Source organism: Gigantopelta aegis, chromosome 1, assembly GCF_016097555.1.
Source record: "Gigantopelta aegis isolate Gae_Host chromosome 1, Gae_host_genome, whole genome shotgun sequence".
NCBI classification, from domain to species: Eukaryota; Metazoa; Mollusca; class Gastropoda; order Neomphalida; family Peltospiridae; genus Gigantopelta; species Gigantopelta aegis.
In genome coordinates, this window is record NC_054699.1 from 22693527 (window position 1) to 22765615 (window position 72089).

At 38.5% G+C, this 72089-nt stretch overlaps 3 protein-coding genes across 4 annotated transcripts in view; all 3 read right to left on the minus strand.

Annotated features, from left to right (window-relative positions):
* Positions 1-2047: 2047 nt before the first annotated feature.
* Positions 2048-25338, minus strand: LOC121372268 (cell division cycle protein 20 homolog). The gene is made up of 11 exons (XM_041498561.1): positions 25250-25338; positions 19454-19577; positions 18447-18600; positions 17552-17742; positions 15892-16020; positions 14970-15160; positions 9357-9451; positions 7236-7461; positions 6806-6931; positions 5765-5882; positions 2048-4034 (listed from the first exon to the last, which is right to left on the minus strand). Exons 2-11 carry the CDS (start codon positions 19575-19577, stop codon positions 3847-3849), a joined length of 1542 nt encoding a protein of 513 aa, XP_041354495.1. The 5' UTR covers positions 25250-25338; the 3' UTR covers positions 2048-3846.
* A 10197-nt stretch (positions 25339-35535) lies between these two features.
* Positions 35536-45484, minus strand: LOC121372278 (aurora kinase B-like). The gene is made up of 2 exons (XM_041498572.1): positions 45118-45484; positions 35536-37448 (listed from the first exon to the last, which is right to left on the minus strand). Exons 1-2 carry the CDS (start codon positions 45431-45433, stop codon positions 36490-36492), a joined length of 1275 nt encoding a protein of 424 aa, XP_041354506.1. The 5' UTR covers positions 45434-45484; the 3' UTR covers positions 35536-36489.
* Positions 45485-49751: 4267 nt separating this feature from the next.
* Positions 49752-72089, minus strand: part of LOC121372287 (glutamate carboxypeptidase 2-like) — a 73707-nt gene continuing 51369 nt past the window's right edge. Inside the window, exons 5-13 of one of the 2 annotated variants that reach the window (XR_005957914.1) lie at positions 69038-69187; positions 67426-67518; positions 66593-66798; positions 64947-65078; positions 63911-64093; positions 61449-61668; positions 59723-59885; positions 54919-56957; positions 49752-49992 (exon numbers count right to left, since the gene is read on the minus strand). Coding sequence is in view for 1 of the 2 variants with exons in the window: in XM_041498582.1 (XP_041354516.1) it covers positions 56792-56957; positions 59723-59885; positions 61449-61668; positions 63911-64093; positions 64947-65078; positions 66593-66798; positions 67426-67518; positions 69038-69187 (1313 nt within the window). In the remaining variant the exon portion in view is untranslated. Of the gene's footprint in view, positions 49993-53920; positions 56958-59722; positions 59886-61448; positions 61669-63910; positions 64094-64946; positions 65079-66592; positions 66799-67425; positions 67519-69037; positions 69188-72089 lie in introns of those variants that run through there. The other variant, XM_041498582.1, reaches the window with a different exon arrangement.

Here is a 72089-nt window from a genome sequence, read left to right on the forward strand (position 1 = left end):
TATTACATTATCCATCAATGCATTGATAGTTTGTCGTTATTTGCAATGAAAAGTTGTTTTTACGCTTTCATTGTGTCAATATATATAAATAAAAGTAAATCTATGACATGTGACCCCCTCCTCCCTACTAGATATTGTGCCCCACTGCCAGATTGTACGAGGATGTGGAGCCTACATGTCAGTGAACCTATAGGCCTATGTCCCAATGGACTGTCATACAGCAGGCCCGTAGGAGCCGGGGGGGTTGGGGTGTTAGGGGGAACTCAGCCCCCACCCCCTCCCCTTTTTTGCAGTTTTTATTTCGGAACTTTAAAATGTCTTATAATGCTAATACGGAAACCTGAAAATCCGTCCTACGGGCCTGTACAGTGACTATGTTATGGTTTTCCTAAGGATAAATCAATTAAAAAAGAAATGTTATTTCCTAATTGTGCATAAGCCATTAATGGATGCCACATTCTCGTCATTGGATCACAAGACTCCTATGAAGATTATTTGCATAGCAAAGTGTCTTATTTACCAAGGAGGCGGTACCAATCTAATTAGATTGGAGGCGGGACGTAGCCCAGCCCAGTGGTAAAGCGCCCGCTTCATGCGCGGTCGGTCTGGTATCGATCTTTGTCGGTGGGCTCATTTATGATTAGGCGATTTCTCGTTCCAGCCAATGCACTACGACTGGTAGGTACATCAAAGGCCGTGGTATGTATTATCATGTCTTGTGGCATGGTGCATATAAAAGATCCCTTGCTAATAATGAAAAATGAAGCGGGTTTCCTCTCTAAGACTGTCAAAATTACCAAATGTTTGACGTCCAATAGCCGATTATTAATAAATCAATGTACTCTAGTGGTGTCGTTAAACAAAACAAACTTTTATTTACCAAGAGTTTGATGTTACAGAATGTGTGTGCGTGTTGCTACATAATACAAGTTCTGACGTCAACAATGGCTGGAATGGGTCTGCATGATGTACCAGACTTGAGCCACCGACGAGGATTGATCAAGTGAGCATTGTACAACTCGGCTACATCCTGCCTGGGTTGCGAGACTGATCGCCCGTAAATGATTTTTTTGTTCTATCCCAATCTGTACCCCATGACGGGTACATCAAAGGACATGGTATGTACTGTCCTATCTATGGAAAAATGCATATAAGACCTCTTGCTGTTTTATCATGACATATGGCAGCAGTGGGTTTCCTGTTTTATTGACAAAATGGTATTCCTTTTGTTTTCTCCATCCCAACCAGTGCCTCATAACTGTTTTGGTACATCAAAGGTCATGATATGTATTGTCCTGTCTATGGGAAAATACACACAAAAAATTCATTTTTTACCTTTCGGTAAGATTAACAAGCATTCTGAGAGTACTGCTAAAGCAATATGTGTCCTCTACTGATCCCAAAATGTTTTAGTATCTCCTAAATTCAAGGGCCATAACTGGAAAAAAAAGGGTAAATCCCCATGAAAGTCAAACTTGATCTGTAACAGTACATAATAAAGCTATATACAAATTTCAGTTCAATATTTTAAGGCATTGTGAAGAAAACATCTGGAACACTGTATGTGGGACGGACGGACGGATGGACAGATGAAACCATAGTCTTCTCCAGTTGGACTGGTAGGTGACTAATAACCAACCATGTCAGACACCAAACAGCCAAAGTTTAAAATATCCTGGTGTTGTTAAACAAATATTCCTGTACCTCATAACTGCATGGTACATCAAACGTCATGGCATGTACGGTCCTGTCATGAGAAAAAAAAAAAAAATCCTTATCTACTAAGTCATACTCTAAAATCTGCCAAGATATGGTTAATATTTCTTTTAGTTGCAACATAGTCAGACATGGGGATTAATTCATACATAGATGATGTAGAGAGGAGGGGCGATGTGTTCAAGTTTTGCCCCAACAATTTCGACAAATCTATTGCCGAAATATCTATCTTTTGCCAGCAAGGGGAGAGGGAATGGCACAGGGTGATTCAACTCATCTACCCATAAATGTCAGTATTCTAGATGAACAAAAATAATCGGATAAACAGCAAAAAAATTATTACTGAAATATTTTATTTTACTATATACAAAAAAGATATACAATATATAAATCTATACAATTTGCAAAAAGACAAAAACCTGACATAATTAATACTGTATTACAAAATGTAAATTTTGAGCGTAATAATGCCTGCTTTCCATTAAAGTTGATTCCGTGTGTATGTTTGTTACCGTTTCCATATGTACGCATTTCTGTATGTGGTAATTCAGTGCCCAGAAAAAAGTCAATGAGTGATTTTGGAGTGAAGGTAGGAGTAATCCACTTTTGAAAATGCAGATATGGAAATGTGCGGCACAGCGTTAATGGAAAGTAGGCTTACTGTGGAACACAGATATCAGGTGTGGATCTAGGTTTTTAAAACGGTAGGCCTCATAACCTAATAACATCAATGTGATGTGCATGTAGTTTGGTGGCACTGAGAAACCACACTAGATACCTTATACAAATGTAAATTAATTACTTAACACCAAAATATGCGGGCTACTCAGCTAAATCTGTGCAGGGTTCTATTTTTATAAAGTAATGTTAGTGCTAAAATCATCTTAAAGTTTGAAAGTAGAACTTAGTAACTTATGGTCAGTTTTGTGCTAAGATCGCTACATAAAACCAGTTATACCAGGCATACATTTACAACAAGTGTTTGGCATCTATTTCATGAAGAAAATTACATAATTAAGAAAAATGAAGCATTTTAAGGACAAAAGAAAATTAAATGTGTGTATTTCAAACAATATTTTTTGTACTATAATAATAAGAATTGTGGTTTAGTCGTAGATTTGGCATCAATTTCACAAAGAAAATTACATCATTAAGGAAAATGGAGCATTTTAAGGACAAAAGAAAATGAAATATGTGCGTTTCCAACTATATTTCTTGTACTATAATAGGTAATAAGAATTGTAGTTTAGTCATAGATTTACGTTTATGTGCAAGACTAGGCTTACAATGTTTGTGAAATTGGGCCTGTACTGTCATTAAGATCAGAGCCCTGTTTTACGCTAAGATCACCTTATGTGCCTAACTGTGTTATGCACTTAAAGTGATTCTAATTCTAAGATTGCTTTGTACAATGGAGCCCCATTTACTATTTGTTTAGAGGCCATCAGTGGTTAAATTTCATTTGGACAAAAAAAATTTAAAATACCATATCCACATTGAAAAGCACCAAAATTCGGGCATGGAAATCGATTCTGTTCCAACAACTTGGGCTTCCATTTTATGAAATTTTATGATTCTTGTCTCCACAAATAGAAAAGAACAAATTCTAAAAAATAAAGTCCAATCCTCACCTATCAATATATAAAAAAAAATCTCTTAGAAATTATGATCAGTGAGTGCTCTTAGGAAACTTAAGAAAAACAATTTGCTGTATAAATAAAATAACCAATGTGAAAAGAATGTCCATGAATCATGAAAATGCACTGTAGGATAAGGGTCACTTTCCATTAACGCGATTTCACACGTGAGTTTATTGATATAGTCCTTATACGTGGGCATTCAGCTCGCTGGGAAAAACGTCGTTAGATACATGATTGCTTTCTGTGTGGCATCGTCATAACGTACAGTGTTTACTAGCGGCTTATAAGTACACTTCAATGACATGAAATTTTGCATAGTAACCCGCTTGCGAAAATGCAGATTTGGAAATTTGTGCAGAATCGCATTAATGGAAAGCACGCCTAAAATGAGAAAGACTGACTGTTCAATGACACATAAGCACAAACAAAAATCCTGGCCTTTGTGTACAAAGAAGAAAGACTGATGTATAAATAGCATTTCACTGCCAGTCTATCGGATTCCTCTCTGCGTTATGCTCAGACTTGATACGTCCTTTGAGCTTGGTTTTGTTGACGTTGATTTCTTCTCTCTGTCCACTACAAAACACTTCCACAAACGGATTGTTTCGTCCGCGGCGGCACTCGCCACAGTAGTGCCATCTGGTGACATACAAAGGGAGAGAATGCGCGACGCATGACCTGCAAGAAAGGACGACAAATTCAGACATTTCTCAACAGGAGAGAATTAGTTTCAATATATAACCAAATGCCCGAAGAAGACACAAGATAAACACCGCAGAACGATACTATATATGTCACAGCCCTTGCAATTTGTGTTAACAAAGGCGATGTAAAAGATGAGTAAATTTGATTAACATCAGCATTTATTTTGCCATTGTAAAAGTTTATTGTGTTTAACGCCACGACTGGAGCACATTGATTAATTAATCATCGGCTATTGGATGTCAAACATTTGGTAATTCTGACAAGTAGTCATCCGAGGAAACCCGCTACATTTTTCCTAATGGAGCAAGGGATGTTTTTTTTATGCACTTTCTCACAGACAGGAAAGCACATACCACAGCCTTTAATCAGTTGTGGTGCATTGGTTGGAACGAGAAAAAACCCAATCAGTTGAATGGATCCATCGAGGTGATTCGATCATGTGACGCAGGTACCTCAAACAAGCACTCAACCGACTTGGGTAACTGCCATTGTAAATTGAGCGAAGAGTTGGTTACATAGCTGTTTAAAAATATATGCCAAGGCAAAGTGTATTTTAACTACTTTTACCTCAGCATTTTAGTTTTTGGATTTTGTGATTTGCATATCCATTAAAACAGCCAGTTCTTTGTCAATATGGATATGCAAATAGATTCAAACTGACAACATGTGCTAACCTGAGAGTTACCCTTATTGATTTTGCAATACAGGTTTATAAATAATGGGTTGAAACTGGCTAAAATTACTAAAACCAACTCCTGTATGGACAACAATGGTTGCTAGTCACCCTTACTGATTTTGCAATACAGGTTTATAAATAATGGGTGGAAACTGGCTAAAATTATATAAAAAAATCCTGTATGGACAACAATGGTTGCCATAGCAGTATTTCGACCAGTGAAGTTATCCGAATGTAATTATTGGGTTATTCAGGATATATCACATGAAAAATCACTAAGTAGTGGATATAGGCTGTCAAACCTATGGTAACCGTAACATTCGGTGATAGGCTACAGCATGGGTTCTTTTATATGCACCATCCTGCAGACAGGATAGTACATACCACAGCCTTTGTTATACCAGTTGTGGAGCACTGGCTGGAACAAAAAATACCCCAATGGGCCCACCGACAGGAATCGATCCTAGATTGATCGCGCATTAGGTGAGCACTGTACCACTGAGCAATGTCCCACCCCATGTCAAAAGAAAACCGATAATTAGCATGTAACCCTTTATTGAATATATCCCACAGCTCTTTACACGGTTTCACATAATTATACAATTTTTATTTTAAATGGAAATAATCATATTGATGTACTATTGATAATAATAAACTCATATAAAAATGTATTATTAAGTATTAAACATATACCAACTCTCTTAACATTTCTTGCAAATCATCTTGTAAATAAAAATGTTTCTCTACTATATTATTTTCAAATTGCATAGGTTTTTTGTTACAGGGATGAAGGGAACAGTTATGGTTAGGCAATTGTACATGTAGTTCTGCATTTAGTCTCTGTGTATTGCAGTATCGATTACTAGTAACAATTCAGATGAAACTCTTTACCTTGGCTCTTCTAGCTTTTTGTCTTCACCCCTATATAAAAATTATATTTAGTTTGAAAGTAATTGGTTAAAAGAAAAATCCTTTTCCATTTTAATTATAACTTTAAAAAGATGTCATAGGACTATAAATGACCTACCTGTGAGATCTGTTATTTTCTTCATGTGAGGATATTTCCAAATTGACAGCTGGTTTTTCGTATAGCCATGTCCAGATATCAGCTCCTTGTGTTCCTTAGACCACAGGATAGAGCAAACCTACAATTATAACATTGAAATATTAATAAAAAATTTAATTTACCCTGTAACCGTGTAACTTTATGATGCCCAAGAAAATTATTTAAAATTTGGTCAACACTAAAGATATTAAAAAAAAAAAAAATACAGTGAAAAAAATTGGCTTTTAAATATGAAATAAATCTCCACTATCTCTGGTATATTACAAACATGATAGTTTCGAAGATAAAGAGACAAAATAAGAAAGAAATGTTTTATTTAACGACGCATTCAACACATTTTATTTACGGTTATATGGTGTCAGACATATGGATACGGACCACACAGATTTTGAGAGGAAACCTGCTGTCGCCACTACATGGGCTACTCTTTCTGATTAGCAGCAAGGGACCTTTTATTTGCACTTCCCACAGGCAGGATAGTACAAACCATGGCCTTTGTTGAACCAGTTATGGATCACTGGTCGGTGCAAGTGGTTTACACCTACCCATTGAGCCTTGCGGAGCACTCACTCAGGGTTCGGAGTCAGTATCTGGATTAAAAATCCCATGCCTCGACTGGGATCCGAACCCAGTACCTACCAACCTGTAGACCGATGGCCTAACCACGACGCCACCGAGTCCGGTAGACAAAATAAGAGTACGGAAGAATATTTGTGTGTTTACAACCTGCAAATTATGAGATGAGCTTAGTTTACTCTGTGTATCTTTTACAATAAATTTGAAATCCACCACAGGACTCTAATGTAAGAATTTGCAACAAATAAACACAAAATTAAAAACCAAAAATAATTCTTTCAACCTATGGTAATAAGTCTTATCCTGAGGTAAAATATCTGTCATTGGTAAATCTCCTGATCAACAGCAATTCATATCGCACTTTCGACCAATTGTCGCCAGTGTTGCCATTAAGTTTGAGCCCGGCACCATCGGTCGTGTTTCTACCTGAGAGTTTGTGTCTACAGCAGTGAGACATGTTCCGTTGGAGGTGTTCCAGAACCGGATGTGACGATCAGCTGTTCCGCCACCACTGGCCAGCAGTGTCGGTTGCCATGGACACCACGCTAGTGCCTGTAACACAACAAGCCATAAGACAGAGAATAAGTGAATGTATATGAATGGAGTATATTAATGTATTTGAAACTTTTCTTTCCTTTAACAACACCTTTAGAGCACATTGATTTGTTAATCATCGGCTATTGGATGTCAAATATTTGGTAAGTTTGACATATAGTCCTAGAGAGGAAACCAGAGAGGATAGGCACATACCACGGCCTTTGATATACCAGTCACGGTGGACTGACTGGAATGAGAAACAGCCCATTGGGCCCACGGATGGGGATCAATCCCTAAAACGACTGTGTGTCAGGCTTACCTTGACAGCTGCCTGGTGCTGCGTGAAGGAGTAGAGAGGCTGGTCGCAGTCTCCAAGGTGATTGTCCCACAGGTTGAGGAGATTGTCGTTTCCGCCGCTAGCCAGGAATCGTCCGCACGGTGACCAGCTCAGACCGCACACCTCCTGAGTGTGGTGGTCTAGAGTACCCACGTGGTGAGTCGCAACACGCACGTCGTGGTGGTGAATCTTCCCAGACCTCGATCCACTGATGGCAAAGGAAAGGAATGTTTGTTTAACGACACCGTAGCCCATTTTAAGCCACGAATGGCTATTTGATGCATAACCAAGCTTTCTGCCAGAAAATAATTTGAGGGTATGTGATAAGTGCCCCATCTATGTGGTTACGGGTTTGAAATCATTTAAAACTGGACACTGCATTTCATGTACTTTGTTACATTGTAAACAGGAGTTCTCTTCCAGCAGTTCTCTTACTATAATCTGACACCCTATAGCTGATGGGTATTTTTGTGCTGGCGTGTCATTCAAACATTCATTGATTCATTCTTACCATAATCTTTCTAAACATCCTAAAATATATCCATTCATTTCTAAGATTTTAGGGTATGTAATTTTACCCTCGGTACCCTCTGGCAAAACCCCTACTAGACATTTGATCGATAGAGGAAGGATGGAAGGAAGTTTTATTTAACAATGCACTCAACACATTTTATTTATGGTTATATGGCGTCAGACATATGGTTAAGGACCACACAAATATTGAGAGAGGAAACCCGCTGTCGCCACCTAATTGGCTACTCTTTTCGATTAGCAGGAAGGGATCTTTTATATGCACCATCCCACAGATAGGATAGTGCATACCACAGCCTTTGGTATACCAGTTGTGGAGCACTGGCTGGAATGAGAAATAGCCCAATGGATGAAAATTGATCATGTATCAGGCGAGTGCTATACCACTGAGCTACGTCCCACCCCACTGATTGGGAAGTGAAAAAATCACTGTAATTAACATCAATATTACAAAGCCTCTGAAAACTGTGAGAAGGATTGCTTTGTTCACCAGGCACTTGTGCAAGTCTAGTTTTGCTTAACCCAAGTTAAATTAAATTTACGACATCATATACACGGTTTAACAGGTTATTCAAATCGATATGGGTTTTATTGCTATTTATTTAGTATAACCCGTAAATGGTTTATGAAAACAATCAATTCTGATAGGCCTATGTTACTAACATCTATTTAAACAATTTTTACCAGTATTTGGACACACACCAAAATCAACATATTTATAATTTTGTTTTCTACTGAAAATCCAATATTAAAAATAAACATTTGTAGGTCACACACCCCTCATTTAATTAACAAGTACTGTTTATAATGGCAGTGAGAATGAAATAAACACATCATAAATCTTAATGATGAAAAGAATAAGAAGAACTGGCAAGCATAAAATATTGAGATTTGAGGTATGGATTTTCTCAATCAAGATGACACACCACAGCTTTTGATATACATGCTGTATGGTTCAGGTTGGAACAAGAAGCTCCAACGAGTCCATTGGGGGTGGGGGTTGATCCAAACCCCATAGCTTCTTACACAAACACACCCCAACATTAAAAACACATCAACCATCGAGTGTCAAACAAAAATAAATGACGATCAACATCAATATAAAAATTCTAAAAAGACAATATCAAATCCAACAAATAGTCTTCAAAAAGCAAAAAGATTCTAGAAACAATGTATGCAACAGTGGTAAACAAACCAATATAACAAAAAACTAAAAGTATATTTGAAAACATTATCACAGATGCTTATATAGAACTCATTAAAACTTTTATAATGTCTCTGCATGTCACAGATTAAAAGTTTAAAAACTCCTGGAGGAGACAACTCTAGACACATCATGCACTGTAATTTTTAAAAGTTATTTACCCACCAAGATAAATTCTAACCAATCTGAACAACAGAATATTTAGTACTCGGATGTTGCCTTCACAAGACGTAAGAGTTTTAAGAGGAGGAGGCAACTCTAGATGCATGTACTAGCATAACCTCAAGTTGTGTCATGTGATTTGCATCCCATCAAACACTTGTTCCACTCCACCATGATATACAGAATAGCTAACGTTCAGAAGTTACCTGGACAAAACGTGAGAGTTCCAAGAGAAAGATGCAACTCTAGCTGCATGACCTGACATAACTCTAAGTTGTTTCTCCTGACCCGCATCCCATATCTGCAAAACAAACACAAGACAAAAGATGTAATAAAAAAGTAACATCATAACATGCACTAATGTATGTAAACATTACATCAGCATTATATACTCTTCAAAAGAAGAAATGCAAAACCACATTGTCGTAACATTTGGAGAATTGATTTAATTATTGAATGGTGAGTCCGATAATTACCAAATGTTGCAGGATTGTTCACAATTCACTCTAGTCCATTGTCAGTAAGTGATAGGACACACCACCAAGGTCAAGGTCATCTGGAGTCAATACCGGGTGTGGCCTCCGCGTGTGTTGATAACTGCCTGCCCATTGAAGCAACCAGAGTACGGATGACGTCCCGGGGGATGGTGGCCCACTCGGCCTGCAAGGCTGCTGCCAGCTCGGGCAGGGTCTGGGGCTGTGGTTGTCGCTGTCGGTCCAACTCGTCCCATAGATGCTCAATTGGGTTCAAATCCGGTGATATCGATGGCCAAGGAAGGACATTAATGTTGTTGTTCTGTAGGAAAGCCGTTGTGAGACGTGCTGTGTGAGGCCTGGCGTTGTCATGTTGGAACACTGCGTTGGCATTGGCCATAACTGGAACGATGTGTGGCCGGAGGATCTGGTCAATGTAGCCCTGTGCATTCAGGTTGCCCTGCACGTGGACCAGGTCAGTTCTGCCAGTGTGTGAGATGGCTGCCCACACCATGACACTACCCCCGCCGAATCTGTCCACTTTCTGCACAAACAGTTTGCCGCATAACGTTCACCACGACGCCTATACATGCGACATCTTCCATCATGACGTCGGAGCAGAAATCGGGACTCGTCACTGAACCACACCTGTCTCCATCGCAGTTGAGGCCATTGTCGATGAATCTGGCACCACTGCAGTCGGAGTCGACGGTGTTGTGGTGTTAAGATGACACCTCGAACTGGACGTCTGGCACGAATTCCTACCTCACGTAGGCGGTTCCGTACGGTCTGGTCGGATATCCTGCGCAAACCTGGTATTGCTGCGGCTGTGGAGGTGGCAGTAGTCAATCGTTCCCGAAGGTGGCGTACCCCGGATGTAGCGGTCCTGCCCGGGGGTAGTGACCCGTGGTCGACCGGATCTAGGGAGGTCACGTGTTGATCCATGTTGCTGGTAACGGTCCCACAGTCTGGAGATGGTGCTTGGGGACACATGGAATGCCCTGGCAACGGCCGTTCTGGATTCGCCTGCGTCTAGTCGGCCGATGGCATTGTTTCTCTGCGGTTCACTGAGACGTGGCATGTCCTGGATTGTCAACTGTCGGCCAGATACAGAGGCCAGGCAAGCGAACACCCTGCACTTTTATACTGTCGGTGTTCATGTTGCACGTGCAGACAACGCACGTGCAGTGGTGACATGGTTTGCACGTGGACAGCGTTTTTGCGAATATTCACATTTTGGAACTTTATTGTACAGTAGCTGCGTTTTATCGAATGTAACCGTGGGAATGTGTTTGGGACATGCAATGACCTTATATTCACAAAGCATGAACCGGTAGGAAACATAAAATCGGAGTTATAACCCATTTTTACCCTTTTGCGTTTCTTTTTTTGAAGAGTATATGTATGTGAAAATAGCTTCCACACCTCATGAAAAATATTCCTTAATAACACAATGGCAGTTGGCAAAAACTTAATTGCTTTATGTCCTAGAAGACGCCCGTGGCTAGTGGTTTTTAAGTTTGGGCTAGTGAGAACGGCAAAACCACTAGCCCGCAGGGCTAGTGGTTTCCACCCCTCTCCTTATCGCTCGATCGTGGGTTTTTTGTGTTTTTTTGTTGTTCTCTCGGCTGAAATTTCTTTTAATAAATTTGATTGTGACGTTTGTCATCGAATAATATCAACAACGCAATCAGTATATAATGATAATCCACTTGAACTCGGTCTGCAAACTGCAGTAACATGCTATCTCTACATCGCCACAGTTACAGCATGCATTGTTTACTTTTCCCTTTCAAGTTTCTGGCACAGGAAATAAGTTTAATGACATGCGTGTTTTGATTGGTTGGACACGTCACGTGGTAGTTAATCTCGCACATATGAACTTGGAAATCTCGCACTTAAGAACTTGGAAATGACCAATTGCGACGACAGGTTAATCTCAATCAAGTAAACCCTGGTCATGCTTTGAATTTCAGTGTTTGTTTTATTTACCTGTTGTTTTCTAATTTTAAACTTCGCTGACATGTGGTTATCGGCAATCAGGAAAACAATTTACTTTAATGGTAACGCACATGCAATGACTCTGCTTGACCTATTTGTGTATCGGTCTGGATAATGCGTCACAGCTGCCGATACAAGATGATACCTTTTTTGTTCATCAATTAACAACGGATTAGATGTCGCCGTTATATTCTTTTGATATCGGTCTGACACGGGATAATGCCCTGTATTTGAGCAATTGGCATCACCGTTCCTGGCGACATAAATAGTAGGGCCGTAAATGTATAACCCACTACCGAATACACTGAACCATCTATTACCGTGTGTCACACTGTCGTACCCTCATTTAAATTTAATTATTTTGATAGTGGGTTTAGATATCAACCATGAGTTTGCTCAATTATTTTTCCCCTGGGGGAGGGCAAACGCGAAAACGCGAATGACGATGGATCACACTTGACAAAAAACCAAACGTACAACACGACAAAAAACTGAAAGTTACAACATGATTTAAGTGTTTGTTTTATTTTACTGTTATACTCGTAAATGTGTAATGTTACAAAATATTGTATAAAAATCCAGTTATAATTGATCAGGAATTTGGGCTAGTGCTTTATCTTGGTGGGCTAGTGGTTTTCACAAACCCATTAGCCCTGTGGCTAGTGACTTTTCAAAATATTTGTCATACTCTGCGAAATAGGTGACATAGTTGCAATCTAATATCTGGAATATGTGTTAGTGTTAATGTTTTTTACACTACTTGTGTGTAGAGAAAATGTGGGGGGAAATCTATTAATTAATGTATAACAAATTATTGTAGTTGTTAACGAAGTGGTTCGGACTTTAATTCATCTATATATACAGAAATTACAAATGCAAAGTTTGTTTTATTTACCAACACCACTAGAACACATCGATTGATTAATCAACGGCTATTAGATATCAACCATTTGGTTAATTTGACTTATAGTCTTAGAGGGATAACCCGCTACATATTTCCATTAGTAGCAAGGAATCTTTTATATGGACCAACCCAAAGAGAGGATAGCACATACCATGGCCTTGTTATATCCTGCACTGGCTAGAAAGAAAAATAAGCGAATGGACCTACTGATGGGGATCAATCCTAGACTTTACCACTGGGCTACAGGGCTAGCTCTGGGCATGCAAAACAAAAATGCCAAATTTTCTATTAAACTAAAAAAATTGCAGAAATTGAATTTTTTTTTTTTTTAAATTTAATTATTACATGAAATAATTTTGCCAAATTAAAATAAAATTTGCCAACTGCTTTCAATATTTGTAATTGGTGAATTTAACTAGGGCCAGAGCTAGCCCTGGCCGCTACGTCCCGCCCTACAGATGAAAGGCCACAGTCAAATGTATACATGTTTTCCTCACCCATACTCGCTTCCACACAAGTTATCCACCGTCCGCCAAATTTGATTGCATTGCAGACAAGCGTTAATGTGCAGAAGTGTGAATGGATAGGTCTGTTTGCATCTACTGATTTCAATGCAATCGAATTTGATGGATGTGTGCAGAAGAGAATTTTTTTAAAAATTAATTCACTGCAGATCGGCGTTAATGCGGATGGATAGGTTTGTTTGCATCTACTGATTTCAATGCAATCGAATTTGATGGATGTGTGTGGAAGCAGAAAAATAAATTTATTGATTGCAGACAAATGTAAATGTGTGCAAGTGTGGATGGATAGGTCTGTTTGCATCTACTGATTTCAATGCAATCGAATTTGATGGATGTGTGTGGAAGCAAAAAATAAATTTATTGATTGCAGACAAATGTAAATGTGCGGAAGTGTGGATGGATAGGTCTGTTTGCATCTACTGATTTCAATGCAATTGAATTTGATGGATGTGTGCAGAAGCAAAAAATAAATAAATTGATTGCAGACAAGTGTAAATGTGTTGAAGTGGGGATGGATAGGTCTGTTTGCATCGATCCCCATCGGTGAGCCGATTGGGCTATTTCTCGTCCCAGCCAATGCACCACGACTGGTATATCAAAGGTTGTGGTATGTACCACCCTATCTGTGGGATGGTGCATATAAAAGATCCCTTGCTGTTAATCGAAAAGAGTAGCCCATTGAGTGGCGACAGCGGGTTTCCTTTCTCAATACCTGTGTGGCCCGTAACCATATGTCTGATGCCATATAACCGTAAATTAAATGTGTTGAGTGCATCGGTAAATAAAACATTTCCTTCCTTCCTTCCTTCCCAATCGGTTCCCCCTGACTGGTACATCAAAGGGATGTACATATACTATAAAACATTTCTTTCTTTCTTTCTACTGATTTCAATGCAATCAAATTTGATGGATGTGTGCGGAAGGAAATTGTTTTTTTAGAATTGATTGATTGAGACAAGTGTAAATGTGCAGAAGTGGGGATGAATAGGTCTGTTTGCACCAACTGATTTCAATGGAATCGAATTTGATGTGCGCTGAAGGAATTTTTTAAAAATAAATTGATTGATTGCAAACAAGTGTAAATATGTGGAAGTGAGGATGGATAGGTCTGTTTGCATCTACTGATTTCAATGCAATCGAATTTGATGGAAGTGTGCGGAAGAACTTTTTTTTTTAAATTGATTGATTGCAGACAAGTGTAAATGTGCGGAAGTGGGGATGAATAGGTCTGTTCGCATCAACTGATTTCAATGGAATCGAATTTGATGGATGTGCGCTGAAGGAATTTTTTTAAAAATAAACTGATTGATTGCAAACAAGTGTAAATGTGTGGAAGTGTGGATGGATAGGTCTGTTTGCATCTACTAATAACAATGCAATCGAATTTGATGGAAGTGTGCGGAAGAGAAAAAAACAACTGATTGCAGACAAGTGTAAATGTGCGGAAGTGTGGATGGATAGGTTTGTTTGCATCTACTGATTTCAATGCAATTGAATTTGATGGATGTGTGTGGAAGCAAAAAATAAATTTATTGATTGCAGACAAATGTAAATGTGCGGAAGTGTGGATCGATAGGTCTGTTTGCATCTAATGATTTCAATGCAATTGAATTTGATAGATGTGTGCGGAAGGAAAAACAAAATTGATTGATTGCAGGTCTGTTTGCATCTACTGATTTCAATGCAATCGAATTTGATGGATGTGTGCAGAAGCAAAAAATAAATAAATTGACTGCAGACAAGTGTAAATGTGTGGAACTGGGGATGGATAGGTCTGTTTGCATCTACTGATTTCAATGCAATTGAATTTGATGGATGTGTGAGAAAGCAAAAAAGAAAGAAAGAAAAGACACCCCCCAAGAATAAAATCTGACTGCACAACCTAAATGTAGGGAAATAGTGAGTACATCTTCATACCTGCACTGAGCCGTCTTGAGCTCCGACGGCAAGGATCGATCCCTCTTTAACCCACGCCACACTTGTCACCGGCTGATCATTCAGATCCAACAGCTGGGCGATCGACTCAGTCTGTGCATTCCACAGATAGACTGCCGACCCGAGCGCCACTGCCAGCTGGTTGTGGGCGGACCAGTCGAGTAAGTTCAAATCTGAACATGATAAAACATATCATAAATATTACACAATCTTCAATGTCTATAGTCCATCATTCTATAAACATGATTTTTGTAAATCATTTCAGTTTGGTTTGACGTAAAAAGAAAAGCAATTAACTCGATGGGCTAGTGGATTTAAAAATAATTTTAAAAAAAACCCTGCTAGCTCATGATAATTTTTTCCTCCATTGAAGTTTGTTTGATAAATATTGGGGTTAGGTTCCCAGAAACATTGTTTTTCAGCCTGATATAAAGTTTGTTGTATTTGATCAGAAATTTGGGCTAGTGCTTTATTTTGGTGGGCCAGTGGAATTTACAAACCCACTAGCCCTAGTGAGGTTGGGGGCATCCAGAACTCGGTCAGCCTAACACATACACACACTACTAGTAGTAGTTTACCAACAATAGTCATCCAGGTTAGGGGAGTCCAGCACCCGGTCATTCGGTCAGTCTAACACATACACTACTAGTAGTACAGCTTACTAACAATAGTCATCCAGGAGATTGGGGGCGTTCAGCACTCGGTCAGCCTAACACACACACTACTAGTAGTAGTTTACCAACAATAGTCATCCAGGTTAGGGGCGTCCAGCACCCGGTCATTCGGTCAGTCTAACACATACACTACTAGTAGTACAGCTTACTAACAATAGTCATCCAGGAGATTGGGGGCGTCCAGCACTCGGTCAGCCTAACACACACTACTAGTAGTACAGCTTACTAACAATAGTCATCCAGGAGGTTGGGGGCGTCCAGCACCCGGTCAGCGTTGTTGGGAATATATCGAGACATCTTCGCTCCCGTTGTTTGAATCTTTGTCGTACTATACAGCACCATCAAGTTGTTCAAGTGTCCTGAATTTAAAATAAACATAATGCTTTCAATACTGTGTACTATTAAAATATATTGGCATATATATTCATAATCTCATAATAGCAGGACGGGGTGGGTTGCCAGAGGGTAACTAAAATCTTGGCAATTAATGGCTATATAGCCTGTGTGACATGATCTTTTTAGATAAATCAAAGTAAAGGAACTGCTGTTCAAACTATTTCGAAGTATATAAAATACAGGATCAAATTCCTAAATATTATAAACTCATATCCTAGTAATGTGGTCTGTTTTATGTTTATTATGTACTGTAGGAGACTGTTCTATCCAGAGTTGGTGTCTATGTTCTTTTTTATATATGCACTTACTGGGACAAGCAAAAATCCATTTATGCTGGATGGAAGGCAAGTATGAAAATTCAGATTTTTGTAGACATCTGAATCCTGAATATTTGCAGTAGTCTTACATGTATGAAAAATGAAATAAATATACAGAACTTCACATACGTTGTTTTCGCTTCCTATTTATTGCACAAGTTTATTTTGCACAAGAATATATACCACGAGACCGCATACCAAGAGAAAACAATATATGTGAAGTTCTATATTTATTACATACCTTCTTTTATGTTTTACAAAAACACTTTTTCATTTAACGTCATAACAACACTTTGTTAAATCTACGATCAAAACTCCTTTCATGGAGTTGCTTTAACGTTAAGAATCATGCTCTGTGCCAGCTTTGTGTAATGATTCAAATATGCTGTGACGTAATTTGTAAATCATATATGACGTTAACTGCAATAAAAATGAAACGGGAATTCCCAAATTAAAAGTTCTGGTCCATGATACAAAATAAATTTATCACAGTGTTTCAAAATGTCTTTATCACTATAGTAAGATTGAATAGGTATGTTAAAAAGTTGGTTTACATCATAGTAAATTTAAATATGCTTAACCAACATGCGAACAGAATGACAGTCAAAATGAAGTATTGTTCCATGCAATGGAGACATATAAAACAATTACACTGACTTCTCTCTCAGTGACTAATAACTTTAAACCATTAACCCCAGTGCTAGACAAACAGCCCAGAAAGCAAGACAAACGTTTATTTCAAAAAGGGACTCGAAGACAACTTATTTTCTATCATGTTTTCTCAAGCAAAAATGATTTCACCCTGATATCTTGGGCTCTAGCTCATTTCTTAAATGTCCAACATGGAAGAAGTTTGTTTTGGTTTAATAACACGAGCACCTGGATTAATTAATCATCAGCTACTGGATGTCAAACATTTGGTAATTCTGACATACGGTCTAAGAGAGGAAACCTGCTATATTTTTCCAAAGTAGCAAGGGATCTTTTATATGCACCATCCCACAGGTAGGAAAGCACATACCATGGCCTTTGATGTACCAGTTGTGGTGCACTGGCTGGAGTTAGAAATATCCCAATGAGCCCACCAATGGTGATCAATCCCAGACCGACCACACAGCAAGTGAGCACTTTACCACTGTGGATGTCAAATAGAGACCTACGAATAAATTCTACTCACCTTGCTCGGCAGGTACAGGTTTTGTCTTGTAAGACAGGAGTTTGGAATTCTGTGGATGATTTCCGGTCGGCAGAACCTGGTCGAGATGCCGCTGGTATGTGCCGTCCTCCCCGGGCTCAGAGTTTTCATCACAGGTTGACACGGCGTAATGACACATGTCCAAGTCCGTAGTGGCTCGATTCGGAATGAATCTAAATCAAAAAAGAAAGGAAAAATTGGTCAACGACACCTCAGCAGTTTAAACTATAAATATTTATTTAGCAAAGCTGAAAAAGTATATACCACAGACTTTGTTACACCAAGGGGCGACACTTAGCCCAGTGGTACAGCGCTCGCTCGATGTGGGATCGATCCAACTATTTCTCGTTCCAGCCAGTACACCACAACTGTTATATCAAAGGCTGTGTGGTCCTAAACCATATGTCTTACGCCCTATAATCGCAAATACAATGTGCTGAGTGAGTCGTTAAAAAAAGTTCTTTCTTTCTTCTTGTTACACTATATGTGGTGAACTGGCTGTGACAAGAATATAAGACTCCATCATAAGACATCATGTGGCATTGAAAAAGAAGAAGACCCACGGTGGTGGACATTTTGACCTGAGATCGAGTCTTGCCGAGTCCCAGGGTCGGAATGAGTTTCCCTTTTCTATCACAAATGACAGTATATGATGTGAGTATTTTACTCGACTGGTCATGAAGTCAAGTGATCCACATCAAGGCTTACACAGCTCATTGCGATAGTAGCCAAATATTATACAAAGTGGCTACACTTAGTCTTTGGCTAATTAAAACATTCCTTAAATAAACCACATTTCCATGAAAATACTCTACACATCTAAAAATTGGCTAAACCAAAATTTGTTCCAATACAAGTCCCGCTACATGTACCGTACCTATCCTGGCCACTTTTCAGTGGTGTTTTTGCTGGGGTTTTCTTTGGTGTCTTGGTTGCAGGTTTCTGTGGCGTTTTACTTGGTACTGAATGGTCATCAGAAACAGATTTTCCCGGTGTTCTTGTCAATCTTGGTTTCCACGGTGACAAAGCAACTGCAAAAACAAATAAAATTTTAATATAACTGGTAGGCAATGGGTTCAGTTCGCACATGGGTTGAAGATGACCTCTGGTCTGTCGTTACTGATATAAGCAAAAGCTTTCTGTATTTGTTCAAATGTCTATTATTAGACCAGCAAATTGACTGCTTGTAACTTAAAGGTTACTTCACCAAAAGTGATGATATTTGGAATGCACATACAGGCATTGTAAAAGATGTGTCTTGCATGTTGTGACCTTGAATTAGAACATTTTGTGGCTTAAAAGTTTTATTTTGAATAATTTCACTAAAACCCCACAACCAAACCTCATGAAATTTGAGCACATAATTTTTTTTTTTTTTTTAAATGTATTATTTTATGAGTTTATTTAAAAAGCACTGTTACTTTAAGCCTTGTCAAAATGCAAAAAAAACACAATCCTGCTGACCTAAATTGAATTGAATTATATATTACAATAACAAAATACAAATTAACTGAGTCATCAATAATATCGGGGTTTTTTTCATTTTGTTAAAGAAGGAAGGAAATGTTTTATTTAACGACGCACTCAACACATTTTATTTACGGTTATATGGTGTTGGACCACACAGATATTGAGAGGAAACCTGCTGTCACCACTTCATGGGCTACTGTTTTTCGATTAGCAGCAAGGGATCTTTTATATACACCATCCCACAGACAGGACAGCACATACCATGTTCTTCAATATACCAGTCGTGGTGCACTGGCTGGAATGAGAAATAGCCCAATGGGTCCACTGGCAGGGATCGATCCTGACCGAGCAGCAAGTGAGTGCTATACCACTGGCACTAAGCTACGTCCTGCCCTCATTTTGCTAACTACAAACCTCTGTCAGATCTTGATCGGGCATCGTCTTCCTTCCGCTGCCATCTTGGTTTAGGAGCTTGATGCAGAGGTCCATCAATTTTCGTCAACTCGGAAAGTATGTTTTCCAGATTAAACTGAGCCATCTGGTGTAGAGAGAATATATATATATGTACACATAAAACATCACGTTTATCTGGTTAGCAGGCGTCTGAGAATTGAAAATATGTGTGACCCATTTATCAGTTACGCAGAAAGAAATCCATGTAACCAATTTCCTTTTTGCATAACCCGTTATATCGTGACCCATTTATTGGTTACGCAGAAATAAATCCAGGACTGAGGTAACCAATTTCCTTCTTGCATAGCCCATTATATCCTGACCCATTTATCGGTTACGCAGAAATAAATCCAGGACCGAGGTAACCAATTTCCTTTTCGCATAACCCATTATATCCAAGTAAATGATGCTCCAAATTTTGTGCCAACAAAAAATAGGTTTTGCCAAATTAGACTTGCACGCTCGCGCTATTTTCAGAGGCCTGTGTTGGTAATATTGTCTAAGTTTTCTAATTATATTCTAATAGTAGTAGTAAATTAAATAATTTGGCTGCAATAATATTGCATGGACATGTAAGTGAAGCTATAATATATGTTTTACATGCAACTAGACCAGAGCTCAAAAAAGGAAGTACAATATAGACTGCTGTAATGTTTCTTAAAATAGTGGCCAAAAACAAATATATTCTGCTACAAAAAAAGATATGGCCTGCTGAAGATAAAACATGGTAGGGTCTGGAATAGTGTTAAAAATTAGGATCTCTAAGCACTTTACCACTCTGGATGTCAAATAGAGACCTGTGAAATGAAGGAAGGAAGGAAATGTTTTATTTAACGATGCACTCAACACATTTTATTTATGGTTATATGGCATTGAACATACGGTTAAGAACCACACAGATATTGAGAGAGGAACCCGTTGTCACCACTTCATGGGCTACTCTTTTCAATTAGCAGCAAGGGATCTTTTATATGCACCATCCCACAGGCAGGTTAGTACATACCACAGCTTTTGATATACCAGTCATAGTGCACTTGCTGGAGCACTAGTTATGGAGTTAAAATATTACAGAGGTTAGGCCTTGTGATTCAAAATATGCAAGCAGGCAATAAACAGTGTGCCTAGATCAGCTTTTTACACACTACAGAAAAAAACCTGTCAGCTAATACATACTTAACCGGAACATTATTAAAAGGGGGTGCTGTCGGCTTTCTTCCTGTAGTGTGTATTAGTGATTTTTTTAAATCAGAGAGCTTGAAAATGATAATGTAATGGTATTTAACATCGATCATAGGATTGTTGTTGTAGTAGAGCGGGAATCTTTGACTACCATTTGGTAGACAGCACAATTGATACAGTTTGGTCTCCAACAGTAAGAGAATGTTGATAACTGAAATGTCCATTTAGCTCTCAAGAGTTCTACAAGAGTACTTGGGAAATTTATATGGGTAATGATGGGCTTGAAATTATGAGCTAAACAGGGCTAGCCCTGGGTGGCTATTTTTGTTCGCCAAGACATCAAAATAATTTGAAAAGGAGTTTAAATATCCAATTATGGAGATGTTCAACAATTACATAATGTTAGATCTGACTTTTTTTTTTAACTCTGCCACATTGAGTTTTGTAATGCTGACAATACTCACCCCTTTAAAGTTATGTTACAATTGTCTCCCACCCACTTCCTTCTTTTCTTGTCACCAACATTAATTTTATCAACATTATAAATTTATAAACATTAGAATTTCTGTTCTTACTTTGGTTTTCTTTTTCTTTTTTACTTTATATAAAGTTAGAGCACAGCTGAATTTCTAGTCCAATGGGAGCTTCATATTTGGTCACGTGAAGTACATTTATATCCCGATAAAGTACTTCAGACATTCACTTTATAAGCGGTATTGCTGCACGTGCAGTCATAACGACTTTGGCTCTGCTCTAAGACAGTTAGAGGACGAGTAACAATACTTTATCGGCGTATAAAGGTAGAGTCGCACGAGAAAACGCTCGGCTAACGCCTCGCCTTTGTCTCGTGCGACACTACCTTTATATGCCGATAAAGTATTGTTACTCGTCCTCTAACTATTACATAAAACTACTCCCACCAGACACTGTGCTACCCCTCTAGATACTGTTGAATTTGTTCCAATCTCTTTGGTAATAAATAGATGTATTATTGTATATATAATTGAAAAATCATATTTTTTTACAAACAAAATGACCAGACTGGCTGTTTTATTTCATGAAAAATTTAAAAATTTTTTATTTAAAGTGCGTAACTCTTGATCATACCCTATGGTACCCCATGACTTTGTTTCGTAACTACAGGGACGAAGCGTGATCTGGACCTGGGGGGTGTGGGGTGTGTGTGTGTTTCAAATATGAACCAAGTGGACCTTTTTCTATTTTGTTTTTGCACCACCAGAAACTCCATCTGTATAAACCTGTATGTTTTAGTTCTGAACTAGCGGACCATTTGCTTCAGCGGGTGTGTGTGTGTGTTCCGTCCGAACCCCCCGTCTATGCCCCTGAACTACCATCATAACTTACCTGCATGATTTATTTCTTAATACCGTTCATAATTGTTTTGGTGTCCAACTCAGTATTGCCAGTCACCCAAATAAAGACAAAGGAAACGTCTTTATAAGTTATTGCTATCAAAACACTAGCGTGCGACTCTTTCACAAGTGGAAAAATGCTCATTCAGTTTCACGCCGGTTTTGAGTTGTATTTCTGTGCTAGGGGTGGAGGATGTATCATGTTGGCATTTATATTATATCATTAGATATAGCAGAAATGAATTATAATTTTGCCATTTAATGTTTAAAAAATAATCTGTAAACGTAGAAAGTTTAAACTAATAAAGATTGTATATAAGTGAGAAACAATATGCATTCCTCAACAACGTACCCACTTCGTGGAAATAAACTCAACCACGTGGCCTAGATTTACAAAATTAACCGGTATGACAAAACACAACTAATAAAATTTAAAGGGACACACCCTAGTTACGTTTATTTGTTAACCATTACGGTGTTGTTTTTCGCTATTAAACCCCATTTTTCACAAATAAAATTGCACTTGACTTACATTTTATTATTTAGAATACACATTTCCATTCACCTGAAGTGCATTTTGGTAATCCTGATGTTTGTAAAACCACGAAATGCATTTTTTGCATTTTTTCACAAGACATGTTGTCGAGAAAAAAACGTTAGGCAAGCGAGGTCCAATCTATTTTTAGAGGTGATATTTCCATTTCAATGTCACAGACGTTGGTATATCACGTGACTGTTATCATTTTGGTTCGGTTTGTTTTCTCATGCATGGTTCGCGCAATCAACATCCGATTTGTTGTTGTTCATTTGTGAGATTTTTCTTCACAGTTCGTGAACATTTTCAGTAACAATAAAGTTCAGACAAGTAAGTGTCTCAATACAAAACGTTACAAACCCTTAATTTTGCTAAGTCTTACGATATCTGGAGAGGGGATACAACCAGGACAGAACAGTTGGAACATGTCCAGGAGAGGTGAAACGAACGCACCCCAAGTCTGTGAAATTTGTCGTGACGTAGGCATTGTTGTGCTTCGAGCGACATCTACCGGTGACATCAGAATACTAACTTTCAAAATTATTTCAAGCAATTGGGACATGGGGATTCCCATGGTATTTATCGATATAAAACCTGCTTTTTCACTCCATTTGATAAAAACGTGATCTAAGTGTGTTACAGGTTTGTAGATTAACCAAATTATAATTTATTTTCACTGGATGGAACTAGGGTGTGCGGCTTTAAAACTTGTTATCGCTAGTAATCAAACATTTAGTATCAACAATGCAACATGTCTTAAACAGTATTTCATTTTATTTAATCGCATTTTCTAACTTTACAACAAGCACCTGGCAGTACACTACTGAATAGTAGACTGGCCTCACAGACATGCAAATAGCACTTATTCACACGACGAGGCGGATCAACAGAACAAAACTGGTTGAAGAAATGTTTGGTTCTAAAAATCGAGTTGGGGAAAAAAAAATTGGAATTTTTTTTTCGCCAAACTGAAAATTCTTTTGCAAAAATTTTTCTTCTTTTTCTCGCAATTGGCGACTTTGGCAAACGACAGCGCTAGCCCTGGCTAAATATCACTTTCATGATATAATAGCATCAGTCTCTTGAAAAAAAAGAATGCTCATTGTGGGTGAGATTGGATGAATTATGCACATGACATGTAATACCCTACCTATAATATACAAGTAGGTCAACAGTATTGGGTTATGTGTGTGAAATGTTTGCAAATAGTGGCAGTCAAATTTTCCCTGGTTGATAACAATTGTTAGAAAATGTTAGATCGAGTCACCTCTAGCCCCCCCTTTGTTTATATGTTGTAGGGGAGAGCTAGACGGTCGAAAGTACACCAAATGTATCTTTCATGGTCAAGGCAAGATTCTATTATAGATCTGTATTTGTTTGAGTTTACTTGGAAATCATATCCCTTTTCATGCAAAACTGCATTCCCTAATTGTTCCATAACAGTAACACAGACACAATAAGCCCCTGAGTTCGCCGTGTGACCATATGAGTAAGCGCACTTTGCTATATGTCACCACAAGAAAGTACAGCGCAGGTTGTTTCACATAGGAGTGTCGCGTTTCTTCGTGTAACATTTGTACCAGTTGTTTAACAACATGTACCTTTAATGTCATAATTGGACTCGGGAATAATCAAACTAAAGGTCTGTAGCATCAGATTTAGTTATTTGGTTGTCATATTTCCCAGATCTATTAAATAGTCCTATCTAGCTCTTTCCTACAACATATAAACATAGGGGAGGACTAAAGTCTGAATCAAATTGTTAACTATGATGAATTACTATCCTACCTTTAATTACAGTTAAGATTCCCCAAACATTTTGTCCAGACACAAAATGTGAAAAAACCCATTACAGTGACAAATTCCATATATACGAGACTGTAATGATGTCACTGATATCGACATTGCTGAGATTGCATAGGGCAAAATACATGCAGTTTTCTGCCGTCTATTATTTTGCTTGTTTATGGAATACTCTTCAAGAGAGGTGGGTCGATATGATGTAATCTAACGTCATGACATGCGGCGTATGCGCTAAGGTACAACACTCATCATGATATCAGATTATGTCACATACTTAGGAGGCTTCCACCCCTCTTGAAGAGTATTACACAAAACAGCCAAATGGCAGACGGTGAAAAAATGCATGTATTTTGTCCTATGCAATCTCAGCGATGTCGATATGAGTGACATCGTTAGTCTCGTATGTGGAATCTGTGTAACAGTTATGGAGTCGAGTTTTTGTCTATTTTTGGGGGGTATTTCACCATTTCAAAGTCACAGATTCATGTTTCACTAAATTGTAACTTTATCCAAATAGGTTTGTTGATTAACCAAACTTTGTGTGCATTTTCATGGGCTGAAACTAGGTTCTGTCCCTTTAATAAATTTTGAAATTCTCGACTTAATTATACATAAATGACGTGGGATAGATTAATTTGTAGTTATTAATTATAAATAAATTTTAAAATAGCAAATATGATTTTTGCAACTGTCAACTTGCACCTTTAACCAGACCATTGCGTTTCCTGAAAGCTAAAATCGTTATTCTTTCTCAGTTTCTCAACTTTCTGTGCCAATAAAATTTGTTGTGATCGCAGTCTTACTAAAACGATCACATAAACATTGTTTGACTGCCTTCAATAAATACATCTTCACCCAGCATTTTACCTCTTTCTCATCAAACAACTGTCAAAACAATAGTTTGATCGGATTTTGCTCGTGTGGATAATGAGACAAACATTCAAGCTATCGCGGGATTTTATTAAATGTCAATTGCGCATGCGCAACCACAGAAACTTTTCTGCGTTTCAAAACGAGTCGAGCACCACCCTAGTTCAGCCAGCAAACGTTTCGCTAACGTTCGTGAACTATTTGATTGGTTCAAGACGTGGTCCTTTGGTTTACAGTGAAGCGTGTAAACCAGTCTAGCGGACGTTTTTTTCTGCGTGGTCTGACTGAACTCTGCCCAAGGTAAGGCAGTTAGGTAGGCCTACTGGTTCGCATCCTGGTACCAGCTTCTACCAGCTTCTACCCAGAGCCTGAAAAGCACATACCACGGCCTTTGACCAGTTGTGGTACACTGGTTGAAAACACAATCAGTTGAATGGATCCATAGAGGTGGTTCGATCCTGCAACGCAAGCACCTCAAGCGAGCACTTAACTAACAGCTAAATCCAAGGGGTAAATTTGAATCTATACTATAGTATAGTCGTCCCAATTCAGCTGACTGTTTTTTTCTCTCGTTCCAACCACTGCACCACAAGTATATGAACTTTCCTGTCTGAAAGTGCATATAAAAGATCCCTTGCTGCATTAGGGAAAATGTATCGTTTTTCTCTGATATACTTGAGGAAAAAAGTTCCTGTGCACCAAATAATTGCATATAGAATATAATTTACTTGAAATCTGGTCATAAAATTTCAGTAAATGAAAGTGTAACCACTCCCGTCGATATTCCTGCGGTGTCCAGTCAATTGCATGTACTATTCATGCTTTGTGACCACAAGTTGCATTACTAGCATTCTTTGTCACGTGCTCCTGTTTGACGTCATTTTTCTTATTATTGGACTTTAAAACTATTGTATGGATTCTCATCACTCAGAATTTTTTTTTTGTTGGTATCTGATCGTCGTCAGTGTGATGACACACCTCCCAGAAAATGGACTCCTTCGAACGATGGGTATGATTGAGGTTAGAATGGCACAAACGCTGTTGCTAGTAATTTTGGTATTCATTGGTGTTCATCAGAACACTATGCAATATCTGCAGAGATGTGCTCGACAGTTTAGGGGTACTAGGGATCTTCCATGTTTAGGGAGTCGACATGTGACACCACGTCAGCGAATCGTCAGTATTAAGCGGGTACACATATGGAATCATTTGGAAATGGTACGTTTAACATCCTAATGCATCTCTGAGTTAAGGCCAATCAGTGGAAGAACTGAATGCAACCGATTAGGTGATAACAAAGTATGACCATGACCGTACATCAGTACATTGTTCTGTTACATCATCACTGATGGCTCACCAAACATTGTGTAAACAGTACTTCAGGTTCAGAAGGCAGGAGAGGATCACGGTACTTTTTAACAGATAAATAGTACATCTATGTAAATTACAATATTTTTTTAATTTAAAAATATAAGTCCTGAAATTTTAATGATGCACAGGAACTTTTTTCTGTGAGTATATATATGTATATATATATGTATATATCTATGTGTCTGTCTGTCTGTCTATGTCTATATATATATATATACTCCATCCCTACAATATTTTTTTTGGTCTTTTGGTTTTAAAAAAAAATAAAATATTTCAGTTTTGTTTGACATAAAAAGAAAAGTAAAAGTGTTTTGGAAATAACAAACAAATACTTTTTTTTTGCAATTTAGAAAGCAGTCGGCTCAGAAATAAATAACTTGTTACGTAATAAATTCCATAGTATGGAAAAAGGCATTCACTGTGGGAAGGACTATAGTCCTGAGGTCATGCAAAAGTATGTTTACTCAAATGCAAATTTGCTCCATATGCAAATTCATTATGCGAACCCTTAGCAAAACTACATGTGTGATTGTATTCTAATTCACTTGAGATTCTGAAGGTTACATTGATGTTTTCATCTGCTAATGATGAAACCAGAGTTAAAATAACAGAAATTTGATTTTGAAATGAAACTAAAGATATCAGGCCTCAGACCACAATTAATTTCGCTATATGTTTCTATATAGCCTTAGTGGCTATAACATTTTTATTAATATCAGCAGGCCCGTGAAGTTTTGTATGTACCTTTGCCTGCATGGGGGACACATACCCTTAAAAGGACAACCCCTGTTGTCCAGCTCTTTCTCCCAGCATATTGGTTTAAACAGACACACCCTCTAAACCAGGCCGGAGTACACCCATTTTACACAAAAAGCACTACTTTTGCTTGGGCCGGAATTACCACAAACAAGTCTTCAATGTCAACAAGTTACACATGTTTACAAACTACATGCTATCCCCTGTCACTTCAGTCAAACAGTTGCCACTTCATAGCTGTCTGCCATGAAATAATCACAGTCAAACAGCAGACTACTTGCGCGGTCAAATTTCCGGATTTTGGAAAACCAAATGGGAAGATAACTGTAATCTGAGGCCTATCAGTCCATTTTCCCCCCTAAAAACTGGCCCACACTAATGCATTCCAATGATATACATATTAAAGCAATGCTCAGTAAGTATCGGGATGTCACCTTTAAACTGAGAGTATATAGAGGCTGTGTTAAAACACCTACCACAGTGCCTTGCCATGGCCAATTTTAGCAATGGAAACTTGAGAGACACCAACTTCAAAATGTAATAACTTTATCAAATTTTGGAATTTCTTCATACAATGAGCAGCTATTTTTTCTTCTACATATGTTCTATCTGCACACTGTTGTCTTGGAAAGATTTTGAAATATTTAAAGGAAAAATAATCAATCATTAGATTTTACTTCATTTTTAATTAAATATTAAACTTAAATTTAAATTTTTGAAAAAAATTAAAATCTAAAACTGTAAAATTTTGCATTTTAGATATGATAAGTGGAGGCTTATTAAAGATATGGTGACTGAATTCATGGTACATTATTAGAAATGTGTCAGAGGGATGGTGAAAGTCACAAAATTGGGACCATTTGCAACAAATTTTTACACACTAATTTCAGGGAAAATTATACATTATAGGCCTCAGATTCAATTTTGACCTGCTGTATTTACTTAATCTACTTCATTTACTGCATTAGACATGTAGCCACTTTGTAAAAGGCAAAACAGTCCATATAAATGCACATTAATATGAATATGCCCTACAGATGTTACTTAGGTATACACCATAATATGTTTTTTGTTGACAACAACTTTGAAAATGAAGATTTTGTCACAAAATGCTGATATAAATCCTACCAAGAAGTACTTGCACCATATTTTTCAGTTTCCAGTGATAACTGTTAACAAGTGTAATCATGTGCCAGTGTCTTGGATACCTCAGTGTAGTATTTCTTGATTGGAAGGATGTTTGTAGTAATGACCACTGAATATGCATTATGGATTATTCTGCCATATGTTTTACAAGCCAAATGTTAACTTTTTTGGCAGATTTTCTGCAATAAACTTGACAAGTGTACCAGCATCTGATTACTGAACACAATAAATACATTCAGACAGCATAGAATATTAGCCTATTAGATTTTCTAAGGATAAAAGACCATTTTTTAAAAATTACTGAAGTGTGTAATTTACATAAATGTAGGTGAAATGTATTATTAGAGTACTTAATCTTGTTAAAAACTGTATACTATTTATTTAAAGTGTTTAATTACATTTAGTAGGGAAATATTCATTATATTTAGATCTTCTGTCCAATTGCAATAATTGAGAAACTCGTTAAAATTCAATATGTAAAAAAAATAAAAAATCTCAATATTGACCAACAAAATCCAACTTTTGCTCTTTTTTACCAAATTATTAGCTCAAAACTGTTAAAGAATATTGCAACAACATGTAGTAACATCAGAGGTCATTTTATGCTATTTTGGAGGATATTGAAATTTAAAAGTTGAAAATTTTAATTTTAATTTTTAATAAATTCATTTTTTTTTTTTTTTAATTTAATAAAATATTTAGAAAATAAATAAATGAGTTTTCATATTCCTTGTGCTATTCACAATCAGTCTGTGTAATTTCACCTCTCTGGTTATAATACTTTCATCAGAATCAAGCATTTAACCGGTGTAATGTGTGAACTATATCGGGCCTCTACCGGCCTCGGTGGCGTCGTGGCAGGCCATCGGTCTACAGGCTGGTAGGTACTGGGTTCGGATCCCAGTCGAGGCATGGGATTTTTAATTCAGACACCGACTCCAAACCCTGAGTGAGTGCTCCGCAAGGCTCAGTGGGTAGGTGTAAACCACTTGCACCGACCAGTGATCCATAACTGGTTCAACAAAGGCCATGGTTTGTGCTATCCTGCCTGTGGGAAGCACAAATAAAAGATCCCTTGCTGCCTGTCGTAAAAGAGTAGCCTATGTGGCGACAGCGGGTTTCCTCTCCAAATCTGTGTGGTCCATAACCATATGTCTGACGCCATATAACCGTAAATAAAATGTGTTGAGTGCGTCGTTAAATAAAACATTTCTTTCTTTCTATATCAGGCCTCAGACCACAATTAATTTCGCTATATGTTTCTATATAGCCTTAGTGGCTATAACATCAGCAGGCCCGTGAAGTTTTGTATGTACCTTTGCCTGCATGGGGGACACATACCCTGAAAAGGACAACCCCTGTTGTTCAGCTCTTTCTCCCAGCATATTGGTTTAAACAGACACACCCTCTAAACCAGGCCGGAGTACACCCATTTTACACAAAAAGCACTACTTTTGCATGGGCCGGAATTACCACAAACAAGTCTTCAATGTCAACAAGTTACACATGTTTACAAACTACATGCTATCCCCTGTCACTTCAGTCAAACAGTTGCCACTTCATAGCTGTCTGCCATGAAATAATCACAGTCAAACAGCAGACTACTTGCGCGGTCAAATTTCCGGATTTTGGACAACCAAATGGGAAGATAACTGTAATCTGAGGCCAACTAAAACAATACAAGATGGCAATGAAAGAATGACATAGGAGAGAGGGAAGCATACAAATAAACCTTGTAGACATTAGCAAAAGCATGTCCAATTGTCCAGGATGTAATAAAAACACATACAATCATGAACTAAAGGTGTTTGTGTGTGTGTGTGTCGGGGTGGGGATGGGGTGGAGGTGTGTGTGTATGCACGTGTGTGTGTGTGTGTGAGAGGGGGAGGAGGGAGGAGGTTTTCAGTTTGCAAACCTAATGGCAATGCCATATACTTGTCAAATATTACCTGTTTTGGTTCTTTATTCAATCATGTGAAGGTTTTGGATATATATATATACGGTACTTGCATGTATGTCTGTGTGTGTTTGCATGTGTGCGCATGTTTGTGTACATACACACAATGCACATCTAGATTGTAGACTGTTTTGCATCAGCAAGTGACGAGATAAGGTTACGGTGGGAGTTAGGAATCAATCATTCAAAATGAATGGGTCATCCATAAAGACCAAATGGTGGATTATCCCCATAGGATAGGATGGGTCATCCATAAATAGCAAATGGTAGATTAGCCCCATAGGATAGGATGGGTCATCCATAAAGACCAAATGGTGGGTTAGTCATATAGGATGGAATGGGTCATCCATAAATAGCAAATGGTAGATTAGCCCCATAGGATAGGATGGGTCATCCATAAAGACCAAATGGTGGGTTAGTAGTATAGGATGGGATGTGTCATCCATAAAGACCAAATGGTGGGGTAGTGATATAGGATGGGTCATCCATAAAGACTAAATGGTAGATTAGCCCTATAGGATGGGATGGGTCATCCATAAAGACCACAGGTAGATTAGCCCTACAGGATGGGATGGGTCATCCATAAAGACCAAATGGTAGATTAGCCCTATAGGATGGGATGGTTCATCCATATAGACCAAATGGTAGGTTAGCCCTATATGATGGGATGGGTCATCCATAAAGACCAAATTGAAGGTTAGCCCTACAGGATGGGATGGGTCATCCATAAAGACCAAATGGTAGATTAGCCCTGAAGGATGGGATGGGTCATCCATAAAGACCAAATGGTAGGTTAGCCCTATAGGATGGGATGGGTCATCCATAAAGACCAAATGGTAGGTTAGCCCTGTAAGATGGGATGGGTCATCCATAAAGACCAAATGGAAGGTTAGCCATATAGGATGGGATGGGTCATCCATAAAGACCAAATGGTAGGTTAGCTCTATAGGATGGGGTGGATTATTCCATAAAGAACCAAATGATGAATTAACATATTATTCTAGAAGAGATACTTTCTGCAGCTAAGGCATTCGTTTCATCTTGAAGAAGAGCTAGGATGTCTCAAAACGCTGGCACCACATAGGCACCCATGTCATCCGAGTGTGAGCCAGTATCGAGAGGTGAACCCAGTACCCACAGTCAGTCTTATATCCGATGACTTAACCACTAGGTTGCATTGTACCAAAGAGGGGGCAGGACGTAGCCCAGTGATAAAGCGTTCGCTCGATGGTTGGTTGGTCTGGGATCGATCCTGTCGGTGGGCCCATTGGGCTATTTCTCACTCCAGCCAGTACACCACGACTGGTACATCAAAGGCCATGGTATGTGTTATCTTATCTGGGATGGTGCATATAAAAAGATGCCTTGCTGCTAATCGAAAAGAGTAGTCCATGAAGTGGCGACAGCGGGTTTCCTCTTTCAATATTTGTGTGGTCTTTAACCATATGTCCAATGCCATATAACTTAATAAAATGTGTCGAGTGCCTCATTAAATAAAACATTTCCTTCCTTCCTGTACCAAAGAAGAAAGTTTTGTGTCAAAGTTAAAAGTATTGAAAATGGCTGCTACTCCGATTGGTATGATATTTGACATTCTGTGTCCTTGCAGGTAGATTGAATATGAGGTTCCAGACTTTATATTGGTATACTGGCTGGGTGTGTTGACGCACTGCTTATATTATGTAAATTCTAACATTATCGACAATAGTAATTGATTTGGTATGTTGGAACCACTACACACACCCAATCCCGAGAGCCATACTGAGCTAGATCCCGCCCCATGCGAGTTAAAGCCGTCTCACAGCAATTCTAGATCCGCATTTAGTCAGGGGCGGATCCAGGATATTATAAGGGAGTGGAAGTGGTGGTGGGGGACACAATTCTAAAAGGAAAAGTTTGTGTTTGCTGAAGGCAAATGAAGCTCTCAAAAAGAGCGAGATACTTGTACGAGTGTGGAGGGTGGCTGGGGGTGGGGGCCGGGTCATGCTCAAGGGAAGTTAAAAAAATTTAAAGTTTATTTTGATTACCACTAGAGCACATTGATTTAGCCCATCCATACCGACCTCTCTCTTTTAAATAAGATGCTCTAAAACGCATTTTCGGACGATTTAAGTGTTGTGTATTATTTTGGATGATGTATTTTAAAAAAAGTCCTTATAAAGGGCATAGCAAACAGTATGGTGGTGGGTGGGGGTAGACATACCTGTTACCCATCTCTCCAATCTGCCAATATTCAGTTAAATAACAAAATAAATCTTTTTAAGTAAACACATGACAAACACACATGGTTTCAATGTGGAGTAAATTCTTTATTGATATGAATTTACACATACGCTAAACTGCTATATATATATATATACACACACACACATACATACACACACATACATACACACACACATACATACACACACACATATATATATACATAGACATACATACACAGACATACATATATATATATATATACACACACATACATATACAATGTATATATAAACATACTTTATTAATGTCGTGTTAATATATATATTTGTGTGCACATGTAGCCGACATATTTAAAAACAAAACAAGAGCACTAGCATAGTAGTCGATGCAAAGATAATACTTGTTTGACAGGTTAGTCAAAAATAGGCAAGGATTACCGGTAGTACGAGTGTGATTTGTTTTGATGGGGTACTTTCTTGGAGGGAAAGGTTTCAAAAGGTTTCCAAATATGACAAAAAACCCCAAACATTTGTTCTGTTCAACAGATACATTAAAAAAAAAAAAAATATGTTTAATTTCAAAAGAAGTCTCAATCAGGCCCATAGCCGTGTGGGTAAGGTGGGGGCGGTGGGTGAGCATGGGGAGCGTCGCCCACTGAAAAACAACTGCCCTCTCCCCTCCTTAGAATGTACTGGACTTTAGCTATAGTGTGTACCTTAATAAGTTGGCTCTCCTTAAAAGCTGAAAGAAAGAAAGAAAGAAAGAAATGTTTTATTTAACGACACACTCAACACATTTTATTTACGGTTATATGGCGTCAGACATATGGTTAAGAACCACACAGATTTTGAGAAGAAACCCGCTGCCGCCACTACATGGGCTACTCTTCCGATTAGCAGCAAGGGATCTTTTATTTGCGCTTCCCACAGGCAGGATAGCACAAACCATGGCCTTTGTTGAACCAGTTATGGATCACTGGTCGGTGCAAGTGGTTTACACCTACCCATTGAGCCTTGCGGAGCACTCGCTCAGGGTTTGGAGTCGGTATCTGGATTAAAAATCCCATGCCTCGACTGGGATCCGAACCCAGTACATACCAGCCTGTAGACCAATGGCCTGCCACGACGCCACTGAGGCCGGTCCTTAAAAGCTGAATGCCCCCTCCACCACCACAGTAACACCAGCTGGCTATGGGTTTGGACTTAGTGCAATATACACCCTTTCCCCCATATACCCAGGCCCTCTTCAACACCCTACAGCTAATTCTGGCTAACATGTTCTCATCATATTCAGCTGGCTAGTTATTCTTGTACATTTTGCTTTTGGTGAATTTTAACTTGACGTCTCAATTGTCTAAATTAATTGTCACGGTGGATCACATTTAAATGGTGCAATTCTAAATCTAATTCTGTTAGCCAATGTTTTAAAAATACGCCACAAACTGCCAAACATCTGTACCGAGTTCAGTCAGACCTAGCAGAAAAACATCTGCAAGACTGGTTTATGTAATTCATGGTAAACCAAATGGCCATGTCGGGAACTAATCAAATAATTCATTAGCGAAACATTTGCTGGCTAAATTTTGGGCTGAAATATTAACTGGGCTAAGTTTGTGTTTTAAATGGTGCAACAATGAGTCTTAATTCTTTTAGCCAATGTTTTAAAAATACACTTTTAAACTCCCAAACATTTGCTAGAATAATTGGGCTACGGTTGTGATTTAAGTGCCTAAAAATAGCTTTTTGCAGGCAATTAAAGCGCAAAACGGCTAAACCTCTACAAATATTGTCTACGACCCCTAGTATTGACCCCACCCATCCTTCAAATTAATGTTTGAGTTTTTCCAAGAAGTATAAAATTAAAACATGTACTTTACTTCAGTATCTTTTCCATGACGATTAAAAAACTACAACACTACAACAAAACTAACTGCAGCGCAAAACACGAATGGCCAATATTTATTGATGGACAATTACACCTTACTCCTGCTCGAGGGCGAACTCATGGAAGGGGATCAGGGCGACATGGTCCTCACCCCACAATAATGAAAGTGCCCCTTCTCGAACCCCCCCCCCCAATTTTCAATGAATTGCCCTTTTCAGGGAGGTCCATTAGCTCTTGGTCCCCTCCCTAAAATATTTTCAGGGTCTGCCCTTGACTGCTGGCAAAACATATCAATTTGTTTGAGAAAACAATAAATACAAACAATAATTATAAATAAATACGTAGTAAAATGTGAAAAAAGAAGAAAAGAAAATAGGAACAGAATTGGGTTGCATATGGTATAATACTTGACAATATTGGATAAATATACCAAAACACTTACACACCTACAAGTTGTTACACTTTATTTTATTTTTTAACTGTAAGCTATTCATGTACTTTTTAAATTATTCATTTTTTTATTATTTTAATTTTTTTTCCATCAGTTTTCAATATAAATATTAACAGTACATGTATACAAGCTATTAACATGTGAGATAAATGTGCTTTTTAAAAGTTGCTTCATAAAGTAAAATAAAAATAAATTCGACTTAAGTTGCTAGTGCTAATACAATAGCTTTTGTTTAAAGAAGAAGAAAGAATAAAAACCAAGCTTTTTCTTGACACTTTTGGACATGGACATGGGTGCGCTCACTTCTTTCTTTCATCACTAATAACAAGAACCCAAATACAAAGGCATGAGATGAAAGGACCAAAATAGCTTTATAACAATATTGAGAAATTTACACTAATTTTAAGTTTTAAAAAGTCTTAGTCTTATTTTAACCCATTTTAAATAGAAGAAACAAGAACAGCCACAAACGAGATCTTTGTATACAGAATAAGGTCTTCAAGCTCAGTGTCAGAATAGAATCTTTTAATCCAAATTTAATTTTATTTCTGCTCAGAAGGCTGAACATGCCGAGGTGAAACATCAAGCTTGGTTACCATAGAATCTGTGACACATCGCAGAACAATGGCAATTGATATGAATTGTCTGCAACAGATCGGGATAGTTGAGAGAGAGAGACACACACACACACACACACACACACACACACAGAGATTGAAAGAGAGGAGAGATTTGGAGAGAAAGAGATATTGACAGAGATGGGACAGATTGTGAGAGAGAGAGAGAGAGAGAGAGAGAGAGAGAGAGAGAAATACATTTATACAAATTTGCCATCTTCCGTGGACGCTACAGAGATGTAGCAGCTTCAAACAAGCTAACAATTTTGTCCTTAAGATAACACAAGCATGCATGCATGTACTTAGCATCAAATTAAAAATTAAATCATTTCACCTATACTGTATAGCTAACAACTGGCGCGATCATGTTTGACATAAATAAACTTCACTGTTTACTTTTCTTTTTATTTAATTACTTTTACATAAAACCACAAATGGAATATTTACTAAACATAATGACAGATTAAAAAAATTAAACTGGGAAGCAAAATGCAAAAGTGAGGAACAAAAAATGTTTGTGAGACAAAAATCATGGAACACAATCTAAATATAAACGGGGCTATAATTGGCCACAGTTGACCTCATTTGTCTTCACCGATCGGTCAGATAATAATGATGAATAACATAAGACGCTCTTTTACAAACCACGTCAGTGTCATTTTAATAAATATTCCAAATTTCTTCTTTTAAAAAAAAAAATTAATAACAAAATATTTATATATACAATTAATTTTTTTGAACACTTGACAATAAATAAATTTAAAATCTCAATACATTTGATTTCAAATTGTGAATTACAATCACCCACTTACAACAAGTATAAAACCCCCCAAAGAGTTCTACTTTGCTATATTTCAAAATTTCTTTTGATATCTTTTTCCCTTTCTCCTTCGAAGATCTTCTGGGGCTGCCGGACGAGGTAGAAATTGCCGATCTGGACCCGTTTCTGCCGCATGGTGGTCCAGTCAGAGTTCCGACAGCGGTTCAGGCTGTACCTTGACTCGGGAATGTACGCCAGGAGCCCGTCCATCAGTTCTTTGATTTCACTGGACAGAATCATCACGTGGGCATCCGGACAACTCATCCGCTTGATGTTCTTGGCCATCTCCTCCGTCTTCAATCTGCCGAAGGGAAGTCTCCCGACCGCCATCATATAGAGGACGGCCCCCAGTGACCACATGTCGGCCATCTTTGGGTTGTAAGGAGTCTTGCAGACGATCTCCGGAGACTGGTACCCCAATGTTCCGGAACTGTCTTCGCAGAGCTTGTCGCCCGCAGTGAACTTGACGGCGTGGCCAAAGTCTGCCAGTTTTAGCGTGTTCTCGTTGGACACGAGAATGTTGGAAGGACACACGTCCCTGTGAGCGTAGCCCGACAGGTGGATGTACTCTAGGGCGTTCAGTATCTGGATGAAGTACTTCTGGCAGATGGGCTCCGTTAGGAAGCGGGCATCCTGCGACTTGAGCAGCATCTCGAGGTTGCCGCTCTCGCAGAACTCGAGAACGAGGCCGCCACGACCCTGGTATGACAGGGGACAGAGCATGCGCACTATGTTTGGGTGTACTAGCGTCTGGTGAATGAGCATCTCGTCCGTGACGTCGGCCCGGTTCAACCGGTGGTACTTCCGCTTCTTGCCGGAATTCAGTTTGAGCGCCACTGGGCGGTACTCGCTCTCCGTGCCGACTTTCTCCGGGCTCAGGTCCTGCGCTATGATCACCGTGCCGGACCGTCCTTTGGCTATCACCTGCAGCGGTTTGTAGCCGATCGTTTGTAGTTCCGGGATGATTGCGTCGTAGTAGCTGTTTCCTGCAACAAAGTTGACAAAAGCTATTGGATGGCAAACGTTTGATAATTAAGAAAAACCCTGGCTAAACTTTTCCATTAGTTAGCAACAAATGTGACCCGAATGCTTTACCGTAAGAGAGCAAGATGGACATTAAAGAACATTAAACATGTCCAAGTGCCCATCCAAGTACTCTTGCTCTCTTATGGTCAGAGTACTTGGGCTACAGCAATGTGGATTTTCTATTTGCATTATCCCAGACAGGACAACACATACCACGACCTGATATACCTGTCGTGGAGCACCGGATGGGACGGATAAAAGCCCAATCAAAGAATGAGACCACTGAGGGGAATCGACCCTACTACTAAAGGAACACTCGGGCGAGTGCTCTATCGACCGAGTTAAATGCCATCCTCCTGCAACAAACCGGCCTTGGTGGCGTCGTGGTTAGGCCATCGGTCTACAGGCTGGTAGGTACTGGGTTCGGATCCCAGTCGAGGCATGGGATTTTTAATCCAGATACCGACTCCATACCCTGAGTGAGTTGATGGTTCAACAAAGGCCATGGTTTGTACTATCCTGCCTGTGGGAAATGCAAATAAAAAATCCCTTGCTGCTAATTGGAAAGAGTAGCCCATGTAATGGCGACAGCGGGTTTCTCTCAAAATCTGTGTGGTCCTTAACCATATGTCTGACGCCATATAACCGTAAATAAAATGTGTTGAGTACATCGTTAAATAAAACATTTCTTTTCCTGCAACAAAGAATGCAGTGAGAAAATGTGGTATATATGAAAAAGCGCGCTTCGTGATTCACGGGTTGCTGATTATGTGGACTCCACTGGAGGGGGCATGGATGTTTTGAGTGTGGCATAGGCCTATGCCACGTCCGAAGCTTGGACTATCTGAAATTTGTACAGTGACCACCCAGACAGTACTCCTAGCCATTTTTGTAGAGACCAGACTGATTTTTGCTCGACTTAAATAAACAAAAATGCTCGAATCTGGATAATCTTAACAATATGTATTCATATTAGCATTGCTGGCATTTATTCATATAGGGTTGCAAATGAATCAGTACACATTTTTGCATGGATTACAACTAATATTGTGGGTAGGATGATAGAAATACATGGTGAATAGGTTTCAGGCAAGCTCATTTTGCCCAAATATCTCTATCTTTTAGGCCTGAATTACACAAACTGCATTTTTGCAAATAGAACAGTGCATTCAGCTACTACTGGGGAGGGGGGGGGGGTGTAACCCAGTGGTAAAGCGCACTTGATGGGTGGTCAGTCTGGGATCGATCCCCATCGGTGGGCCTATTGGGCTATTTCTTGTTCCTGTCAGTGCACCACGACTGGCATATCGAGTGCCATGGTATGTACTACCCTGTCTTTGGGATGGTGCATATAAAAGATCCCTTGCTGCTAATTGAAAAGAGTAGCCCATGAAGTGGTGACAGCGGATATCCTCTCTCAATATCTGTGTCGTCCTTAACCATATATCTGATGCCATATAACCGTAAATAAAATGTGTTGAGTGCGTCATTAAATAAAACATTTCCTTCCTTCAGCTACTACTGCTATTTTTAGGTCTGATCTTGTTTTTATGCGAAATGAATTCCCACCTAAAATATTAACTGTTGAAGAAAAGAGGACGAGTAACGGTCGGACATTTTATCTTCTTTGCTGATGCTATTTCTGAACAATTCATTAGTAAGAAAGTTTGTTAAACGTTGTTATGTTTAACACCACCACTAGAGCACATGTATTTATGAATCATCGGCTACTGAGTGTTAAACATTTGGTAATTTTGACATATACGTTTTAGAGAGGAAACCCGCTACATTTTTTTCCCATTAGCAGCAAGGGATTTTTTTTATATGCACCATCACACATGCGGGATAGCACATGCCACAGCCTTTGATATACCAGTCTGGCTGGAACAAAAAAAATATAACTCAATGGACCCACCAACGGGACTGATCTTAAACCGACCACGCGTCAGGCGATCGCTTTACCACTGAGCTACGTCCAGCCCCAAAGAAAGAAATGTTTTATTTAACGACGCACTCAACACATTTTATTTACGGTTATATGGCGTCAGACATATGGTTAAGGACCACACAGATTTTGAGAGGAAACCCGCTGTCGCCACTACATGGGCTACTCTTTTCGATTAGCAGCAAGGGATCTTTTATTTGCGCTTCCCACAGGCAGGATAACACAAACCATGGCCTTTGTTGAACCAGTTATGGATCACTGGTCGGTGCAAGTGGTTTACACCTACCCATTGAGCCTTGCGGAGCAGGCACTCGGGGTTTGGAGTTGGTATCTGGATTAAAAATCCCATGCCTCGACTGGGATCTGAACCCAGTACCTACCAGCCTGTAGACCGATGGCCTAACCACGACGCCACCAAGGCTGGTCGCCGTCCGTCGTCCAGCCCCAAGTGCATTCAGTTCTTACTGCTATTTTGGGTTTGAATATGTTTTTGCCAAATGGATTCCTTACCCGGAATATTAATTGTTGAACAAAAGAGAACAAGGTTTGACATATTATCTTCTCTGTTAATGCGATTTCAGAACGATACACAAGTCAAATTGTTAAGCAGCGTACAAATTTGGTTCTTTTATTGGATCCAAAAACACAAAAGAAGAAGAAGAAGAGAAATAAGGACCACCCACTCAAACATGTTATCCACCTCGTGGTCCATTCCTTGTTGTGGTGAGGTGGCTTGCATGTCTCAATGACCCAGAGAGCTATGCCAGCGGGAGCTTCGACTCCTGGTAGGGCCACCCAGGTTGGATTGGTCAAAGGGTAGAGGCTAAACTAATATGGATCACTGTGGGTCACCCAAGCTGGATTGGTCAAAGGGTAGAGGCTAGACTAATATGGATCACTGTGGGTCACCCAAGCTGGATTGGTCAAAGGGTAGAGGCTAAACTAATATGGACCACTGTGGGTCACCCAAGCAGATTGGTCAAAGGGTAGAGGCTAACCTAATATGGATCACTGTGGGTCACCCAAGCAGATTGGTCAAAGTGTAGAGGCTAGACTAATATGGATCACTGTGGGTCACCCAAGCTGGATTGGTCAAAGGGTAGAGGCTAAACTAATATGGACCACTGTGGGTCACCCAAGCAGATTGGTCAAAGGGTAGAGGCTAACCTAATATGGATCACTGTGGGTCACCCAAGCAGATTGGTCAAAGTGTAGAGGCTAGACTAATATGGATCACTGTGGGTCACCCAAGCTGGATTGGTCAACGGGTAGAGGCTAGACTAATACGGACCACTGTGGGTCACCCAAGCAGATTGGTCAAAGTGTACAGGCTAGACTAATATGGATCACTGCCGAAGACGGATGAGCTGGGCCAAACTACTTGTAGGGAGGCGCCTAACCGCAGCTCAACGCATTTCCGCTCATATGATGTACGATGAAGAAGGAAAAAACGTCATGAACGTACACTGGCTCATTCTAAAGACATTCATAGTGGTTTATTCCTATGGAAGGGTTATACATGTATATCCTTCTTTTTTTTTTTATTCGGAAGGATTTCTTTTAAAAAGGAAAGAAGGAAATGTTTCATTTTACAATGCACTCAACACATTTTATTTATGGTTATATGGCGTCAGACATAGGAAGGACCACACAGATATTGAGACAGGAAACCCACTGTCGCCACTTCATGGGCTACTCTTTTTTTTATTAGCAGCAAAGGATCTTTTATATGCACCATCCCACAGACAGGACAGCACATACTATGGCCTTTGATATACCAGTCATGGTGCACTGGCTGAACTGAGAAATAGCCCAATAGGCCCACTGACGGGGATCGATCCTAGACTGACCACGCATCAGGCGAGTGCTTTACCACTAGGCTACGTCCCGCCCCTCTTTTAAAAAGGAATAATGACCAAAAATATGTCGGGTGATTAAAATAAAATCCTATTTTTTAAGTTGAATAGCGAAAAATATTGAAATATTTTGACCTAAAACAGTTTGTTATATTGTGTATAACACTGAAGACAAAATTGTCATTTTGATACATGGTGGGGGTAAGGGGCCGGGGGATTTAGCTTGGTCTGATGAGTGCTCGCTTGAGTTACTTGCGTCGCAGGATCGAATCACCTTGGTGGATCCATTCCACTTCAAAGGCCATGGTATGTGCTTTCCTGTCTGTGGAAAAGTGCATATAAAAGATCCCTTGCTGCTAATGGAAAATTGTAGCATATTGTTTCTGATGACTAGGAGTCTGAATTACCAAATGTTTCACATCCAGTAGCTGATGATTACTGGTAATTAATACGCTCTAGTGGTATCGTTAAACAAAACAAACTTTAGATACATGACGTACATTTAAAATGATGTGCGATGCATAATCGTAATGTTGAAAAATTCCACCAATAAAAACCTTCACATTACTGCATACAAAGTAAATCAATAGTCGATTGTCTAGCTATGTTTTCTTTCCCTATAGCCCATAGTCTTCTGGGGGTTTTCTAGGATGAAATACACTTCTTTACATTTTGTCAGGTCTGAATTTTGCCCCCAATATTTTGAGTAGGTTATTCCTTTTCTATGTTCCCACCTACAGTGGTGTGGCCTATGAAATATCATGCTTGCCAACATTTTAGTGGTAGTAGGTGCACTGCGAGGGAGCTTGTGTGTGTGTGTGGGGGGGGGGGGGGGGGGGGGGGTTTGGGTTCAATTAATCAATAGTTTATGTGCAGCCAACCAAAGCACCACTTTTAGTTGTGAATATAAAGTAAAGTTTATTTTATTTAACGACGCCACTAGAGCACATTGATTTTTTATCTTATCATCTGCTATTGGACGTCAAACATATGGTCATTCTGACACTGTTTTTTAGAGGAAACCCGCTGTTGCCACATAGGCTACTCTTTTATGACAGGCAGCAAGGGATCTTTTATTTGCACTTCCCACAGGCAGGATAGCACAAACCATGGCCTTTGTTGAACCAGTTATGGATCACTGGTTGGCGCAAGTGGTTTACACCTACCCATTGAGCCTTGCGGAGCATTCACTCATGGTTTGGAGTCGGTATCTGGATTAAAAATCCCATGCCTCGACTGAGATCCGAACCCAGTACCTACCAGCCTGTAGACCGATGGCCTAACCACGACGCCACCGAGGCCGGTCAGTTGTGAATATAAAGTTTCCCGCCAGAGGCTGCAAGCAGAAACTGAGGAAACCAAGTTACCATGACAACGTGGCATACTCTAGACCTAGTCAGGACTCGCTAGCCGGAGTGCTGTATAGTAGTTAGGCCTACTGAAATAAGATGGATTAATGGATAATTTTTTTTTTTTTTTTTTTTTTTTGGCTGAAAGTGGTAGGAAAGCTTTAAAATGCGGTAGGCGGTAGAATTCCAGTGCTGAAATCATGCCACTGTATTGCATACCACACATTCGACTTTTGTTTTCCTTCCATGTCTCATAGCCCTATAATGTAACAGGAAGCAAGTATATGGCAAAATGACATAAAAAAATATTTTTTTTTTTTTTTTTTTAAATGAGAATGTTCTTCCTTGCACAGATACTCGAGTACTCGAGGATCAAACTCGACCCAGACCCGAGTACCCGACACTTACACTAGACAACAATGAGACTAAGGAATAAAGTAAAATAGCATTATACATCTTATTTCCAGCCAAATCATGCCATTGTATTGCATTCCACACATTCGACTTACGTCTTGTTTTACTTAATGTTTCACAGACCTAAAATGTAACAGGCGGCATGAATATGGCAAAATGACGTAAAAAAGTATAATTAAATGAGAGTGCTCTTCTTTGCACGGGTACTCGAGTCCTGTGGATGGACTCCAGTTTTACTAGACTTGACCCATGCTCGAGTACTCATGGAGACCCTTATATATATATATATATATATATATATATATATATATATATATATATATATATATATATATATATATATACGTATATATATATCTGGGGCATAGCCAGAGAGGGAAAACCACCGAGGCAAACCCAGACCTGTAAAATAAATATCGGTGTCATGGGAAAAATAAAATAAATCTAGGAAAATTCCTCATGCTGGCTACGCCATTGTATATCTCTGTGTGTGTGTGTGTGTGTGTGTGTGTTTTATGTATGATTTTATAAAATTTAATACAGCAAAAAAAGAAAAAAAGGTTTGATTGGCGGAGGGGGAGGGGGCATGGCCCCCGTGGGGCCCCTTCGCTACACCACTAGTCATGAGTACAATGTGATTTCTAAAAGAGCTTTTCCAGCCAGTGCTCTAACAAAGGCTGTGGTATGTACTATCCTGTCTGTGGCATGATGCATATAAAAGATCCCTTGCTGCTAACCAAAAACAGTAGCCCATGAAGTGGTGACAGCCGGTTTCCTCTCAATATCTGTGTGGTCCTTAACCATGTCTGACACCATATAACAGTAAATACAAAATAATGTGTTGAGTGTGTCTTTAAATAAAACATTTCCTTCCTTCCTTCTTTCTAAAAGAGCTTAAAAAGGAAATCTTAAAATATTTGGGACAAAATTAATATTTGAAGAAATAAAGAAGTGTACAGCGTGCAAGAAAACAACTACAGCAAGAATAAAAAACCAAATTGAAACAAACGACAACTGTGGGCTGTAGGAAAAGAAAAATGCTGTTGGGGTGCTGGGGAATTTAGTGTTGTATATTGTGGATAAAAGAAGAAAAAAGTCACTAAAAATGGTATTTCAAACGGGCAGGGGTCACGAGACCCTGTGACACCATCTGGATCCCTTGTGACACAATCTGGATCCCATATGGCTGTACCTACGTGACTTACAATGGGTCAGTTGCACCCCTGGGAGGGGAGGGAAGAGTCTTTTTTTAGTTTAAAAGTAGGCCATACCCTCATTTGTCTACCAGGAAAAGACCCTCTTTCATAGGCATACAGGCTCCCATTTTTGTAGAGGGCAGGCCGATTTTGGATTGGATTATGTTTATTCATAATAGCATTCCTGCCAAACAGCTATATAGGGTCTGCAAACGAATCGCCACACATTTTTACATGAATTACAATTAATATTGTGGGTAGAATAATTATAATGAAAATACATGGTTAAAAGTGTTCAGGCCAGCTCATTTTGCACAAATTTTTCCGTTTTCTCGTACGCATATGCCCTCTTTTACCATGTCATAGTTTTTTATTTACTGCCACAACACTTATATTTTAGGCACAGGCACTGGACACAGATTAGTACAGCCTACATAAATAAAATTGTTGTACACTGGGAAATTTTATATATTTTCACAATATTTTGTTTATAACTCTCTTCATACATGTTATACCTATTTAACGTGTAGTTATTTATATCAAAACTTTCGATTCCTACTATATAAAATATATCAATTCAGGGGCGGATTATGGGGGTGGTTCCCAGTTGCACAGCTCACCCCCCACCCCCACTAAAAAAAAACCTTACAACCCCACCATGTAGATTTAAATTGATGTCCACGTAAAATTTATAATTTCAAATTATAAACATTTACATATTGTTTTTGAAACCCCCACTTACCTAAAGCATAATCCGCCCCTGTCAATTTTATTTATGTATAGCCTACTAATCTGTGTCAAGACTTAGTGCCTGTGATTTTAAGCAAGCTAGGTCCGATCCTGGGGTCAATCGCCCTTGGTTTCTTTACCTGTTTCTATGTCATGATTTGGGTAACTGCTTAAAGGGATCGGATACTGTTGTGTCCAGACATCGCCTAAATCGCAGCTCTGGATATGAACTACGGACCTTTCGTCATCATCATCCAGATTTTTCAGTATTGTCACGTGTTGGTGGCATATATCGGAAGTGGAGTCACCCGATGCTGCCCCAGATTGCACGCACACGCTATGCACGGACCTCGGTGATGTCGATTTGCTTTGTTTCGCACTAGAGCAACTTTCGTGTGCCTTGCAGTTATCTCCACCGATGAGTGCCTCCATTTTCCGTTTTCGTGGACGTGTCATGTCTTCGGTGATTTGTTTGTTTCTGCTACGACAGCCATTTGAAATGGGAGACTGACAATGACGTCACGTCTTTGTGACGTCATTGTCCTTACCTGTACTTTTACGTAAAAAGGTGTGCACAGCTCGTATTTCAGTTTGAGTACTCGGTATACAAATTACAAAAATCCCCACTTTTAGACTGTTAGAAATCGAACTAATGGACGATATATAGGCCTATCTCATTGCATATTCCACAATCAGTTTGATAGATACAGGTAGATCGCGATACGTTATGCTTACGCATCACGATGCGTGGGACACCAGGCCTGAGTACTCTGCCATTCAAGAGACGGAGTAATGTTATGTAGGGTTATGATAGCTCTCTCAATCACAGAATATTCTATAGCTCAAATACGGGATGGCTGACTACCACACCGTAGACAAAGATACATTGATCATTTTGAAGTTCGCCGATAACAAATATTTCGCTTATTCACAACCAATAGGTAGGATTTTCCTTTGTCACTGTCACATATAAAGAATATTATAAATACTTATAATAACAAATAGTGTTAGTGACAGTGCCAAAGGAAAGTTCTTTCACCGTTCAATTTTTTAAATTAAATAGGTTACCAGCGTGCTCTTTTAAATATGTGTTTTTTATGATACGTTATTTATGTTTTTAACCTCTTTTTATAATAGGAAATAGGAATTTAATAGGGCGGTGCGCTGCTCCTATCCTAGGGTATGCAACATGGTTCTATACCATACTTGTATGCGCTAGGTTTCTAAATTAAAGTGGTGCCAGCGTCTAATGAATGGCATAACGTTCTGTTTCTCCAGGATTATAGAGAGGCGCCCCTGGACTTGGAATCGCCAGGATACGTTTTTACATTGCCAGACTCACCAGACGCTTAACTTTCCCTGTTTAAATACTTTTTAGGTTTTTTTTTCTTCTTTTTTTTTAGTAGCATCGTTGGCCCTTGGGCCTAATTTTTTATGGGGGCACCGAGACTGGAGGGCACGACGGTTGGGTTGGCCGAGGGGGGGGGGTGTGCCTGGGGGGGTGCTGGGTGGGTGGGGGATACTCCACCGGAAGATGGTTAGGGCGGTAGGCGTAGGCGGTTTTGGCCATAAGGGTTGTTAGGTTTGTCCGGGGGACTGCCCCTCCCCCCCCCCCCTCAGGAACCTTCCCCGGTTTCGGCCACACCGAAGTCCCCAATACGATGGGTGCCCCAAAGTAAAACATATCCCCCTATTAACAAAACCTCCTGTGGCTGAAGCCTAACCTCCTAGTCACCTGCCACCCCTATTTTGAGGGCTAATTAATATTTTTTTTTTTTAAATTAAAATATATTTATATTTAGGACTGCCCGATCTAAATTTGCGTTACAAATTGTTAGTTGTTTGCTGTATATTAAATATTGTTTGGGAAAATAACGCACACAATTATTTATTGTAAAGTCCTTTTTCCCTGTTTATTTAAATATCAAAATTGCCCCAGTAATTGTTCTGTCCCAGGTTGGACTACTGGCATCCGGTGGCCGAACCTGGGATAGACATGCTCGAAACCTTCGTGGTATAGGAGCATGTAAATATTTTATTGATTGATTGATTTCACCGTTCAACTGATTGGTTTTTTTTCTCGTTCCAACCAGTGCACCACAACTGGTCAAAGGCTGTGGTATGTGCTTTCCTGTCTGTGGGAAAGTGCATATAAAAGATTCCTTGCTGCATTTGGAAACATTTAGTGGGTTTCCTCTGATGACTATGAGTCAGAATTACCAAATGTTTGACATCCAATAGACGATGATTAATTAATCAATGTGCTCTAGTGGTGTTGTTAAAAAACAAAAACTTTTTAAAATTATTATTACAGTCCAAAAATAACAAGCTCATTACTTGTTTCGTCAGTATCAAATGTTGCCATTCTAGTCATTTTGAAGTATTTATCAGGAAGTATGCTTGGTATCTAAAGTTGAATGATTCATTAACTTATAGTAAATTAGTTAAGACACTTGCTTGCCTGATATGCAGTCGGTCCAGGATTGATCCAGGGTTGAAAATTAACATGAAAACCATGGTCGTCAGCAGGCCAGTTGACAAAAATTTTTACTGGCCCTTCTCAAATTAACTAGCCCTCCAATTTAACTGCACAGCGAAAATCAAAACTAGAATTTTTTTGTTATAATAATAACCATGTATATAGTCCGTTTGCGTCAAAAGGAAAACAATGAATTGACAGGTAACTTCATAATGAATAAAGTTAAAATTCGTATTAAAAACATATTAAGTTTTAAACCCATACCAACCCAAATAACATTTTTGTAAAAAGAAATCCATTATAAATAAAAAAATGTTTCTTTACAAATTACCATTAAATGAATAGAATAGGATGAATGAATGTTTAACGACACTCCAGCACGAAAAATGCATCGCCTATTGGGTGTCAAACTAACCATTAAATGATACAGATTAAATATAATTTTTAATACAGGTGTAAAGAAAAATGCTAGAACAGCCAATGTATGCAGCTTCACTTGCATTATCGCTGAAGTAATCGAAAGTGAAAGTGAAAGTACAAAGTGACTGAAGTCTTAAAAGGTAGAACTTCGTGTTTTAGTAAATGACTATATGAGTGGCAATCCTCTTCATGACAATGCAAGAGGGATGAACTCTTCAGTAAAGGATTTCTTCGGGAATGGCTGTCCTCCTATAGACAAGGCACTACATAACGATGGAATCATCCACTATTTTGCCATTCGACTCTGCATTGTGCAGAGATATGGCCCTGATCTGGTATTATGGTTTTGTCGTTCAGATTACCTTGGATGTGCCATCAATTGCCTTAAAACCTGTATCAGAAAAAAATTAACCTATGCAGTTTTATAGATATTTTTAAATTATTATTTACACTGAAAACAGTTATTTCAGATGGTATGAGTTTACAATTTAATAGACTGATATTATGTTTTTATATAAATTTTATATTTACTGGAAAATTTCATTGTTAGTGCGAGTTAAAACTACAGGATAAATTTTGATTTTTTCCCAGAATATACTAGTGACCTAATTAAATAGGATTAATTTGTATCATAAAATAATGTCAAAAAGTAGGTCTAGTAGATACTTATGGCCTATCCAGTCCATTACAATAAGCCGACAAATTTAAAAAACAAAATTCAAGTGTCTGCAATATGTTTTGAGCTATATTTGTTTAAAGCCCCAGACCAAAATCGTAGAAGCTGAGACTGAGTCTGGTCAGTCCTGCGCTGTCAAAATATAGAACACAATAATATCTCCTGCCAGGTTTGTTGTTCGCGCCTGCAGAGACGCGGTATCTTGTCACATTGGTCATTCGATTCAGTCTCAGTGCATCGGTCTACAGGCTGGTAGGTACTGGGTTCGGATCCCAGTCGAGGCATAGGATTTTTAATCCAGATACCGACTCCAAACCCTGCGTGAGTGCTCCGCAAGGCTCAATGGGTAGGTGTAAACCACTTGCACTGACTGACCAGTGATCCATAACTGGTTCAACAAAGGCCATGGTTTGTGCTATCCTGCCTGTGGGAAGCGCAAATAAAAGATCCCTTGCTGCTAATCGAAAAGAGTAGCCCATGTAGTGGCGACAGCGGGTTTCCTCTCAAAATCTGTGTGGTCCTTAACCATACGTCTGACGCCATATAACCGTAAATAAAATGTGTTGAGTGCGTTGATAAATAAAACATTTCTTCTTTTTTTCAGTCTCAGTGTGTTTCATTTTTAACTGGCAGTACCATACTCGCCAGACTCTAAAATCAATGGTCGCCCAACGGATCGTTGTAAAATTCTTAGCCACGACTGCTAATTTTCAACCCTGCTGATCTCCATCAGGGTCGTAGCGCTCGTTCCAGCCAGTGCTCCACAACTGGTATATCAAAGGTCGTGCTATGTGCTATCCTGTCTGTGAGATGGTGCATACAAAAGGTGCATGGAAAAATGTAGCAAGTTTCCTCTCGACTACAGGTCAAAATTACCAAATGTTTGACACCCAATAGCCAATGATTAATACATCAATGTGCTCCAATAGTGTTGTTAAACAAAACAAACTTTACCTTTTAATTCTCAGTTAAACGGCTTAACATTTAAGTAACGATTAATTATAAGTGAATCCATATAGATATACAATTTGATGAAAAATAGTTGATATTTTGTCTTAATGAATTTTATTTGTAGGAAGGAAATGTTTTAATGACGCACTTAACACATTTTATTTACAGTTATACGACATCAGACATATGGTTAAGGACCACACAGATATAGAGGAAACCTGCTGTTGCCACTTCATAGGCTACTCTTTTCGATTAGCAGCAAGGGATCTTTTATATGCCACAGACAGGATAGTACATACCACAGCCTTTGTTACACCAGTTGTGGAGCACTGGGCTACGTCCTGCTCCTTTATTTGTAGGATGCATGAAATTGCATCTCTCTCTCTCTCTCTGTCTCTCTGTCTGTGCGTGCATGCTTATATGTATTAGCTCAGTCAGTTGAACACGGAACTCCCACTTCTGAATCGAGTCCTAACCAGATTTGATGGTCTATAATTAAAAAAAAAAAAGTAAACAACACATTGTCTAATAATTATAATTCTGGAAATAACCACAATTACAACACAAATTGCATTTTCACTGTGTCGGCACAGGCACAGAGACACAAACAAAAAAACAAAAATTGCGGAAAAAAAAAAGAGACACCAAAGCATCCAAGCGGATTTCATACAAATTTAATTATAAATGTGGTTTTGTTCAGGCACATACAAATTGTACAAAAATCACATATAATTATTATGCAGACCACAAGTAAGTACATTACAACAAAAATGTTTACAACAAAAATGTTTCATACAAATACAATACAGGTTAAGTGACCTGTGTTATGAAGTTGTCACCTGTCAAGTGAACAAACAGACTAAATGTAATACACAAAATCTCTAAACATCAGGTGCACATACAGAAATTTTAGCGGTGCTGGAGAGTCTAGAGTCTTAGACTGTGATGAATGTATGTGTTGTAAAGTTAAAGTGGGTTTTTTTTTTAAAACACCACTAGAGCACATTGATTTATTTATCATGAGCTCAAACATTTGGTAATTTTGGCATAGTCTTAGTAAGGAAACCTGCTACACCTTTAATTAGTAGCAAGGGATCTTTAAATGCACCATCCAACAGACAGGATAGCACATACCATGGTCTTTGATATACCAATTGTGGTGCACTGGTTGGCACGTCCCACCCCCGTTTTAAAGTGTCTTTATTACACCGGGGTAGAAGAGATACCCATGTGATATTTACTGTTTCTTCATATGTGTGGAATATGCCTTTTGAGAGGTCATGACCTCTGATCAAATGTGTCACACAGTACAACTCCACATAGATCTTCATGCAAAAAGTGTGTGCATGGTTCTTCTGATTAATATTTTTAAATCGGAAAAATCCTTGCTGTCAATTTATATCATTAATGTTAGCAGCATAATTTAACAAAATATATATTTTAATAATTTTGTTCAACCTTGAATGTTTATAATATTTTTTATGTAAATTTCATTGATAGATGTGTGGTTTAGGGAATGTAAAGTTTCATTGATAAATAGCTAAAAGAAGTGACAACATGACAACATAATTTTCCCGGTCTTTAATCTGTGCATTTTCATGTCTAGATATTTTGGAAGTCATTCTGTCCAATTTTTGTTCATTGATGTGTGGTGTAATAAATAAAATACTATACTCGTTCCTGTGTGAGACCGTTTATATTACAACTTGTGTTTTTAATCGTGGTAACTAATTTAGTATTCTCTATTTATTACACACTAGTGTAAGATATTACTCATGTCATAACAATCACTCGGTATCTAACTAGTGTAATATTGGCATGATGTGAGTGTGACGTAGATCACTCTTGACCCAATTCTTCGAAAAATAATGTGTAGTATGTCTTGACATCTGCTTACTTCTGCTTTGCAGCTTGTTTGCAGTGTAATAAATAAAATACTAAATGAGCTTGTATGTCATACCATTTTTATGAAACTCATGAACAATGTCCCACAGACAGGATAACACTGTTCACTCATTTCATAAAAATGGTATGACAGGCAAGCTTGTTTAGTATTCTATATGTATGGAAATTAAAACAATATATATTGGCATTGTATTTCCCCATATTGGAAAATAAAAGATACAAAATGTAAGGTGATGAAAAAAAATAATTTAAAATTCAATCATAGTTCCATTATTAAAATATGAAAGTTACTGATATACATCAATAGATGTACTAAATACAGTCAATGCATATTACAGTTAAATTTTATGTACACCAATCTAGTGATCATATTTATAAAATAAAATGACTAGAAAATACACAGCTTGTTGGGACACAAATAAATGATATGCACACATAACATACAGCTCATGCTTAAATGTAGGTAAAAATACAAAAGTACAGTGAAACCTGTCTAAACTGGACCCTCAACAAACCAGAATCCTGTCAAAACTGGTCAAGTTTCATGGTCCCCCAAATCTTACAAGGAAGGAAATATTTTATTTAACGACACACTCAACACATTTTATTTACATTTATAAGGACCACACCGATATTGAGAGAGGAATCCCGCTGTCGCCACTTCATGGGCTACTCTTTTTAATATTTTATATGCACCATCCCACAGACAGGATAACACATACCACAGCCTTTGATATACCAGTCATGGTGCACTGGCTGAAGTGAGAAATAGCCCAGTGGGCCCACCGACGGGTATCGATCCCAACCATGCATCAAGTGAATGCTTTACCACTTGGCTACATATTCCGCCCCCCAAATCTTACAAATTCGAAAATGTGACACTCTAAATATTGGATCGTGTCTGAATCGGATAAATACTAGGTCCCTGGTGTGATATGGTTTAGACATGTTTCACTGTACAAACGTACACCATCATAGAAATCACTTTAAAAAACACTCAAAACAATATGAAATCAATGTTTTTCACATATTAAATCTGCATAGAATATTTTATGATAATGTTTTGATGGATAGGATGAAAGCTGTCACATCCTCCAGAACTTTGTTATGAATATTTTATAATGTTTTAATGGATGAAGTAACAGTGGTGATATTTCTTATGACTATTTTATAATGTTTCAGTGTATGAAGTAACAGTGGTGATATTTCTTATGACTATTTTATAATGTTTCAATGGATGAAGTAACAGTGGTGATATTTCTTATGACTATTTTATAATGTTTCAGTGTATGAAGTAACAGTGGTGATATTTCTTATGACTATTTTATAATGTTTCAGTGTATGAAGTAACAGTGGTGATATTTCTTATGACTATTTTATAATGTTTCAATGGATGAAGTAACAGTGGTGATATTTCTTATGACTATTTTATAATGTTTCAGTGTATGAAGTAACAGTGGTGATATTTCTTATGACTATTTTATAATGTTTCAGTGTATGAAGTAACAGTGGTGATATTTCTTATGACTATTTTATAATGTTTCAATGGATGAAGTAACAGTGGTGATATTTCTTATGACTATTTTATAATGTTTCAGTGTATGAAGTAACAGTGGTGATATTTCTATGAATATTTTATAATGTTTCAATGGATGAAGTAACAGTGGTGATAATTCTATTTCTTCTGAATATTTTATGTTTTGATGGAAAGAATAAGCAGTCTGGGCCACATCCTTTGATTTCCCAGGAAAAATTTGCAAGTTTATAAGGCACAACACTTCTTGCAGTCCTGTCCACTCTATAACAGAGAGAGGCAACAAATCTAGCCTGTGAGTACTACGATGGATGCCAAGCTGTGGGGCTCTGCAAAAGATTGATGCCCAACAGCCCTTCTTGCAACTTTCATGGGACAGAGGATATAATACAACCAATCAAACGCTGAAGAAGAATAAGGCAGTTATACACTTAAGGTGGTCTTAGAGTTAAGGTAGTTATGCACTTAGAGCTATGGCAGTTATGCACTTAAGGCGGTCTTAGAGCTAAGACAGTTAAGCACTTAAGGTGATCTTATAGCTTAGACAGTTATGCTTTTAAAGTGGTCTTAGAGCTAAGACAGTTATGCTCGTGACAACTGAAAATTATTTCACTCGGGACATAAACATGATAGGAAATGGACAGATAGCCGAGGTGTGTACCCAGGAGAAGCATGCTTGAACCTTAATTGGATATAAGCATGAAAATAAGTTGAAATGAATGAAGCCGTGATTAATATGATTTACCACTCAACATAATCAACAGTTGGTGCTCATGCACTGTGATGGTTTTAACATATAATTCTCAAAACTGTTGTCACCAATTACTGGTCATTACAATTTACAGCCAGTCGGTGGGCCCATTGGGCTATTTTTCGTTCCAGCCAGTGCACCACGACTGGTATATCAAAGGCCGTGGTATGTATTACCCTGTCAGTGGGATGGTGCATATAAAAAATCACTTGCTGCTAATTGGAAAGAGTAGCCCATGAAGTGTCGACAGCGGGTTTCCTCTCACAATATCTGTGTGGTCCTTAACCATATGTCTGATGCCATATAACTGTAAATAAAATGTGTTGAGTGTGTCGTTAAGTAAAACATGTCTTTTCTTTTGTACAATTTACAGCTCCACACACTCCAAAAATCTATAAAACTCTCAGGGATATTTGAACATTAAGGATGTATTGTAAGCTTTTCGTTAAGGACAAAGCATAGGAACAATTTTTTGACTTGTACTAAAAACCGGAATTCAAACAATCTTCAGCTGGTACTAAAAGCTGGAATTCAAACAGTTTTCATCTGGTGCTTACAGCCGGAATTCAAACAGTTTTTAGCTGGCAATAAAGGCCAGAATTTGAACAGTTTTTGCCTGGCACTAAAAGCTGGAATTCAAACAGTTTTTGCCTGGCACTAAAAGCTGGAATTCAAACAGTTTTTGCCTGGCACTAAAAGCTGGAATTCAAACAGTTTTCAGCTGGCACTAAAAGCTGGAATTCAAACAGTTTTCAGCTGGCACTAAAAGCTGGAATTCAAACAGTTTTCAGCTGGCAATAAAGGCTGGAATTGGAACAGTTTTCAGCTGGCAATAAAGGCTGGAAATGGAACAGTTTTTGCCTGGTACTCAAGTTAGAATTTGAACAGTTTTCAGTTGGCACTAAAAGCCAGAACAGTCTGTAACTGGCACTAAAAGCCGGAATTCTTGCATCTAATCACTATAATTTGGATTCTAGTTAGCAATGCATTGTTAACACGAATCACTGATTATCAGCATTTACTGTTCAACATACACATTATATATAATGTATATGTATGTTGAACAGTAAATCCTGATAATCAGTGATTGGTGATAGCAATGCAGATATATAATTCTGATATTTTTTTTTTAATTCACTGGCTCTGAAGCACCACAATACTAAAATGTCAATCACTGATTATATATAATTATTATTCAGTGTAACTTATTTTAGTTCTCACACACCACAGTGCTAACTGTAAGACAGACGTCAATATTCCTCTCACTAGTCACCGGTTATTGCATTTTACCACTCAACGTAACTTCAGAGTTGTTTCATTCTCAAACATCACATTGCACCATGTAATGCAATTCTCAGAAACAAACTGCTATCACCAGCGAACAGTTATTACAATTTGTCACTCAACATAAGAGAGATTAAGCCCATGACAAGCATGTGTGAAGCTCTAGTGGCACATACATATGCACATTAAAACTTATCCGCTCCACTCCACACTCAACATAACCAGATGTTGTTCAATCATTAGTTCTCAAACATTGCACTGCATCTTGTAATATAGTTCTGAAAACTGGTATCGCCAAGTTAAATGATTGGTTATTACAATTTATCCCTCAACATAATCCATATGTTGTTCATTCATTTGTTTTCAAACACTGAATTGCTTCTTGCAATGTAATCCATCACCATCGACAAATTATTACAATTTATCACTCAACATATCTCCACGTGTTTTCCTTCATTAGTTCTAACATAACATTGTATCTTGTAATGCATGACTTTGTTCATTCGTTAGTTCTCAATCACTGCATTGCATCTTGTAATGTGATTCTGAAACTGCTATCATCAGCGACAAATTACTACAATTTAACACTCAAAATAATTCATGACTTTGTTCATTCATTAGTTCTCAAACACTGCATTGCATCTTGTAATGAAATTCTGAAAACTGCTTTCAGCAACAACACATTATTACAGTTTATCACTCAACGTAACTCCAAATGTTCTTCTTTCGTTAGTTCTCAAACATTGCACTGCATCTTGTAATGTAACTCTCAAAACTGGTCTCACCCACAGATGATTATTACAATTTAAAACACTCGACTTTTCGTTAGTTCTCAAACATTGCATTGCATCTTGTAATGTAATTCTGAACACTGCTCTCACCAACGAACGATTATTACAATTTAAAACACTCAGCATAATTCTCGACTTTGTTTTTCGTTAGTTCTCAATCACTGCATTGCATCTTGTAATGTAACTCTGAAAACTGCTCTCACCAACGAACAGTTATTACAATTTAAAACACTCATTGTAATTCTCGACTTTGTTCATCCGTTAGTTCTCAATCACTACATTGCATCTTGTAATGTAATTCTGAAAACTGCTCTCATCAGTGAACGATTATTACAATTTAAAACACTCACTGTAATTCTCGACTTTTCGTTAGTTCTCAATCATTGCATTACATCTTGTAATGTAACTCTGAAAACTGCTCTCATAAGTGAACGATTATTACAATTTAACACTCCGCATAATTCCCGACTTTGTTCATTCGTTAGTTCTCAAACATTGCATTGCATCTTGTAATGTAACTCTCAAAACTGCTCTCAGCAACAACACATTATTACAATTTATCACTCAACGTAACTCCAAATGTTCTTCTTTCGTTAGTTCTCAAACATTGCACTGCATCTTGTAATGTAACTCTCAAAACTGGTCTCACCCACAGATGATTATTACAATTTAAAACACTCGACTTTTCGTTAGTTCTCAAACATTGCATTGCATCTTGCAATGTAATTCTGAAAACTGGTATCACCAACGAACAGTTATTACAATTTACAACACTCCGCATAATTGTCGACTTTGTTCATTCGTTAGTTCTCAATCACTGCATTGCATCTAGTAATGTAACTCCTACTCTTATCAGTGAATGATTATTACAATTTAAAACACTTATTGTAATTGTCGACTTTGTTCATTCGTTGGTTCTCAATCATTGCAATGCATCTAGTAATGTAACTCTGAAAGCTGCTCTGCTCTCATCAATGAACGGTTATTACAATTTAAAACACTCATTGTAATTGTCGACTTTGTTCATTCATTAGTTCTCAAGCACCGTGCTGCTTCTTGTAATGCGGTCTTCAAAGCGGAGATATAACTGTGAACGGCGACCCAGTCATTGGTAAACCTCGCCACGTGACACAACTCGGACAAGGTCGTGATTCTTCCATCAAACACTTGAGGGTAGAGTAAGTGATGCCTGCAATATAAAAAAAATAAAATAATAATAAAATAGCGTTCATACATCATTCAGGAAGGAATGAATGAAATGTTTTATTTAGCGATGCACTCAACACATTTTAATGACGGTTATATGGCGACGGACATACAGTTAAGGACCACACAGATATTGAGAGAGGAAACCCACTGTCGCCACTTCATGGGCTACTCTTTTCGATTAGCAACAAGGGATCTTTTATGGTACATGCACCATCCCACAGACCGGATAGCACATACCATGGCCTTTGATATACCAGTCGTGGTGCACTGGCTGAAGCGAGAAATAGCCTAACGGGGCCACTGACAGGGATCGATCCTAAACCGACAATGCATCAAGCAAGCGCTTTACAACTGGGCTACGTCCTGCCCCTAAAAATCTGTGTGGTCCTTAACCATATGTCTGACGCCATATAACCATAAATAAAATGTGTTGAGTGTGTCGTTAAATAAAACATTTCTTTCCTTTGCTACTAATTGATAAGCGTAGCCCATGAAGTGGCGACAGCAGGTTTCCTCTCTCAATATCTGTTTGGTCCTTAACCATATGTCTGACGCCATATAACTGTAAATAAAATGTGTTGAGTGTGTCGTTAAATAAAACATTTCTTTCCTTTGCTACTAATTGATAAGCGTAGCCCACGATGTGGCGACAGCAGGTTTCCTCTCTCAATATCTGTGTGGTCCTTAACCATATGTCTTACGCCATATAACTGTAAATAAAATGTGTTGAGTGTGTCGTTAAATAAAACATTTCCTTCCTTCCTGTTTTTTTAATTTGTTGTATAAGTTACTGGTTTAAAATTGCCATAAGTGTGCATTTGATCCATGGTAAAAACCTTAAAATCAATTTAGGTAACAAATTCTTAAAGTGACAGACCCCAGTTTTTAAACACTTTGTTTTTATAATTTAAATTAGAAGTACTTACATTTTCTTATTTAAAATATTAATTTTTTTATACTCGAAGTGATTCTGGTCATCCAGGTTTTTGTAATACCCCGATATACATGCTTCATAATGTTAAAAACACACGCTCATCTGAGAAATAATGGTTAGTTATCGAGATGAGCTCTAGTTATTTGTAGAAGGGCATAACTAGACTTTTGAAATGTGTACTCAAGAAAGTAGCGAAATCACTCAAAATCGTGCCATTAAGTCACTAGTAATTCCAATCTGTAAAACTTATTTTCTTACAAACGCTTGTATTGGTCAAATTCGTACGACGTCTTTACGACTGTCATATCTTCATGAAACCCAAGCTTTGAATGACGTTGGGGATTCCCCTAAAGTGGAGCGTTAATATGTAATGTTGAGAATTTAGTGCGATTGTTGAAAAGAAAGTGTACTCAAATAGCCAAATTGCGTATAAGCAGAGACATTTTGTACTCAAATGAGTACATTGCGTACACATAGTTACGCCCCTGGTAGACGGTATGTCCCGTTTTAAACATCACAGATTTTATCTACTCTCCGTTATAACCATATCCAGATGTGTTGCATGTTTGTTGATTAACTAAACTTAAGTGTTGATTTTCACAGGTTAAAACTAGGGTCCGCGGCTTTAAGTTTGATTCCTGCAACAGTAATGATAGCACTGTAGTTGAACAACATAAAAAACCCACAAATAAAATAGTCTTTACATCATGCATACACATCATTCTGAAGACCGTGGGAATCCTTGAGTGTTTTGTGTTTCAGCAATATTTAATATTGTAAAATACATGCAATTTCCTAAATTTGATGTCACAAGCTTACATTTCTTATCATTTTTATGTCCTGAGTGAAATAATAATCACAAGCTTTAGCGAATGACCTTGAAAATTATTTCATACGGGACATAAACATGATATAAAATGGCAGCGAGTTTAATATCCTATTTATTACCCATAATTTATATCACTTTTTAATTTATATCACTGAACTTGTTTGACTGACATTCCAGTAAGGTTGCTGTGTGCAAATCGTATGACGTCATTATATGACGTCAATGTGTTACATCCCGCTTTCTTGCCCATTGAACAGGGTTATCCAGCTTCTGCACGGTGCTAGAAAAATTGGTCTGACCCGAGGGCTAGACGATTTCTACAGAAGCGTGATGTCATAACTCATGTTTTATGATGATAGACATCATAACTTATGGTTTTCAAAATTCTTTTTGCCATTTCACATTGTAAAATTGTTTTAAAAATATTTAAACAAATTAATATTTTCAACTTTATATTTGTTGCATTTTTATGTCGTTGCATAAGATGGACTATCTTTTTCAGCATATGATTAAATGAGTTTCATTGTTTGTAGGTGAAATGTTTATGAATCGTTCAACAATAAACAAACTGTACGTAGCTTACAAAATTAATAACTGTAATTAAATGGGCAAGAAAAAGAATCAATCACTGTGTGAGATATAGATAAGGCAATTGCAACCCTTGGGACAAAGGCCTTGGTAAACCTCGGCCCTCACAAAAACCATTTTGTCCCTCGGGTTGGAATTGCCTTATCTATACCTCACAATGGTGATAGATTCTATCATGACGTTCTAGTGACACTTCTACCAAGATATTTTTTATCCATATGGGTAATCATTTCCTTTAGTAATTTTTGAGTGTACTCATATTATTAAACTTTCATGTAGGAGACTGGTACAAATACTACAAGACAGATTGGATACCTGTATCATCAACTCACCATCAGCTGACAAATTATTATTTTTTTAAATTTATATTATTCACTTGTCTTATAAACTTTACCTTTTATGACGTGAAGCAGTGATGAAGATTCGTTCAAACATCATTTTGACTTCGTTTGTTGAGTGAATTCCCAGCTTGTCGGAATTCTCTTCGTAGATTTTGATGAAATCGTCAAACGCAGTGGCTATCTTCAGCAAATCTTCGGCAGCTGACACCTCTGATTCTAAAACAACAAACACAAATGTAAACCTTATGTACTGTACTACTGTACAACATATTCAGCAATTCCTAACTAGAAATATGGATATGACATTAGCTAAAGTTTGTTTGTTTTGTTTAACGATACCACTAGAGCACATTGATTAATTAATCATCGGCTGTTGAATGTCAAACATTCAGTAATTCTCACTCGTATTCATCAGAGGAAACCCGCTAAATTTTTCCATTAGTAGCAAGGGATCTTTTATATTCACCTTCCCACGGACAGGAAGGAACATACCACAGACTGGAAAGGAGAAGTTGGATGTATTGTGGTCAATTGGTGGGGTGTTTGTCACATGGTCACATGGTTACCTGGGTTCAAGGAACGGGGTGTGTTGCTTATGTGCCCAGAATAAACAAATTCACAACCCACATTGAGTTGTTGTTCCTTCGTGGTATCATCGGTGACGTATAATGTAGCTGTTACATTATAGTAGAATCATTTTCCTTTGAGGCAGGCATGTTATCTGTGTCTGACTGTAGCAGAAGTATTGATCATGTTAAACTTGTATTTTCTCAACTGCACACTTTTTTTTCATTTCCAAAGAAAGAAAGGTTTTATTTAATGACGCACTCAACACATTTTATTTACGGTTATATGGAGTCCGACATATGGTTAAGGATCACACAGATTTTGAGAGGAAACCCGCTGTTGCCACTACATGAGCTACTCTTTCCGATTAGCAGCAAGGGATCTTTTATTTGTGCTTCCCACAGGCAGGATAGCACAAACCATGGCCTTTGTTGAACCAGTTATGGATCACTGGTCGGTGCATGTGGTTTACACCTACCCACTGAGCCTTGCGGAGCACTCGGGGTTTGGAGTCGGTATCTGGATTAAAAATCCCATGCCTCGACTGGGATCTGAACCCAGTACCTACCAGCCTGTAGACCGATGCCTAACCATGACGCCACCGATGCCAGTTTCATTTCCAAATGCACTCATAATTTGATTGGAATCTAAAGTTAATAAATAAATCTATTCCGTTTTAGTGACATGAATAGACGGATAGACGGATAGACAGTCAAACAAGACTTACATGAATGACACATCTGTCAAGTATATGGTCATCCATGTGTCAAAATAATAAAGACACTTGGATGGATGGACAGACAGATGGATAGATGGACAAATAGATGGATCGATGGATGGCTGGACGGATAGGTGAATGGATGGACAGACAGATGGACCGATAGATGGATCGATGGACAGATGGATGGCTGGACGGATAGGTGAATGGATGGACAGACAGATGGACAAATAGATGGATCGATGGACGGATAGGTGAATGGATGGACCGATAGATGGACAAACAGATGGATCGATGGACAGATGGATGGCTGGACGGATAGATGAATGGATGGACAGCCAGATGGACCGACTGATGGATCGATGGACAGATGGATGGCTGGACGGATAGGTGAATGGATGGACAGACAGATTGATGGACAGACATATGGATGGGGGCAGATGGAGGATGGACAGACAGATGGATGAATAGTTAGATGGACAAACAAGACTGACCTAAGTCCTCCATCTGTGTCGAGCAGTGCTTCAGCTCGCCTGATGTTTGCCACATCACCAGGTGAAGGTCTTCCGCGTAGTCTCTGAGAGAGATCGGCAAAACGGCATCGTCCACCAGGTGGAGTGCAGCAAGAGTGATAACTCTAGTCACGGCTATGTGGTATTTAAAGTGATGGTGTACATCCAGGGTGGCCATGTTTGTCACGCTGGAACCGGAAGGCTGGAAAAGAGTAATCAACTTAAGGCATTGTATTGACCTGCATGACGTACTGGTTAAGCCATCAACCTGGAAGATACTGGGTTCGCATCCCAGCATCGGATCCCAATACCTGATTTAATGGATTTAGTTATACGTTAAACATTTTTTTGTTTAATGACACCACTAGAGCTCATTAATTTATTAATCATCGGCTATTGGATGTAAAACATTTGGTAATTTTAAGCGAGGAAACCCGCTACATTTTTTCAATAGTAACAAGGGTTATTTTATATGCACGATCTCATAGACAGGATAGCATATACTATGGGCTTTGAATAGTTTGATATACCAGTCATTGTGTACTGGCTGGAATGAGAAAATAGCCCAGTGGACCCACTGACAGGGATCAATCCCAAACCGACCATGCTTTAAGCGAGTGCTTTACCACTGGGCTACATCCCACCCAGAAAATTTTGTGAGAGAGACAAACTTTGACAGACAGACACATAAGGTAACTATGCACTTAAGGTGATCTTAGCGCTAAGATTGATTCATGGAATAGGGCTCAGTACAGCATGGTACTTGAAATGAAACCATAATTTTGTAGAATTCAAAGAGTTACAACAGATGATAACTGGATAATTTACAAGAGCTTGAAAATTTACAAATGAGAAATAAACTTAAGTACATATGTAGGATTTATAGGATAATAAACGAGCTTCCATTTCGTATTATGTTTATATCCCTGAGTGAAATAATTTTCAATTGTCACGAACTTTAGCAAGTGACAATGAACATTATTTCACGAGGAATATAAACATGATTAGAAATGGTAGCAAGTTTAATATTGTATGTATTACCCGTGTATTACCGATCTTAATTTATATCGCTCAGCTAGTTTGGTTGATATTCCTGTAACTTGTGTAAGGTTGTAGTACGCCAATCATTGTCTTCATCACGTGACGTTGGAAGTGTTACGTCCCACTTCTAGTGGGACATATCATTTTGATATGTACCAATATATTTTTAACCATATGGGTAATAAAACTGGGTATTTACCAGAGCTTGAAGACTGACAAAAAAAAAATGACTTACATAAATAAAACTGGGTAATTTATAAAACCCGGTATACAGGGCTTCTATAATTTTCATAACAAAATTTACTAGGTACAATTAAATTTCACTAGCCCGACATTACTTTAAGTTAATACAATTTTATTAAATAATAGTAATAATCAGATAGGTCACCTAAAGAGGGAGATAGAGCTTAAAAACACTAACATTGGGGATTGGGGCAGGGGCAGGATATTCATATTTACAAAACAGACTTAACTGCAACTTTTGACTTCTTTTTTTCACACTAGCCGCCGGGCGTGGCAATAGTAGTTATTTACTAGCTCAACATTGAATATCACTAGCCATGGGAGTGGGGCTACCATAATCTAGAAGCCCTGTCTGGCATGACAATAGTAGTTATTTACCAGCCCAACATTGAATATCACTAGCCATGGGAGTGGGGCTACCATAATCTAGAAGCCCTGTCTGGCATGGCAATAGTAGTTATTTACCAGCCCAACATTGAATATCACTAGCCATTGGAGTGGGGCTACCATAATCTAGAAGCCCTGTCAGGCAAGGCAATAGTAGTTATTTACCAGCCCAACATTGAATATTACTAGCCATTGGAGTGGGGCTACCATAATCTAGAAGCCCTGTCTGGCATGGCAATAGTAGTTATTTACTAGCCCAACATTGAATATCACTAGCCATTGGAGTGGGGCTACCATAATCTAGAAGCCCTGTCTGGCATGGCAATAGTAGTTATTTACTAGCCCAACATTGAATATCACTAGCCATTGGAGTGGGGCTACCATAATCTAGAAGTCCTGTCTGGCATGACAATAGTAGTTATTTACTAGCCCAACATTGAATATCACTAGCCATTGGAGTGGGGCTACCATAATCTAGAAGCCCTGTCAGGCAAGGCAATAGTAGTTATTTACTAGCCCAACATTGAATATCACTAGCCATTGGAGTGGGGCTACCATAATCTAGAAGCCCTGTCTGGCAAGGCAATAGTAGTTATTTACTAGCCCAACATTGAATATCACTAGCCATTGGAGTGGGGCTACCATAATCTAGAAGCCCTGTCAGGCAAGGCAATAGTAGTTATTTACTAGCCCAACATTGAATATCACTAGCCATTGGAGTGGGGCTACCATAATCTAGAAGCTCTGCTTAATAGTAAACATGCTGCTCTTACTGTATGATTTCCCACATACTGCACGTGGAGTTCTGGAATTCCTACAAGCTGCAGGAAGGGATTGCTCTGTGTGTGTCTTTGAAACGTGTAAACTGGCGCATCACCATTCTGAATATTCTTCAGGTCCACTGGTGAAGGCCACGCATCAGCAATTGTCGACTCAGTCTTTGTAGGATCTGGTACCTACAAGAAGAAGTTTGTTTTGTTTAACGACACCATTGAAGCACATTGATTAATTAATCATCGGCTATTGGATGTCAAAACATTCGGTAATTCTGACTCGTAGTCATCTGAGGAAACCCGCTATGTTTTTCTTAATGCAGCAAGGGATCTTTTGTATGAACTTTCCCACAGACAGGAAAGCACATACCACAGCATTTGTCCAGTTATGGTGCACTGGTTGGAACGAGAAAACACCCAATCAGCTGAATGGATCCACTGAGGTGGTTCGATCCTGAGACGCAAGCACCTCAAGCGAGCACTCAACCGACTGAGCTAAATCCCACCCCCTGGTACCTACAAGATGCCATCTTGACTCGTCAAAACTCGCCAAATTGTAAAGCATTATAACACCACTTCTGTTATGATGTTGCTGCATTTGTACTTGTATTTTGGATATAGATGTGTATGTAAAAAGATGAATGTAGTAATAATCATTAAAACACACAATATAATAATCATTGGCAGATTCAGGAGTGGGGGGTCCCCATGACCCCCAACCCCTACCTGTATCAACTTATTTTCGTGCTTATATCCAATTAAGGTTCAAGCACACTGTCCTGGGCAACACACCTCAGCTATCTGGGCTGTCTGTCTAGGATAGTGAGTTAGTTGTTAGTGAGAGAGAAGAGGGTGTAGTGGTCTTACATCTACCCAATGGGTCGTTAAAACTCTCTCTTGGTGGGAGCTGGTACCATCCTACGAACCCTGTACCTACCAGCCTTATGTCTGATGGCTGGACCACGACACCATCAAGGCTGGCCCCCACCTGTTTTGAAGTGTCCCTTTTAATGACTTTTTAGTAACACCAACTTACTCTTGCCGCCGCCTGTCTGATCATGGTGTAAAACCCAGGGGATGCCTCCGCTCTCACCGAGTGATTACCCAGGGTCATCTGGCTCAGGTCAAAGTAGGCAATAGCTCTTCTGTCAAGGAGGTGAGAATTTGCCTGTTGATAAAATATTTACAAAATGTAAGTAAATAATTTTTTTTATTATATAATATTTAGTGAAATATCTTTAAATATTAGTGAAATAAAAGTGTTATCAGTCACTCAGTGATGACAACACATTTTAGAGTGAAGATTTCACTATTTCACTCCAAAATGTGTTATCGTCACTGTAGAAAGTGATATTTTCACTGTAAGAAAGCCGGAACTATTTTGCTGCTGGCATTTTAAAAATAAAGGTAAATTGCCAGAAGTTATATAATAAATAGAAAAGTTCATGTTTTTTGTCAAATACGATTTATATCTCATCACGTGAAGTTTGCAATCATATTACACTCGTCGCGACTCGTGAGATATGATTGCAAACTTCACGAGATGAGATATAAATCATATTTTACAAAAAACATGAAATATCCTCTATGTATCTCACAGTATGCCAGAGACTATATAATTTTATGTGTTTTGAGCTATAAATGTTTTGAACAATAATTCTTTGAATTTTAAATGTCTCGCCTACAAGTCACTTATTTAGTGTCACTGATAAGTTATACATCTATAGATGTTTATCTCAATGCATGTTAATTTTTTTTTTTTTTAAATTAAAGTTTAGAAAACATTAAATTAAAATTTTAATTTAATAAAAAACATAAAAATAATTTGTTTGTTTTATTGGGATGAACATTGATAGATGTAACTATGAACCAAGTTTCACTGATATACATGTATGACTTACAGTTTTGTAGAAATGGAGTTTAAACACAAAACTTTAATGTTGAGCTAAATGCAAAAGTTGATGTTGTTACCACTATCTGAAAAGTAACATCTATATCTCGTCTTTTCACTTTGTAAAGATGAGATAAAAAAAAAGTATTTACTTTCTGAACCAATGTTCACATACACCATAGAAAGTTTTAAATGAATCTTTACAGGGTTTCTGCCAGAGGGTAAAACGGATATGGTGCTATACCAAAATGTTCTTGCACTTTTTTTTTTTAAAGTTAACCTTTTGAAAAAATTAATTATTCTTTATCATTATTACTATATGATTTTTATAACCCTAACCCTAAACTTAACACATTTTCTTTCTGGGGGAGGCCCCCCATACCCTCTGTGGACTGTGGTTGCATTCAATTCCATAGCACCATACCTAAAAATTTATTTTTGCCAGAAACACTGAATTATTGTTGACTAGTATTTCAGTCTCAAAAACAAAACAAAAACCTGCAATCATGTCACACCAATTTAAACATAATTTCTACCAAATCAATGCAACCAAATCATCCTACCTTGAAATATATTTGGTTTTCCCAGGCTGTGAGAACCCGTGTCACCCCACCCCAAAGAACCCCACCAAACCATTCTACCTTGATATACTGTTTTTCCTGCCTGTGAGAACTTATATCCCCACCCCACCCCACCCCACCATACTACCTTGATATACTCTATTTTCCCGGCCTGTAAAAACTCATGTCCCCCCCTCCCCTCCTCCTAGGAAACCCACCAAACCATCCTACCTTGATATACTCTGTTTTCCCGGCCTGTGAGAACTCATGTCCCCCCCAGGAGACGAGCTTGATCCCCCGCCGTGGTTTCCAGTTCTCCAGGTTGTACACATACTCCAGACTGCGGGCTAGCTGTAACAACATCGACGTCGCCAGGACCGCATCGTTAGACGAGCCTGGGAAACCAGATCTCGGCGCTCCAATCAATATATAGCGATCTGAAAATACAACACTGAACAGTCTGAAAATACAACACAAAACAGTCTGAAAACACAACACATAATGATCTGAAAATACAACACAAAATAGTCTGAAAATACGACACATAACAATCTGAAAATACAACACGTAACAGTGTGAAATACAACACATATCAGTCTGAAAATACAACACATAACAGTCTGAAAATACAACAAAAAATAGTCTGAAAATACAACACATAACAGTCTGAAATACAACACATATTAGTCTGAAAATACAACACATTAACAGTCTGAAAATACAACAAAAAATAGTCTGAAAATACAACACAAAACAGTCTGAAAATACAACACATAACAGCCTGAAAATACAACAAAAAATAGTCTGAAAATACAACACAGAACAGTCTGAAAATACAACACTTGACAGTCTGAAAATACAACACATAACAGTCTAAAAATCTAACAAAGGGATCAGGCAAATAGTAATTTGCTACTCTCTACTTGCACATATCAATCATATTTAATCCTACCGCCAACCACATCAAATTTTCTTATAAAGACCTACAATCACAAGCCTAGTTTTCTGTGTTGAGGCAATGTTATGATAGGAGAACCCAGTATTGTAAATGTTGATATAATCACCTGGTTCCAGGTAACCATGGATACTGCCAATGACATTCCGTACTGACTGTTCCTCTTCTTTGTTGTATGATGTCAGCTTGAAATTTTTTGTTTCTGAAAAAAAAAAAACCAATAGCTACACATTATTATACATTCTACTGACATCAGTTGTTAGCAGTATCAAGATTTTAATACATAACAGATTCATAATGAACAGTATTATCCACTTGGTTCAACATAATCGAGTTAATTTCATTTCAACTTATTTTCGTGCTCATATCCAATTAAGGTTCCAGCACACTGTCCTGGGCACACACCTCAGCTATCTGGGCTGTCTGTCCAGGACAGTTGGTTCGTGGTTAGTGAAAGAGAAGAGGGTGTAGTGGCCATTGAGCCCTTAAGAACTCACTCTGGGTTGGAGCCGGTACCGGGCTGTGAACCCTGTACCTACCAGCCTGTAGTCCGATGGCTTAACCAGTGCGCCACTGAGGCCGGTATCGAGTTAATAAAAACATATGAAGCACAGGTGTAATTTTAAGTAAATACATAACCAATCAAAGATGTAATTTTAGGAAGCGACATTGTAACATGACGTCGCTTCACCAGTCTAATACACCTGACTGTGTTTGAAGAAAATTCGGTAATTAAAACATCGTACTATATAGGAATTATGGATCTGCAGTGAAATTATGATAAGCTATTTTATATTTTTTGTGTACGAAGCCAAAACAAAGGTGCAAAAAGTAAAATAAAGTTTGTTTTGTTTAACAACACCACTAGATCACACTGATTGCACGGCTATTGGATGTCAAACATTTGGTAATTCGGATATATAGTCATAAAGAGGAAAACCTGCTACATTTTCTGTTAGTAGTAACGGATCTTTTATATGCACAGACAGGGTAGAACATACAACAGCCTTTGATATACCAGTCATGGTGCACTGGCTGGAACAAGAAATAGCTCAATGGGCCCACCAACGGGGATCGATCCTAAACCGACTGCACATCAAGTGAGTGTTTTACCACTGAGCTACGTCCAGGATCGTGGTATCTTTTACATGCACAGACAAGATAACACATACCACAGCCCTTGATATACCAGTCAGGGTGCACCGGATGGAACAAGAAATAACCCAATAGGTCCAATGATGGAGATTGATCGATCCTTAGGTTTGCATATTCGTGAAAAAATATTAGTAACTGTACAACGACCCTTTATTATGGAGGTTACAGAATCTTATTGTTTATTATTATCCATATGTTTCAACATAACCAAGTTAATAATCATACTAAGCACATGTGTAATAACAAGTGTAATGACGTAATTTTGCTCCTAGCTCAGACTGCATTTAAAATATGACGTCATTTCGTCATCTTCTTCTAGTTGTGGCTAAAACATTTTGACTTGGGTCTTGTTATTCATAAAAAAAACCCAACAATAATAATATGGATAATAAAGAAATTATTACACTTGCGTGTGAGTTATATTGATTTTACGAAACTCGTGTCAGGATTCATGTATTACCCTCGCTCTCACTTGGGCAATACAATAATCCTGAATCAGTATGACACACAAGCTCCTATAATAATCTCTATATAGCTGACTCCGATACCTCACACAAAGTACTGACCGTTACTTGGACGTCCGAGCATGTACACGACGTTCAGTCCACCCATCCAGTGTTGTGGGGCCGACTCCCCTCCCATGTGTCCAAACAGCCAGGCAGCCATGTTGGCCGACACAGTCTGTACAGGTATGTTGTGCAGATCATTTCCGGTCTCTGTAATACAGTAGCAAAGTGGATAGATTAAATACCATACTGAAACTTGAGACAACTTAAATCTTTTGACACTTTAGACAAATTAAATCTACTCGAAGTAAGGAAAAATTAAATCTACTGACACCTAGAACAGATTAAATCTACTAATACTTAGGAAAATTAAATCTACTGAAACTTTGGAAAATGAAATCTACTGACATTTAGAAAATTAAATCTAGTGACACCTAGAACAGATTAATGACGGAGTCACATATCCACCGATTCGGGATACGGTGCCTGTATGGGCTCAAATTTTGTTGAAAATTTGCAAAATTTCACGGCGGCTGCAAGGGTGCCATAGCTATCCTGCGGATGCCTTGGCGTTCTTTCCTCATCATAGGGCACATCGGAAGCTTTTAGCATAGAGTTTAAAAGTTCCCGATGTGTTGTAGAAATTTTTACTGGCCGTAAGCTTGTAGACGCGTCGTAAACAGAATCGCATGGGCACCGCACAAGCCAAGTACGACCCCCACAATAAAGTAAAGTTTGTTTTATTTAACGACGCCACTAGAGCACATTGATTTTTTATCTTATCATCGGCTATTGGACGTCAAACATATGGTCATTCTGACACTGTTTTTAGAGGAAACCCGCTGTCGCGACATAGGCTACTCTTTTTATGACAGGCAGCAAGGGATCTTTTATTTGCGCTTCCCACAGGCAGGATAGCACAAACCATGGCCTTTGTTGAACCAGTTATGGATCACTGGTCGGTGCAAGTGGTTTACACCTACCCACTGAGCCTTGCGGAGCACTCACTCAGGGTTTGGAGTCGATATCTTGATTAAAAATCCCATGCCTCGACTGGGATCCGAACCCAGTACCTACCAGCCTGTAGACCGATGGCCTGCCACGACGCCACCGAGGCCGGTCGACCCCCACAATATTCATGTGTAAACATCGGATGGGTATCTTACGGGTCCCGTCTGACTGCCGCATGGCATCCTTAGGATTATCCTGCAGTACCTTTGCAGCTTACACATGGGTGCCTCGCGATTGGAGTCGAGAAAACTTCAAAGGGCACCGCGCGGGCCCTGCCGAATATGTGACACTTAGGACATATGGTTAAGGACCACACCAATGAGAGATGAAAGACACTGTTGCCACACCATGGGCTATTCATTTTGATTAGCAGCAAGGGATCCTTTATTTGCAGCATCCCACACATAGGACAGTACATATCACAGCCTTTGTCACAACAGGGGCAGGACGTAGCCCAGTGGTAAAGCGGTCGCTTGATGCGCGGTCGGTCTGGGATCAATCCCCGTCGGTGGGCCAATTGGGCTATTTCTCACTCCAGCCAGTGCACAATGACTGGTATATCAAAGGCCGTGGTATGTGCTATCCTGCCTGTGGGATGGTGCATATAAAAGATCCCTTGCTGCTAATTGAAAAAGAGTAGCACATGAAGTGGCGACAGCGGGTTTCCTCTCTTAATATGTGTGGTCCTTAACCATATGTCCGACGCCATATAACTGTCAATAAAATGTTTTGAGTGTGCAATGGCCGTCACGAGAAATAGCCCAATGGACCTACTTAGGATCAATCCTAGACCGACTACACATCAGGCAAGTGCTTAAAAACTGGGCTTTGTTCCACCTATCTGAAAATTTAAAGTTTGTGTTCATGGGTTACGCCAAACCATTTTATTTAACCTTCTGACTACTGCAGGCGAAATATTTTGTCCTACGTCACACCAGTTGACATACTGTACACTGTATACAGTGCATTCACCAATTCATATTTCCCACTGTTTTACACACAACACTCACCAGAAGCGATTTAGTAACAGGTAATGGAAGACAAGTCAGCTTCCTGTTTATTTAGATTTTGTTTTAAGCTAGTAAATGTTTGCTTAACAACAATGGCGGCACGTTGCAGTAATTTTCAGGGATCGATAGCTGATTGTGACAGCTAATTTGAGAATAAATTTGATTGTTTTACCAACAATGAAAATCACCAAATATTGGGATATGAATCGTAGTTCATTTTTAAAAAAAAATTCTGATCACAAAACCACTGTTACTGGGAATAATAGACATAAATACTGGACAGCTGGCCACAAATGCCCGTAAGTAAATGCGTGACTTTAAAAACAAATTTGCCTAATTTTAATCAACATATCTAAAATATAAAAATATGAACTTTATTTTATGTATTTATAAAACATTTAAGTGAATATATGTGAGTAAAAAATTATAAATTTGTACCCACTAAACGTGGTTTTTGTAAAAAATTAATCCAGTAGTCTAAAAGTTAGTAACCTGTTTTGAATTGTGTATTTGATGTTCTAATCCAAAAAATCAGAATGACAATGGCATATTATAAACAGAATACCCAGCATCATTACTCACAGGCCTGGTATTTGGTAAACAAGAGGGCAAGGCCGTTTGGCCTAGACTGATGTATTTTTTTTTTTTTTTTTTAGTGTGTGTGTGTGTGTGTGTGCATTATGGCCTAAAGGCAGGGCGACATGGCAAACTATGACAAGTGTCTTAATATAATACAGTAGCACCCATTCAAAATATCCGACGCCATATAACCGTAAATAAAATGTGTTGAATGGATCATTAAATAAAACATTTTCTTCCTTCCTTTTAAAATAACTAAGTTTAAACAGTTTCATGTTTTTGTAATAAAGTAACATTCAAGAGAGTATGATGTATGATGACCAATTACTAACATGCAAAATAAGGCATAGCCAGTTGGGCCGTGAAACTTTTAAAAAACCCTTTTTTTAAGGGCATTGGAAAAAGAAAAAAAAGAAAGAAATGTTTTATTTAATGATGCACTCAACACATTTTATTTATGGTTATGTAGAGTCAAACATATGGTTATAGACCATACAGATAATGAGAGAGGA

Bases quoted from the DNA above. Each gene is read 5' to 3' on its own strand.
- LOC121372268 (XM_041498561.1), bottom strand. From the start codon at position 19,577: ATGGCTCAGTTTAATCTGGAAAACATACTTTCCGAGTTGACGAAAATT. The intron at 17,743-18,446 runs GTACGGTACATG...TTTTTGATTTAG, and splicing joins CTGAAAAGTGGCCAGGATAG to ATTCATTCCGAATCGAGCCA. The intron at 15,161-15,891 runs GTTAGTAAGCTG...TATCATGTTCAG, and splicing joins CAACCTCCTGGATGACTATT to ATTTGAACTTACTCGACTGG.
- LOC121372278 (XM_041498572.1), bottom strand. From the start codon at position 45,433: ATGACACGTCCACGAAAACGGAAAATGGAGGCACTCATCGGTGGAGAT. The intron at 37,449-45,117 runs GTAAAGAAACCA...ACTTTGTTGCAG, and splicing joins AAATCATGACATAGAAACAG to GAAACAGCTACTACGACGCA.